The sequence below is a fragment of the Eublepharis macularius genome, chromosome 15, assembly GCF_028583425.1.
Source record: "Eublepharis macularius isolate TG4126 chromosome 15, MPM_Emac_v1.0, whole genome shotgun sequence".
Taxonomy (NCBI): domain Eukaryota; kingdom Metazoa; phylum Chordata; class Lepidosauria; order Squamata; family Eublepharidae; genus Eublepharis; species Eublepharis macularius.
The window spans coordinates 52,422,967-52,494,127 of NC_072804.1; the positions used below are offsets into that span (position 1 = coordinate 52,422,967).

At 47.2% G+C, this 71,161-nt stretch overlaps 2 protein-coding genes across 2 annotated transcripts; both read right to left on the reverse strand.

Annotated features, from left to right (window-relative positions):
* Nucleotides 1-13,543: 13,543 nt before the first annotated feature.
* Nucleotides 13,544-20,204, reverse strand: LOC129342867 (carcinoembryonic antigen-related cell adhesion molecule 16-like). The gene is made up of 3 exons (XM_054998816.1): nucleotides 19,713-20,204; nucleotides 15,241-15,597; nucleotides 13,544-13,818 (listed from the first exon to the last, which is right to left on the reverse strand). The coding sequence occupies exons 1-3, from the start codon at nucleotides 19,798-19,800 to the stop codon at nucleotides 13,814-13,816; spliced, it is 450 nt and encodes a 149-aa protein (XP_054854791.1). The 5' UTR covers nucleotides 19,801-20,204; the 3' UTR covers nucleotides 13,544-13,813.
* A 1,433-nt stretch (nucleotides 20,205-21,637) lies between these two features.
* On the reverse strand, nucleotides 21,638-38,062 carry LOC129342865 (carcinoembryonic antigen-related cell adhesion molecule 4-like). Its single transcript, XM_054998813.1, has 6 exons — nucleotides 37,928-38,062; nucleotides 32,237-32,650; nucleotides 29,363-29,479; nucleotides 27,154-27,252; nucleotides 26,285-26,321; nucleotides 21,638-24,439 (listed from the first exon to the last, which is right to left on the reverse strand). Exons 1-4 carry the CDS (start codon nucleotides 37,959-37,961, stop codon nucleotides 27,155-27,157), a joined length of 663 nt encoding a protein of 220 aa, XP_054854788.1. The 5' UTR covers nucleotides 37,962-38,062; the 3' UTR covers nucleotides 21,638-24,439; nucleotides 26,285-26,321; nucleotide 27,154.
* Nucleotides 38,063-71,161: the final 33,099 nt, after the last annotated feature.

The window sequence follows — 71,161 nt, forward strand, 5'->3', positions numbered from 1 at the left end:
GTTGGGCTAGGAGGTCCCGAAGGATGGCCATCACAGCCTGGGAGCCTTGAGGGAGAACGTGCTGCTCCCAAAAACCTTTAGGTTGGTTGAAAGGACCAGACTGAGTCAAAGGGTGAGAGCCAAGGAGCTGATCCACTTGACTGATGGGTCATCTTCCACTCAAGTTGGAGAGTCCTTCTGCTACCACCTCAGCTGATCATATTCTGGCTGGCTTTTATATTGCAGCTCCTGAAGGACGAAATTGAGACATGTCAAGTGGGAACTCCCAGATGGAAGCCATTTTGGTTCTTATTTGTGTTCCCGAGCTCCCTGCTAAAAGGGTTGAAGTCATTTATTCTGGAAAGAGAAGCAAATACTAGCAGACCTTTAAAATCTGCATCATTTATACGGAGTGGCAAGATTCGGGTCCTTGGAGAACAACTAGATTTCCTTCACCAAACACTCAAAAGCTCATGCCTTGGAAATCTAGTTGGTCTCTAAGGTGCTACTGGAGCCAAATCTTGCTCCTGCTACAGACCAACATGGCTGCCCCATCTGAAACTATTTTCATGGAATATGGATCATTTGCACCACTAGGTGTACAGCCCTACTTCTGTCACTCAGATATATTCCGGGTTCTTTTGGGTCTAGTCAGTTTCTGAGGATGAAGTCTGAGCTGCCTCCACTTACCTCGTAGGTGTGGTTGATATCTAAAGAATTCTCTGGCTTGACCTGCATCCAAAAAAGAAAGGGCAGAAGGTCATTTAGGAGTTTCCAGCCAGTGGCTTAATTGCCCCCCCTCCCCATTTCTTTTTCTTATTCTTTTGGAATTTTATTCAAAAGACAAGAAAATAAGAAGTGCATTATAAAAGATTATACAGATCCTAGATTAGAAGTTGAGACTGATACAATTGTATATAAACAATACATATAGAATAATTTTGAGAGTTAAACAAGCAGTACGTTTAAACTTACATTGACCTAATAAACAAGAACATTGTAAATTCAACATCCCTAAACCTAGATACATCTTAATTCTCCTTCCCTCTCCTTAACAAGTTTTAGTTATGCAAACTTCTATATCAATTAATTTCTGCCTAAATAATCAAAGAAGTCCTTCCATTTCCCCCCAAATTCAGCTATTGGTCTATTATGTAAATTAGTCAGTTTGGCCATTGATGCATATTCATAAATCTTATCTCGCCACTCTAGCACAATACGACAGGTATCTGTTTTCCATTTTGCTGCATATAATACTCTTGCTGCCGTCACCATTTCTTCAGTTCAAATGATTTCATAAAGAGATCCTATCATTTCTTTTGGATATGGATGCACAAACAAATCTAAATGTGCATGAACAAAATACCTCCCTCACAATGCTACAATGTGGCAAGCCGTTGAATTTCAACCAGAAGTCATGTGCTTCCAAAGTTCCACAGCAGTGGAGGTCAAGTTGCAGATGGATTATGGTGACCCCACAGGGTTTTCAAAGCCAAAGATGCTCAGAGGTGGTTTACCTTTGCCTGCCTGTGCATAGCAACCCTGGATTTCCTTGGTCATCTCCCATCCAAGTATTAACAAGGGCCGACCTTGCTTAGCTTCAGAGATCGAAGACGATCAGGCTAGCCTGGGCCATCCAGGTCAGGCCATCTAGCTGAGTGCATTTCCCTCCCTGCCATAATGTTTAAATTGAGCATTGGTGTTGAAAACAAAACAATAAATCTCAGGTCTCACCTGTGCTGAAGGGCGTGTGTTCTCATATATTGGAGAAGTTCGATTCATCTGTTTAGAATTCTTATCCTTTTGACGGTGAGTGCCTGAGGACAGGACAGAACACCCAGAAGTCAATCTTTAAACATTCACCTTCCACCCTTGCAGACTTCCAGTGCTGTCCTAAGCAGTGTTACGCCTTCCTGAGCCCATTGAAGTTGATGCTGTAATTCTGCTAAGGAGTGCATGACAACTTTTATCATTTAAAAAAAATCAAATTCTATCTTTGCAGCACAAGAAGCACAGCAGCCTTTTATACAGAGGCACAGATGAAAATCTAAAAGTATAACTTCATGGTTCTGTCCTGAGGCTCTTGGGTTCTTACTTACGGAAGAAGCAGTACAGCAGAGTTCCTGCCAACGCTGTTATAGCCAAGGACCCGAGAACAATCCCAACGATGGCTCCGGCACCCAAAGAGGAATGACCTTCTGCAACAAGAAAGCAGCTTGTCAGGGGCTTGAGGATGCAATTAAAACTGGTAGTAAACTGGCTTTCACTTTTTAAAAAATGTGTAACAGAGGTGGATAAATGGGACAGCCTGGGGAAATGTAAACAGGATCTGTAGTTATACTGAATCAGAAAGCCTCTCTTCCCACTTCCCCAAGCCATCAAGACAGTGCAGGGACTGGTGGAGCCCACAGATGAGATCACAGCTGGGAAACATCTGGATGCATATCCTGACCCAAAAGCCTCCAGGGAGGGACGTAATTCAGTGACAGTGCTTCATGCCGCATTGGGGGGAGCACAGAATTGTTTTTTGGGCTCACCTGTTTCTTGGGAGCAAGACTAGGGCTGCCCTCTTTGGGACCTCTTTCTGCACACCCATTCTCAGCCTAACCAACACAAATGGGAGCAGGTACATCTTTTCCTGGAACGTGGAAGCAATGATGTGGAAAAGCTTCACTGCTGGTGAACTGAGGATTGGACAGATTCGTGGAGGAGAGGTCCAGCACTGGCTACAAGCCACAGTCTCTAAAAGGATCCTCCACATTCAGTGGCAGTCAGCCTCCGTGTACCAGTGCTAAGGGGCAACATCAGGGTAATGCCTTGGCCTCTGGGCCCAGTCTGTAGCCCCCTTTGCCCAAATAATAACTGGTTAATCACTATGGAAGATTAGCGGCTGCACTAGATGGTTTGATGCCACAGGACTGTTCTTATGTTCTTATGAATTGAATTTCTGCATGTTAGACTGCAGTTAAAAGCACAGGAGCAGGGCCAGCAGACCTGAGTATGCTTCTGTTCACCTAAAGTCAGTTGTGTATCCCCATTCCTTCCTTCTGGGAATATCCTGGCACAGGTAGATCCAGATACAGCAATGGTAGAATCAAAGTTTGGACCACAACCAATGGGATGAAATTAAATCAAAAGAGTTTTCAGCTAACCATTGCTGAAACTTGCTAATGGTTAGAGCGGTGCCTCAGTGGAACAGGCTTCCTCGGGAGGTGGTGGGCTCTCCATCTTTGGAGGTTTTTAAACAGAGGCTAGATGGCCTCTGACAGCAATGTTGATTCTGTGAACCTGGGCAGATCATGAGAGGGAGGGTAGGAAGGGTTGCATCAGTCCTTAGTTCTCATGGCCCCTTCTTGCATGTCCAGGGTAAGGCCAATCGCCACCTTGGGGTCAGGAAGCAATTTTCCGCAGGCCAGTTTGGCCAGGGATCCTGAAGTTACTTTGCCATCTTCTGGGCATGGAGCAGGGAGCACCGGAGGTGTGTGTGTGTGGGCAGGGAAGTAGTTGTGAATTTCCTGCATTGTACAGGGGGTTGGACTAGATGACCTTGGAGATCATTTCCAATCCTATGATTCTATGAAAGGCAAATATGGCTTTGGCAGCCTTGGGGACTCGTTTTTTGTTTTGTCACCTTCTCAGGGACAGATGCTGAGTCGCTGAAGTGGGTAAGGTGGTCGGAAACCTTTTAGGTGTCATTCCCTTCATTTCCCCAGGTGCAATTCCCTTTATTTGCCTGTCACCTACCTCTTTCTGCTGTATGCTACAGAAGAGCTATTGAAATGTGCAGTGCATACTAGAGTCAATTCAGGATCTACATTCTGCACTGAGGGTTCTTTTTGGTTCAACTCACCTAACCTGTCTTCATCTAGAAAGGAAAAAAGTACAATCAAGGCATTAGGAGGGGGGAAATGGTGGAGTGCCCTTCCATAAAGGCAGGGTAATTCCTCAGCACCCCACAGGCACGGTATCAGGGCCATACAAGATGCTAGCCATCTTAGGAGTCAGGGAGAGGGCTCCGTCTGAAATAGGAAGCTGTTCTCAACAGTTTTGGTACGGGTGCTGGCTTGTTCAGGAAAGAGCACACCTGAGGATCCAGCAGCATCCCTTTCCTGTACCACAAAGGGGCCAGTGCAGGCTACCTTAGTCCATCAATTAAACAGAACTGAAGAAGTGAGCTGTGACTCATGAAAGCTCCTACCCTCCCACAAATTTTGCTAGTCTTATCGGTGCTACTGGACTCTTGCTCTTTTCTACCTCTACAAACAGACTAACACGGCTATCCGTCCTGATCTAAACAAAACTGTAATCTGTCTTGGCCTGTTTTAATTGTATTTAATTCACTATTTAATTGTGAATTGTGGTTTTAACTTGCAGTTCTGGTACCTATGACCCACAGCTTCTGCTGCTCCTGTATTCGCCTTGAGCTTGCGGAGAGAGGACACAGTATAAATATTTTTAAATAAATAAAATTAAATCAATCAAGGGGTAAGGCTTGCAGCCTCCAGGCAAGTTTGAGCCCCAGTATCCCATCTTATGGAAACTGGAGGAAATCCCCATTAGAAATCATTTCTGCCACTCCCTGGTGTGGATGGACGACAAGAGGTAGGAGCAAAAAAGTCATTAGCAGAGTTCGACTAATGAGTTTACTCACTTTCCAAGGTTATTTTACTAGGGTTGCTCGTGGCGCTGTTAGCAAGGTTCCTGGCCTCACATGTATACATCCCCTCATCGTCTTTGCTGATGTCAGGAACACTGAGGATTCGGTTCCGTGCGGAAAGTATTGATTTGACTGGGATGGGATTTCCATCCTTAAGCCAGGAGACGCTGACACTGGAGCTTTCAGAGGTGGTACAGTTTAAGGTGACGTTCTCGTGCTCTTTCATGGTGGATTCTGCAGGCCACAGAATTGGCTGGGAGAGATTTTCTGGACACAGAAGAGAAAAAGGGCCACCCTGTGTTTTACCTCTCTTCAACCACCCTCCAAACTGCAAACATGACAGGGTGGTCAAACTTAGCTACAGGGCAATGAATGCTTGCTAAGCCAACTTTCTCTCTCCCCACCTCAGTGCTAGAGGAGGCCATCCCAAGGTGAGGGCCACTTGAAGCCAACCGCAACTCTGGAGGTGAGGGAATGGAATTAGGGCTGGTTTCCACAAGATGGGGGAGTGCAATCTGGGCAGGGGGGGATGTCTTGTAGTCAGATGGCAGCAGCAAGAGTGAAGGGGCACTTCCTTGTGCCCCCGTTGGCTCCAAGGCAGACTGTAGAGAGTCTCTGCAATCCTGTTGAAGCCAGGTGTCGGTGGCACAAATAGGAAGGAAACATGCATTCCCCTCTCCAGTTATAGAGCTCCACTTCCAATGGGTCACAGAGAGTCTATGCTGCCCTTAGGAGTTTATCAGCAACTGTACTGGTGGAGAAAGAGCACGTTCTTCCTCCCCTGCTTCTCCAGTATGACAGGTACAAACGTGGTCTCCTTCTCCTCTGCTGATTTCGTACACACTCCCCACCCGTTTACCACTTGTGTTGCTTGAACAGTGAGAGCCAAACTATAAGTGACGTCTTACACAGTTTGGACACTAGTCGACTTCCCTCAAGTTTTGATGGGAAATGTAGGCATCCTGGTCTTGCAGCTGTAATGGAGAGCCAAGCTGTAAAACCAGGGCGCCTACATTTCCCATCAACACTTGAGGGAAGCTGACAAGTGTCCAACCTGTGTAAGGCGTCACTTGTAGTTTGGCTCTGAATCATCCCTAAATGGAGGCTTTATGGGAAAGGGAGACCAGTCTCACTAAAATAAGGATGGGTGAAGTCAATGGACTCTCACAGAGAAGCTGAACTATCCAGAGAGGAAGCAACACTTCTGCTGTCTTCTGCCAAAGGGGCAGAGAAGGAACTGGATTTTTTCTTTATACTCAGAACCACCATCTTTTGTTCTAGATCTTCTCTACTCAAGATATTGACTGCTCTGCCTCCTATACCAGCCAGGGCACATAGATGAAGCTACTGATAACCTTTATTTTCTCGATCACAATTCTATATCCTTTGTATCTCTGTGTTAATAAACCAAATCATTCAGTTAAGTAAGCATGCACAATCTGGTCTGGGAAGATTTTAACAACTCTCACCATATATTAAAAAAAAAGTAAAGGTAGTCCCCCTGTGCAAGTACGGAGTCATTGCTGACCCATTTAGGGATGTCGCATCACGATGTTTTCTTGGCAGACTTTTTGTTATGGGGTGGCTTGCCATTGCCTTCCCCAGTCATCTACACTTTACCCCCAGGAAACTGGGTACTCATTTTACTGACCTCGGAAGGGATGGAAGGCTGAGTCAACCTTGAGCCGGCTACCTGAACCTGGCTTCTGCTGGGATCGAACTCAGGTCTTGAGCAGAGCCTGCACTTCAGTACTGCTGTTTACCACTCTGCGCCACGGGACTCTACCATATATTTAGGCGATGACAATTTCAACAAAGAGTGTATCTGTAAAGGCTAGAGGCTCAAAGTGAGGGGAGCTGCTGCCCCAAGCTTGCAGGAGCCAGAAACCCCCTACCCCATGCAAGGTGGATGGGAACAGCCTCTGCTGTGAGCCCCCAGCCTTTACAAGTGGATAACTGCAAGCCAAGCAGGCACCATTGTGAGTCTGCTCCATCTGTACCCTTTCCATTGGGGATGGGCCCTTATCTTCCTCCCTCCTTTCCCAGGGCCATTTTGCTCCCACGCCCTTTGCCCCCTGTTCACTGCTCAATGGACAATCCTTAAGCTGCTCTGGGTGGTGTAAGGGGAGCAATAGTTCAAAAGATAAGAAACCATACCCAAGACTTCTATATGCGCACGCCCTGTAATCATAGAACCATCAGTCATAGTCTTTGACACTATATAGTTTCCAGTGTAATTCAGTGCCAGATTCCTGATGTGCAAGGAACAGCCGGGACCGCCAGTCTCCCGCCCAGTAAAGGATGGACCATTCATCTGTGCAGGATTTGGAGATGGAACATATGAAAAGATCCGATTTGTTGCAGCTTCTTCTCCTCGAAACCACATGCATACAAGAAAGTCGGGTGGTCCTCCTGGGGTCAGAGTGACATCTTGACCTTCTAATGGCTGTGATGGTTCCATCGTAACGTGAATGTCCTGGGCTTGAGTTAGTAGGAAGCAGGAACTCAGGATGGAGGCTGCGGAAGGAGAGGGGAAAGGGAGCCCTTCAAGATCTAGTCTAACATCCAAGCTACACACAAGGAAGATTCTCCTCTCGGAAAGGCCTGCAGATTATTGATAAATACTGTCAGTCCTAAGAAGCTAAGCAGGGTCAGCCTTGGTTAGTCATTGGATGGGAGACCGTGAGGAAGGCCATGTTTGCTAAGGCAGGCAATGGCAAACTCTGTCTATTTTGGTTGCCTTGAAAACTCTGCCAGGGGTCGCCACAGGTCTGCTATGACTTAAGGGCACTCTCTACCTCCACCATCCTCATCCAGACTATTTTTGACCACCTGTGGACAGTCTAAAAGGGGGTACTTCGGGGCTCACCTGACTGCATCCATAGGAAATATAAATTTCCCATACATAGAGTCTAGCATAGCCAGGCTGGGGTTGTCTAGATCAATCTTCCCTGACAACTAGTTCTCTATGTTTGGATCCATCCAATCAGGTTTCAGGCCTGGACATGATGGGACTGAAATTGCTGGATGACCTGTGCTGGAAGAGGGACAGGGAAGTGCAACCCTCTTAATTTTTTGAACCTCTTGGTGGTTTTTACTGCAAAAGATTGTGGTATCCAGTGCTGGGACTCGGAGGCACTGTTCTGCAATGGTTTTGGTCCTACCTCGAAGGTAGATTTCAGAGTATGGTGCTTGAGTACTGCTGCTCTGTCCCTTAGCCTCTGGTCTACAGGGTTCTGCATGGTTCTATGTAAAGCCACTGTAGAAGCCATCCAGAGATTCGAGCTGAGTTATTACCAATATGCAGATGACACTCAACTCCATCTAGAGCTTTCAGTAGATCCCAGGGTGGCTGTGGAAGCTGTGAAGAGGTGCCTGGAGATAATTTTAGAATGGATGAGGACTTACAAGCTGAAACTTAAACCAGAATAAATGGAGGTGGTAGTGGTAGTGGAAGGGTTTGACCAAGAAATGGAGATAACTCTTCGTCTACTCCCTAAAGGAGCAGGTTCATAGCTTGAAGTTGCTGCTGGACCCGGGCATCCTGTTGGATAAACTAGTGGCAGTGGTGGCCAGGGGTGCCTTTCACAAGCTCTGGCTCATGAGTCAGCTGTGGCCCTTCCTGGACAGGAAAGATCTTGCTACTTTGGTGCATGCTCTGGTAACATCTAGATTAGATTGCTGCAATGCACCCTGTGTGGGGCTGCCCTTGAAGACTGTACGGAAGTTACACTTGGTGCAGAATGCAGCTGCCAGAATGTTGATTGGAGCGAGTCGCGGGGACTGCATCACTCCAGTCTTGTTTTATCTATACTGTCTCTCAGTTTGCTCTCAGGATCAATCCAAGCCCTGTGTGGCCTGGGGCCAGCATATCTTAAGGACTGCCTACTCCCATACGAACCTAACCAACCATCATGGTCATCTTTGGAGGCCCTGCTTCAGGTGCCCCTGCCATGTGAGCCTAGATAGCTGGCAACCTGAGAGAGGGCCTTCTCAGTCGTGGCACCCAAACTGGAACTTCTCCCCAGGAAGATTCTTCCGTCTCCCTCTGTCATCGCCTTCCACCTGCGGGTGAAGACTTTGTGGTTTCATTTGGTGTGTCTCAGTAAACTCATACTGGTCCCTCTAGCTGGCTGAGTTATGTTTGTTCGTCTCTCTATATTTTATTGCATTGTTACATATAGATTGTGAATGCTGTTTGAAATGTTTTAAGCATTTTTAATCCCTTGATTTCTGCTGCCTTGGAGACCGTATTTGGGTGGAATGGTGGCATAGAAATGCTTAAAATAAATAAATAAAAATATGTGCAGGACATTCAACCATCAATTCTTCCACCTCTCCTCTGAAGTGGTACAGTGCTATAACTCAGGAGACCTTACCCTAGCCCCTGAATGTAAGGGGATTTATCATCATCGTTATTATTAATGTCATTTATAGTCCACCTTTCTCACTGAGACTCAAGGCGGATTACAGAGTGTGAGATTAGTACAGTCACTTTCAAGGACATTTCCATAAACAGTGCCATAGGATAAATAAATACAAGTTCGCAAAGCTATAGTATTAGTAATAATCCAACACAGAGTTGAAGAAATGTTGAAACAGTATCTTTGCTTCTCCGTATAGTTAAGTCAGGAATGGGCCATATAATCACAAATTTCCCTTTGGTGTTTCACCTTTGGCTGATACATCTGGCCACACCCAAGCTTTATACTTGGAGACAGGAAGAGCAAATGAGAGGACAGCTAGGATATTATAACCAAAGAGGGGGGCGGGGTCTCCAGACTCAGAACGGCTAGCAACTAGCAAGAAAAATTACCAGAGGTGCAATTGAATCATACAACCATTTCATGAACTTTGCTGGTTTTCTTTGTGGAAGTTCAACACCAGTTGGACTTTTTGTATGAAATTTTGTAGATTATGAGATTTTTGTATGATATTAAATATTTTGTGTGATATTAAATATTATGATATTTATTTATTAGATTTAATCATCAATGTTTGTAGCACTTTCGCACGTAGCACTTTATACTGGCACATAGTAAATACAATTTAAAAGTTCATGAATGGTAATATGATTTAATTGTACCTCCGGTAATTTTTCTTGTTAGTTGCTAGGCATGTTACAACCGGGATATAAAGTGCAGTCAAAAACTATTCAATTAATATATTTAGAATATGTTAAAGTGCAAAAGTGCAATACAATACATTCAGTGAATAAATATATCAATAAATATATCAGTAAATATTGCTATGCAAAATCAATTTATGTTTGTCTGTCCAATGAATTTCAAAAGTTCTGAAACTCAATGAATTTATGTTTGTCTGAAATTCATTGGACAGACAAACATAAATTGATTTTGCATAGCAATATTTACTGATATATTTATTGACATATTTATTCATTGAATGTATTGTATTGCACTTTTGCACTTTAACACATTCTAAATATATTAATTGAATAGATTTTGACTGCACTTTATATCTCTGCTGTTCTTTAGTCTACCTTGGTTAACAGGGATATCCCCTAATGTTTTTCCTTAGGGATGTTACAACCAGCAGCAATGAGCCTTCCAATGAGCCATTGGTCATGCATAGCGGACAATGAGACTGTAAGTCAGCATAGTGTAATGGTTATTGTGTCAGAGTAGGATCTGGGATACCAGGTTTGATTCCTGACTCTGCCATGGAAGCTTGCTGGGTGACCTCGGGCCAGTTACACACAGGGCAATTCCAGACGGCCCTCCCCATCGCGAAACATCATGCGTCGTCGCGCAGAAAACGCGAAATATTGCGTTTTCTCGCGCGAGTTTTGCTCGACGTCGTGCAAAACTCGCGTGAGAAAACGCAATATTTCGCGTTTTCTGCGCGACGACACACGACGTTTCGCGATGGGGAGGGCCGTCTGGAATCGGCCACAGTCAGCCTAACCTACCTCACAGGTTTGTTGTTGGGATAAAATGTAGGCAAGGAGAATGACATAAGCCACTTGGGTCTCCGTTGAGGAGAAAGGAGGGGTATAAAGGAAGTAAATAAATAAGGAAATAAAATAAGTTGAATCAGATGAGGGAACTGTACTCTCAGATCCAATGAGTTGATGGACTCATGAGAACGGGAACTTAACCCAGGGTACGTGCAGACAGTAGCTTCCTGCTCAACTGCTTCTGGGTTCCAGGAGGGGCAGGGGAAGCTGAAGGGGAAATGTCATTGCTTGTGTTTTTGTGCCACATTCTGGATGGGGGACTAATAGTGCAATCCTAGATCAAGATGGGTAGCTGTGTTAGTCTGTCTGTAGCAGCAGAAAACAGCAAGAGTCCAAGAGCTCCTGTAAGTCTAACAAAATTTATCCTACCACAAATTTTGTTAGTCTTGTAGGTGCTACTGGACTCTGGCTCTTTTCTAGTGCAACCCTAAACAGAAGCTCACTGATTTCAATGGGCTTATCCTGCAGTAACTTTGTTTAGGGTTGCTCTGTAAATAGAACAGCAGGGCTCTTTTCAGGTGAAAATACTGCAGAATTCACCTGTTCGCTTTCATTACAAAGAAGAGGCTGCGCCTAGTCCTCAGGACAGCAAGGGAGGTGGCGTGCAAATGGTTTCTGGGCCAATACCCAGTGAGATGCAGGCTGGAGCACAGCGGGATTTCTGAGGAGGGGGGCTGTGGCGTCCGGGGGGGATTCCTCCGTGCTCAATTTTGGGGCTCAAAGGCCTGGCGAGTGGCACCCCTCCGGCTCCGGTCCCTCTTACCTGCTAGGAGCGCCGCCAGCCAGGAGCTCCTGCGCGCAGGGAATCCCGGGGAAGGAGCCAGGAGCGCTCCATCCCGCCTGGTCCCCATCTGGCCTGCCTTCTAGCGACTTGGATGGCCCGGTCAGCCGGACGCCTGGGTCCCCGCTCGGCTCCTCTCTCCTCTTTACCTGCCAGAGGGAGCTTCCGATCCGACGGGGTGGGAGCTGAGCAGCGGGAGGAGGCGGGCAACACCCGGCTCTAACAACTAAGTGGTGCAATCGAAGGAGCGGGCGCAAAGTGCAGCCCCTGGGAAGGGCACGGCTGCCGTGCTGGGCACTGGAGAAGGGAAGGGCCGGGCAACCAGCCAGCCAGGAAGGAGGAAACGCTGCGCGCTACCCGGAGGAGCCCAGAGATGCCCTTAAGTTCCCCCAGCTGTGCCCGCTTCGGAGCAAGAATCTCAGCTCGGGGAGGCGGAACCGGCCCCTGGCGGGTGCCCAGCAACAATAACGATCAGAGCAGCCCGGCGGGAGCGGTTTTTATTCACTTTTTAAAAACGTTACAATATTGCTATGTCCCGCCTGGTCTCCTGGAAAGACTCGAGGACTTGGGAAGGTACCCCGGGGAGGAAGAGGACATGCAGGGAGGCGAAGACACGTATCTTCCAGGCTTCGTTTCTGACGAGAAGCGACTCTGTCCTGTCTTGTGGACTGAGTCGCTCGATGCATCAAGAGCAAAGCTGAGAGCCACCCAGGCGAAAACTCTCTGGCGTGAGAAATCAGCCGAGGCAGCTGCCCCGTCTGAGAGCACGGCGGGGCGCAAGGTCTCCCCGCTCCGTCTGTGCGCCCTGCGATTTTCCAGGTAGTAAAAAAAGGGCCCTTTGCTTCCCCAGCTAATTAGCGCAAGGATGGAGTCTTTCATTGCCGCTCAAGTAGGGGGAGGCAGAAGGGAACCTTCCCGCGTGAAAAGAGGAACCTCCCTCGGGCTGGATGCCAAGGCGGATGGCAGGACACCCTCCGGGGTGGTGATCACAACAACCGGCAAGTTCATCCGGGTGGCCTCCGGCTGCATTTATGCACACCAAGAGGAAGAAAGTCAGGGCCAAGCTACACATGACGAATGACACTTGAACAGCAAGTGTATTTCTCCCTGTTCACTTGCGCTCCACTCAATCCACTTGCCGTTCAAGTGTCATTCGTCATGTGTAGCTTGGCCCTCAGATCTCTGCTGATAAAGTGGAAGAGCACAGACTTGAGGGCCCCGGGGGTGCATGCTTGGCGACCCCCGTGCCGAACATCCAGCCTGGTTCTGTGACAGTTGTAGCCTTTTCTGCACTCACCAGTCCGTGCGCTCCTGGCAAGAAGCCACAAGGCATCTCAGCCCTCAATGGAAGGGCCCACACTTGAGGGTCCAGGGATTCCCCTTTCTCAAGTTTGTTAGCCTTGATTTTTGATTATTTACTATCATCATCATCAAATAACAACATTTGATTTATATACCGCCCTTCAGGATGACTTAACACCCACTCAGAGCGGTTTACAAAGTATGTTATCATTATCCTCACAACCAACACCCTGTGAGGTGGGTGGGGCTGAGAGAGCGCCTAGAAGCTGTGACTGACCCAAAGTCACCCACCTGGCTTCAAGCGGAGGAGCGGAGAATCAAACCGGGCTCTCCAGATTACAGTCCTGCCCCTCTTAAACACTACACCAAACTGGGTGCGGGGCCTCGCTGTACCCTCTATAACGCTCCACCTGGCAGCTGTTATCAGTCTTTCCTTAACCCATAGATGATAAAACTATCTTCTCTCATCATCCGTCTGAATAATTTTTGAAAGGGTCCGTTAACACTTACCCCCAAAGACCTACCCCAGTCAGCAAGGAAGCTGTCACTTACACTAGCAAGGCTCAAGCAGTCAACCTTTGAGCCCTTAGCATCATGTTCATTGGCATAACTTTCCTGGGAGGTCAGTTTTCTCCTAGCCATCACATTGTCCAGCTGGGTTGACAAGTTAATGGCATTACACATTGATCCCGCTTCTACCTAGTTCTATCCCGAAAAGGGGATTCTCCATACTCTTTTAGAATTTCTACTCAAGTTTTTTTCGGGTTTCGCCTTTCTTGGAGTATTATGTTACCTGTGATCTCCCCTATGCCAGCTTCTGATTCAGAAAGGGTACTACACATTCTGGATGTTAGAAGAGCTCTCTTTGTTTTATTTACATAGAACAAAAAGTTTTCATAAGTCCAAATGGCCTCTTCTGGACAGCTTAATGGCCTTACAGTCTCCACACAGTCTTTGTCCAGATGGATTGTTGCTGCTATTAAATTGTGCTATTCCCAAGCAGATGTCTCCTGGCCAGTTTCTATGCCGGCAAACGCCATCAGGCTTCGTCTGCAGCTTTCCTTCGAGGAGTCCCTCTTTGGGATATCTGTTAAGCTGCTACATTTGCGAAACACTATTCTGTGGACACAAATTCCAGAAAGGAGTTAGCTGTCGAGACTGCAGTACTGCGCTCATTATATTATATAATGAATGTGTAGTACGGTGTTGTATGCCATGCCACATTGGTGGCAGGGCACACAGTAGGGGTTTTAATACATATTATAATGACGATAGTATATTTGATAGAATATAGGTTTAAAAGAAATAGAATATGTTTAAATTAAGACTTCTGTTATATATTGTACTATATTATATTGGTCTGCTATATTGAGGGGTATAAGATCTATACTATATTGATAGTATAACTGATAGATGTATATTATACTGATAGAATATTTGATAGCATAATTGATAGAAGTATATTATATTGATAGAATATTTGATATATATGATAGAATACCTTGGGGGGAAAAAATTAGAATGTGCTTAGAGTAAGGGATTTATTAAGTAATAAGAGGGGTTAAGGGTTGGAAAGCTGTTGGAAGTCGATAGAGAGGGGGGAGGAAAAGGGTGGGGATAGGGCTAATTAGATATTGAGGGAATGTATGTATTGAATTTGAAAAGTATACTCACCAATAAAAATTTTAAAAAGAGAGAGAGAGACTGCAGTACTGCGCTCATTGTTCACCTAAGGACTCATCCCTCCTCCATTGGTGAGTAGCTGGCTATATTCCCAATGTGGGACTGCACAGAGATATGACAATGAAAATCGGGTTGCACTTACCTGTAATTGTTGTTCATTGAGAATCTCCTGTGCAGGCACGCATTCCCTCCCTCCTGCCTGTTAGGGCATTTTTAGTCCATTTTATAAAATCTTATTCTGAGCATACATTCTAGCTACCAGCACACAGAAATTTGTAAACAAGTAATAAAGCCTTGCTCTAAGTGTCACATTCCTTCTTCTGAGATATCATGCTTGTTACATGTGTCTCCTCTGGTGGAGACAGGTCACTAAAGCAATGTTTAATTTAATTTATTAGATTTATATTCTGCCCTCCCTACACCATCATTATGACTTCCGTCAGCTCAGGAAAACAGGGAATGGGGGCACTCCACCTCATGTATATTGCTAATTTTGATGGGAAGAAGGCCTCTTCCAGGGTTTAAGAGCTTTACCAATCTCTCTCTGTGGCCAGCCTGTGACTGCACAGTCCCATTGTGTACCTCCCTAGAAGATACTTGATGAACAACAGTTACAGGTAAGTGCAACCCTGTTTTGCAAGTGCTAGTGTTACAGGTAGGTGCAACCCAACTTTTCTTGCCCTTTCTATGCCCTCTCCATTGGGGGCAGGCCATCTTCCTCCTCCCCATTTTTTTTCAGGGCCATTTTGGCCTCCTTGTGACCCCTTGCTTGCTGCTCTATCGACAATCCTTAAGCGTGCTATGGCCAGGTTAAGTGGTCAAATATCTGAAAGATAAGAAATAGTGAACAACCCATACCTAAGACTTCTACATGTGCACGCCCTCTTTCAGTACGATCAGTCATAAACTTTGACACTATATAGTTTCCAGTGTCATTCAGTAACAGACTCCTGATGTGGAGGGAACAGCCAGGACCTCCGGTCTCCCGTCCGGTAGAGGCCGGGCCATTCTGCTGCATAGGATTTGGAGATGGAATATAGGTAAAGATCCGTTTTTTTCCAGCTTCTTCTCCTCGATACCACGTGCATACAAGAAAGTCGGGTGGTCCTCCTGGGGTCAGAGTGACATCTTGACCTTCTAATGGCTGTGATGGTTCCATCGTAACGTGAATGTCCTGGGCTTGAGTTAGCAGGAAGCAGGAACTCAGGATGGAGGCTGCAGAGAGAGAGGGGAAAGGGAGCCCTTCGAGATCTCGTCTAACTTTCAAGCCATGCACAATCAAGATTATCTTCTCAGGTGATCCTGCATAAGATCGATGGATACGCTTATCCAGATAGTCTCTCCCCCATCATGGAGAGTTCAGAAGGAAATTCCAGGTGCAGGTGTGGAGGGGACTCACCTGACTGCAGCCATACATAAAACAAATCTCCCACCCATGGAAAACTCACACGGCAGAGCTAGGGCTAGTCTAAAGTCCCCTTTCCTGACAACTAGTTCTGTATGTTTAGATTTGTTCCAATCCAGTTTTAAGCTTGGGCCGTTTCCACACGACTTACCGGCCTGTGGAGTGTTGCGCAAAACACATGCAAGATAGCATCTTCTCACAAGAAATCACTCCAGGAAGACTCTATCATCTGAGAGTTTTGCACGACGTGTCTTCCTGGTGCGATTTTGCGCAAGAAGGCGCTATCTTCCACATGTTTTGCACAATGCTCCAGAGGCCAGTAAGTCGTGTGGAAACGGCCCTGGTCATGGGACTGAAATTGCCTTGATCACTTTGGTGGATGACCAGCACTGGGAGATGGACAGGAGCTCTCTCTCTCTCTCTCTCTCTCTGTGTGTGTGTGTATGTGTGTGTGTGTCTTGGTGGTTGCCCATCTAAGCACTGACTCTGCTTAGCTTACGAGATCTGATGAGATCAGTCTAGGCCATGCTGCCTTCTCTCCCAGACAAGGCAGTGCAACCCTGCTAATTCTCCTGGACCTCTTGGCGGCATTTGATACCATCAGTCCCGGTATCTTGTGGACTGCCTTTTGGGGTTGGGACTGGGAGTCGCTTTTCTGCAGAAAGTTTGGTCTTACCTCAAAGGTAATTTTCAGAATGTGGTGCTGGAGGAGTGCTGCTTTGCCTCTTGGCCTCTGGGGTCCCACAAGGTCCCTTCTTCTCCCCCACGCTTTTCAACATCTGCATAAAACCACTTGGAGACGTCATCCAGAGATTTGGGTTGAGTTGCCACCGACATGTGGATGACATCAACTCTATCTCATGCTTCCAGCAGAAATCAGGGAGATTGTGGGACCTGTGAGCAGGTGCCTGGAGGCAGTTTTGGAAAGGTTGAGGGCTTATAAGCTGACAATCATGACAAAATAGAGGTGCTAGTGGTGGTGGGGAGGGTTTGACCCAGAAATGGGGATATCAGTTGTTCTGGATGGGGTTACACTCCTCCTAAAGGGGTAGATTTGTAGTTTTGAGGAGCCGCTGTTCCAGGGCCTCCTCTTGGATAAACAGTGATAGTGATTACCAGAGGTGCTTTTCACTAGCTTTGGTTAATGAGCCAGCTCTGGCCCTTCTAGGACAGGAAATATCTCACCACTGTAGTACATGGCCTGGTGACATCTAGATTAGATTGCTGCAATGCACTCTACATGGAGCTGCCCTTGGAGACTGTCCAGAAACTACAGTTTGTTGCTGAATGCTGCAGCAAGAATATTGACTAGAGTGAGTTGCAAAGACCAGATCACTCCAGTCTGGTTGAATCTACACAGGCTCCCAATTTGCTTCTGGGTCCAATTCCCCTACATTGCTTGGGGCCAACATACCTGACCTCCTTCCCCAACATAAACCTACCCAGCCACTCTGGTCACGAAGGGAGCTCTGACTCTCAAAAGCTCCTACCCTGGAAACCTAGCTGGTCTTTAAGATGCGACTGGACCTGAATCTTGCCTCTGTGAGTTTCCTTGACCTTCCCTCCAAATCCTTTGTAAAAAACCCTGCCTCTGGTAGAACAGTTCCATGCAAGACAGGTGTTTGCAAGGCAGTAGAAGTTCTCCCAATGCCCTCTCCTGGCAGCACAAACAACACCAATCCACACTGTGCCGAGGCATGAAACAGCTATCCAGTTTTTCCTCTGCTTTCTTAGAAATTTTATTCCTTGCCTTCCTCCCTGGAGGGACCCACGGCAATTTTCAACAATAAAAAACAGAATCAAAACACAATTTAAGGACACCATAGCCAGCTATAACTTGGGCAGGTCCTGGGTCCTGGTTGCAGGGCAAAATAAAAGCAAGAGGCTTCTGGAATTTGTCTTTTGGCTGGTGCCTCTGGCCACATCCCAACTTTATACCTTTTACACCCTTGGCATGCATAGCACATGATGAGACCACAAGTTGACTTTGATGAAGGAACAATATCGCAGATGCAATGAGTTGATGAGCTTATGAGAATGTGAATGTAACCAGAGGATATCCAGACAGCAGCTTCCTGCTCAACTGGTTCAAGGTTCCAGTAAGGGCAGGAGAAGTTCAAAGTGAGATAACAGCACTAATCTTTTATTGCCATATTCTGTGGTCTGCTTTGCAGACAGCTGTTCTGTGGAAGCCAGGTACCATGTGTTGGGATTTAGCAAGTGTTTTCGTTTCAGTCATGAAAGAGTTAAACTCGGGGCTTTTTTTCTGGGAAAAGAGGTGGTGGAACTCAGTGGGTTGCCAGCACAGGGGGCAACTCCTGGTGGGAAGTGGTGCCCCTGGTACCACATGTGCATGCACAAAGTGCGCACATGCTTCCAGGACTGCGCAATGATGTCAGTTTGGGTCAGCTGGAATGTGGTGGAACACACATGTGAAAATGGTCAGTGGCCCCGCCCCCTGATCTCCAGACAGAGGGGAGTTTCAATGCGTGGAGGGTGATCTAAACTCCCCTCTGTCTGGAGATCAGGGGGTGGGGCCACCGGCCATGTGACCATTTTCAAGAGGTGCCAGAACTCTGTTCCACTGTGTTCCAGCTGAAAAAAAGCCCTGGTTAAACTATTTGTGTTACTTACTTAATTTGTAAACTTATTTGCATGTAACCACTTAGGCCTCCACCCAGCTGTAGAAAGGGGAGTCTCTATGAATAATGAAGTAGAATTAGGATTTCCAATTGGGTAACTTGTTTATTGGGGGGGGTCAATTAAGTGATGCTATATACTGAAGTTTTATTGCTTTGTCCACTAGTCCACTAGTCTTCACTTCTACTACTAGTTTCTAACCTTTCTAGCAAGATGTAGCCAGTTTAGCAATTTATTATTTTCTCCAAATGTAACCCTATTTTTATCCTTTAGTAAAGTAATCTTACAGAGCTACACCGGAGTGTGTGTGAGTCTATTATCATCACTTCCAATGCACAATCTTTGCACCAACTCTGCTATATTTTCCTGCACCATGTGATAGAGCTAGTGATACAGCAACCACGTGGACTAGGGTTGCCAGCTCTGGCTTGGGGGATTCCTGGAGATTTGGGGGGCAGAGCTTGGGAAGGGTGGAGTTTGGGGAGGGAAGGGAACTCAGCAGCCATGTGATGCCATACAGTCTGCCCTCGAAGCTGACATGTCCTCCAGGGGAACTGATCCCTGTAGCCTGGAGACCAGTTGTAATTAGGAGGGGATTCCAGGCTCTGCCTGGAGGTTGACAACCCTAATTTGGTCCAGATAGATGCCATGGGTCCTGCCCCCCAACAGACATCACCCGTGGGGACGCAGTTTTCATAGACACACACAACCCTGCAATATGGAGTCACGTGAGGAAGCACGCATGCGGTGGGGGGGGGGACCTGGGTTTTCCATAATTCAGTTCTAGGTTCGGGGACAAATGCCACGTTGGACAGTTTTGAACGCAGACGAGACAATCTCACAGAGGAGATAAATCGTGTTTCCTGGAGGAAACTCCATGTTTGGAGGCAGCCTATGCAGACAAGTTGCTGGGAAGTAACAGCAGGGGAGGATTCGGCCCCCTCCATGCCCTACTTGTGGGCTTCCCCGGGCATTTGGTGGGTCACTCTGGAGAAGCGGATGGAGGACGAATAGTACAATCCTAAACAGAGCTGTGCCAATCTAAGCCCACCAAGAGGGCTTAGTGCACCCCTGTAGAATTCACCCGACTGTCGGCGCGGAGTCCTCACTCAGGAATGCAAAGGGAGTCCTGCACCCGGTTTCTGGGCCAATGCTTGGCGAGATGGGGGCGGGAGCAGAGAGGGCTTTCTGAGAAGGGGACTCCGGCGTCCTGCGGGCTTTCCTTGGTGCTTAATTTTGGGGCTCAAAGGCCTGGCGAGGGGTGCCCCCTCCGGCTCCCTCTTACCTGCTAGGAGCGCCGCCAGCCAGGAGCTCCTGCGCGCAGGGAATCCCGAGGTAGGGCCCATGCGCGCCCCCTCTCGCCTCCTGCCCATGGCCGGGCTCCTGGAGACTGGGCTGCCGGACGCCTGGGTCCCCGCTCGGCTTCTCTCTCCTCGTTTGCTGCCCGAGGGAGACTCGGATCCGACGGGGTGGGAGCTGAGCAGCGGGAGGAGGCGGACGACACTCTCCCTTGGCCGGCTGTGCCGCCTCCTTAGCAGACAAGCGGAGCCGTCGGAAGAGCGGGCGCAAAGCGGAGCGCCTGGGAAGAGCGCGGTTGCCGGGCCGGGCCCTGCAGAAGGGAAGGGGCGGGCAGGACGGGCAGCCAGCCAGCCTGCAAGGAGGAAACGCTGCGCGCTAGCCGGAGGAACCCAGAGATACACTTAAGTTCTCCCAGCCGTGCCCGTCTCGGGGCAAGAATTTCAGCTGAGAGAGGCCGAACTTTCAGGGCCAGGCACCTCTGAAATCCAAGATCTTAATGAGATCAGCTCTCAGAAGCGGAGGAGGGTTGGCCTTAGTTAGCCATTGGATGGCAGACCTCCGAGGAAGACCAAGGTTGCAGAGGCAGCCAATGGCAAACCTCCTCAGTCCCTTGCCATGAAAACCCCACCATAAGTCAGCTATGACTTGAAGGCGGAATTCCATTTGACCTGGATAACCCAGGAGAGCCTGATCTCATCAGATCTCAGAAGCTAAGCAGAACTAGCTTTGGTTAGTAATTGGATAGGAGACCTCCAAGGAAGACCAGGGTTGCAGAGGCAGGCAATGGCAAGCCTGCCAAACTAAAAGTGACGTCTTACACAGGTTGGACACTAGTCGGCTTCCCTCAAGTCTTGATGGGAAATGTAGGCATCCTGGTCTTGCAGCTGTAATGGAGAGCCAAGCTGTAAAACCAGGGCGCCTACATTTCCCATCAAAACTTGAGGGAAGCCGACTAGTGTCCAACCTGTGTAAGACGTCACTTGTAGTTTGGCTCTCAGTCTCTTGCCATGAAAACCCCACCAGGGGTTGCCATAAGGGCACAGCACACACACAAGGGTCACTCTTAAGTGTTACTTCTTTTAGAGCCCACCCATGCTCCGCGGCAGACTCACATCATCCCAGGGATCGGTTTCTATTAAAAAATGTGTGCAAATGGGCTCAGCCTTTCTCCCAAGCTTTTTTCCCCATGTAAAAAAAATGCAGAGGGGAGACATTCCCCTATTTCTCAAGCTCCCTGTGGAGGCATTATGTGCTCATGGTGCAGCAGAAAGGGAAAAACCAGGGCTTTTTTTCAGCTGGAACGCAGTGGAACGGAGTTCCGGAACCTCTTGAAAATGGTCACATGGCTGGTGGCCCCGCCCCCTGATCTCCAGACAGAGGGGAGTTGAGATTGCCCTCCGCGCCACTTGGCGCGGAGGGCAATCTCAACTCCCCTCTGTCTGGAGATCAGGGGGCGGGGCCACCAGCCATGTGACCATTTTCTCCGAGGGCAACCCACTGAGTTCCACCACCTCTTTTCCCAGAAAAAAGCTCTGGGGAAAACTCTCCTTCCTCACACTGTTTTTGCACAAGGGAGGGGAGGGCAGACCCAGAAAGGCAGGGGCTCTCCTTCGTGTCAAGATTAGGTACACCCTCTGGCCCCCGTCCTGGGTGCTGCTAACAGCCACCCCAGGTTCTAAGCACCCTCTCAGGGCCAAGCTACAAGTGAAGAATGACACTTGAACAGCAAGTGGATTGAGTGGAGCGCAAGTGAACAGGGAGAAATACACTTGCTGTTCAAGTGTCATTCGTCACTTGTAGCTTCGCCCTTAGAGAGGTAAACCTCACCTATTTCGCACGAGACCGCCCCCCCCCCAGGTCTCTGGGTTCCTAGTCTGGAGGATTTTGCACACAGCAGTCAGACACTCGAGCCACAGGCAAAATAATTATTTATTAGATCAAGAGAGTGTTTAGAAAAACAACAGAGGCCGCTCTCGAGACGAGAGAAATGGCAAAGTAAAAATAAACTTAGTCTAACCTGGCCTAAAACTATCTAGAGAAGTGATTACTAAACCAGCATGCTCTCCGTGGTTCGGCTTTTTTTTTTACCACCCCCCACCCACACCAGCCTTTTATTTTAACCAGGAGGAGGAGCCACCTAGTCTAAGCACAACACCAGGTGCACTCAATTAGCTGAACTATTCGCTGTCCTAGACACTTTGGTGGCAGCTTTCTGAGCCCATTTACACTCGTTTTTTTATAGAAGCCAATCCCCAAGCTGACATATGTCTGCACAGAGCACAGGTTGGCTCCGTGGAGAAGCCGTAAAAGAAGTAATGTGTAGACTACATCCAATGCCTTCACATATGGATGGACTATTAGCCCTTCCTCTGGAGTCCCTACGCAATTCTGAACATGGTCAGCTCTTCCCCTCAGTCAAAATATCTTGTTGCCTTATGTTACAAAATGTCACACACCTCTCCCATCTTCCTGTCCCCAAAGCCAGCCTACTACCCCATTGTTGCCCAAGTGGTTGGAAATGCTCCATTATTCTATCCAACACCCTAAAACTCCTTATTTTTGGAGGCCAGTCAGCCAGATCTTGGCCCAGACCCCTACATTGTTACATAAAATCCCATTTGGTTCAAATTAACTGGTGTTTCCCCATCAATTGTCTTGTTTACCGCTGGTCCCCGCAGGACATGATTCATGGATTTTCTTAACCCAGTTTTGGGTCAGGCTGACCTGAGTTTTCTCTGGGTACACTAGCAAAGAAAAAAGGGCAGAACGAAAGAAAGACCCTATGTGGATAGAGAAGGCCAGGGGAGGTTCCATGTTGATCACAACAGAAAAGAGATGGAGAGTGTGCATCTGGTAGTTAAGGAAGGAACTAGTTACTTAAAGACAGATTTTTAAGTGAGGGGATTTTAGCCTCTTTTGCACTGGGGACATAACCCTTGACTATTCCAAAAGTCAAGCCAAAAGACATGGAATCGGCTAGTCTGGGCCTTTTCACACCTCTCATGTTTGGTTAGTGTGGTGCCATTCTTTTTAGTCTGCACCATGTCAAAATGCGTTGGGATTGATGAGTGCTGGCACTTTCGTCACCAATGCCGTCATCTGTGATGTCCCTTCCTTCTTTTCTTCTTGCACAAGCGATGAATCAATACATTGCTAGAATGCTGGATCAATCTATTTCCTGTATTTCTCCCTCTTAACCCATCTGTGCATCGATTCTATGCTGGATTTAAAACAAAAAATGAAAAAACAAGTGGAAAGGAAAATGGAGAGGAAAGAGGAGGGGGGAGGAATGGGAAGAAGGGGGAGGGAGTGGCTAGATAGACAACAGCGGCCAATCACAATGAAGTGGGCTGGCAGGGGGTGAGAGGGGGCAGAAGAGGGTGGAATGCTAAGAGATGGCATAATGAGTGTGCGTGGGGAGACAGCCGACTGGAAAATGGATTTTTTTTAAAAAAGTGCTTCCTGAAAAGCCATGGAAAAGCTGCATAGTAGCTGGAGTGATTTCTCATGGCAGCAACTTGAGTGCAGATGGTCACAAAAAACTCCAATGCAGTTAGTAAACTGAACCAGTAAAATTGGCCTCTGCAGAAGAGATTATGAATAGGCAGGGCTTTTTTTCAGCTGGAACGTGGTGGAACGGCGTTCCGGAACCTCTTGAAAATGGTCACATGGCTGGTAGCCCCGCCCCCTGATCTCCAGACAGAGGCGAGTTGAGATTGGCCTCTGCGCCATGAGGCGCGGAGGGCAATCTCAACTCCCCTGTGTCTGGAGATTAGGGGGCGGGGCCACCAGCCATGTGACCATTTTCTCCGAGGGCAGCCTACTGAGTTCCACCGCCTCTTTTCCCAGAAAAAAAGCCCTGTGAAAAGGAAAATGCTTTTAATCAAGAAGGTTGTGTTTGCTGATGGTTCTGGTACTGTGGGTTTAGCACTCAGCAAGCTCTTCACAAATTAGGGGCCATTATTTGCCCTCTTCCCTGTCACAATACAGCAGGGGCAAGGGGATTTAATTGTCTCAGCAGAAATACCATCAGGAGAGAGAGAGAGAGAGAGAGAGAGAGAGAGAGCAGCAGAATGGCTGAAATCACGGAACCAGTAGAATGCTCCAATAACAAATGAATTAATAACACATGCATAATAAAAATAATGACATGTATAAAACATTTTTTAAAGAAAAAGCTGGTATCATCATTGTCTTCATGTAGACTAAAGGGCAAGAAATATGCCTGGAACTTATAAGTCTCAGAACTCCTCCTGTTCCGAGGACATGGGCAGCTGTCTTTTTAAAAAACCCTGGCCATACAAAGTAAGACCCCATATTTTATGGCCTCTCTATGCACTCCATCAGTAATCTTGTTGGTCAACAACAGAATTTCTGATGGGGCTTCCTCCCCCTCCTTCGACACACATTGCAGGGAAAGATTTTTTGTTGTGCATCTGTCTCAGATTCGGAACGCAACGTCTGGCTCAAAACAGGGGCTCGGAGTTCCTGAACTGAAGCCCAGCTGAGAAGAAGCTGAACCAATGTCTTAGAGAAAGAAGGTAGCAGTCCCTAGCATTTCTGGGCAGAGAATGGAAGGCTGACGCTTTATCTAAAAGACCAGCAAGTCTTCGGCTAGAAGGCCAAAGAGATGAACATGTGGCGGAAAGATGCGTTGACTTTTCCATTACGCATTGGCTCTTGATACACGTCCTAGTTCCCCTGCTGCAGCATCTAGAAAATTAAAATATACTAGATGTACATTCTGATGAGAAATCCATTCACAATCTTTATTCCCTTTATTCCCTTAGGTATCACATGAATGAGAGAGACCCATAAACTGAGTGTCAATGTCTTTGAGAGTTGCATGGCAGGTGGAAACAAACAGGCAAACCTTCTTCCATCACTGTACATCTATGCTTGGGTAAGCTTTGTCTGTTGAACATCTTCCACAGATGAAGCTTTTTGTCTATAATCTAGCGGCCACAGCTCCCTTCTCTCTACTCGATTTGAGCCCAAAAGACTCTCAGTGTTTTTTGTGCCATTGCAGAGTGAAGTAGGGGTGGTTGAAAGGCTAAATTGCTATCCATGTATAGGCCACAGGCCTGTTTTTGTGGCCCACTCACAGCCTGCTGTTTAACAGAACTTTGGCAACAACTGCACAAAAAAGCAAAACTAGGTGTGTCATCATGGTCTGATATAGCAACACTCTTCCCTAGTTCTCACGCAAGAATGCAGACTCACAATCACACAACACAAATTAGTTATGGAATCCCTAGTGTTTCTCTCATTGGTGCAAATTTAAATCACGTCAATGGATCTCCCCAACCCCCTCCACCCCTATGATTTAAAACATGTCTTTTTTGCACAGGTGAATTTTGCTGTTTTTAGCCACATCCCTCTTTGGGTTTTCTTCTGAATTCTGGACAATTAACTCCTTCAGATTTCAATGAGGCGTTTCAAGCATTCTCTTCTGAGTTTTCTCCCCATGCAGAAAAAGCACGGGCAAAAAATTCAGAAGAGAACCCTTGAAATACTGCATTGAAATTGGAAGGGGGAGCTAATCGACTGGAATTCAGAAGAAAACCTAAAGAGGTATGGCACCAAATGCGGCAAAAATAGCTCCTGCAAAAAAAAAGGGCACAGCAGACAAAAGATCAAAATCACTTCCCCTTCTGAAGCAGACCAGTGCTTGGAGGTGGGGGTGGGTGGGTTCTGGGTTGAAATCCCTACTTGGCAATAAGGTTCACTATCTGGCCTCATTATCGCTTTGCCTAGCCCCCTGGCTTCTTGTTGTGAGGGCAAAACCGCTTAACCCAATAGATACAGAAAGGGAAAGATATTATTTATTTTAAAACCTGGATTTTAGAGCGGAGTAGAATTGGTGAAATAATTGCAACCCGCACCACTTATTCTGGTTGGAGAACTTAGGTTCCTTTGGCACAGGAGAATCTGGACAATTCACAGAACATCTGGACAATTCTGAACAGCTGGACAATTCTGGATAATTCACAGAACATCCGGACAATTCTAGATCATTCACAGAGCCTCTGGGTAATTCTGGATAATTCACAGAACATCCCGATAATTCTGGAGAATTCACAGAACATCTGGATAATTCTAGATCGTTCACAGAACCTCCGGATAATTCTGGATAATTCACAGAACATTTGGATAATTCTAGAGAGCCAGTTTGGTGTAGTGGTTAATAGCGGCAGGACTCTAATCTGGAGAGCCAGGTTTGATTCCCCACCCCTCCACTTGAAGCCAGCTGGGTGACCTTGGGCTAGTCACGGCTCTCTGGCACTCTCTCAGCCTCACCCACCTCACAGGGTGTTTGTTGAGGGCATAATAATGACATACTTTGTAAACTGCTCTGAGTGGGCATTAAGTTGTCCTGAAGGGCGGTATATAAATCAAATGTTATTATTATTATTATTATTAGATAATTCACAGAACATCAAGATAATTCTGGATAGTTCACAGAACATCCCAGACTTCAGTTGTGCTCTTGGAATCCTTTCCAGGTTTGTCACTTTCTAGAGAAGAGAGGCTAATGCAAGAAGGCCTTTAGCTTACCTCGTGAATCTGACGGACTTCAGCTCTCACGCTTTGCCTGAAAGTGAAAAAGAGCGAGACAAAAGGGTGTCATTTTACGGATTGATCGATCACAATGGAACAACGTGTTGGTGAGGGAGCTGAAGACCTACAGTCATCAAAGTCAGAACTGGAACAGGGCTGAACTTCCTCAAATAGGCCTGAGAACGTGGTAAGAGCTTATGATACCTTTGGACCACCAAAGGTCCAGGATCCCAAGCTAACTTTCTCCATATCAGAAGGTAAGACAGAGTCTCTACAGTATCTTCACTATGGAAAAAAGGGGCTGGCAAAGGCAGAAGGAGGGAGAGTCACATCTTCCAGCCCCCTTGGACTCTCAGAGCAGGACCACAAGTGACGCCTGACACAGGTTGGACACTTGCCAGCTTCCCTCAAGTTTTGGCGGGAAATGTAGGCAGCTTGGTGGAATGTTGGACAAGTGACAGTTGAAAAGTCCATTGGACAGCAGTCGGGGAGCCAAGCTGCAAGACCAGGATGCCTACATTTCCCATCAAAACTTGAGGGAAGCTGACTAGTGTCCAACCTGTGTCAGGCGTCACTTGTGGTCCCGCTCTGAGTCTCAAAGAAGGTCTGTGGCCAGGGACCATTTGGAGACACGAAATACCATCCTTTCACTGCGACCGCCTCTCCACCACTGCTGGCTGCCTTTCTTCTACTCTCCTTTCCTCACCATTCGGAAGTCAGTCCTCACCTGTCCTCTCTCCTGTCCGCTGTTTTCATTGTTTAATCAAGCAGGTATTCTCTGGGGTGGGGGCCTTTCTGCACCAAGATCAGCGCAGATAATAAACACGAGGTAGTCCATAGCAATAGAGTGAGCATGTGGCTCTCACCTCAGGGATTCTCCCCCACAGACGGGGAAAGGTGCTCATACATGGCGTAAGTTGAAATAAGTTGTGTCGAAGTCTTGTTGTCACTTGGATAATAAGCGCCTGGCAGAGGAAGAAAATTGGGAATCAAATCCACTCTTAATGCCCAGGCCCTACCTTAGTTTGACCGCTCTGTTTTTATTTTTACCTTTTATCATTTCCCAATGGATGGCACATAGTAACAACAGGTTTTGAGAGACCCCAGCAGGGCTTTTTTTCAGCTGGAACGCAGTGGAACCGAGTTCCGGCATCTCTTGAAAATGGTCACATGGCTGTTAGCCCCGCCCCCTGATCTCCAAACAGAGGGGAGTTTGAATTGCCCTCCGCGCTGCTCCAGTGGCATGGAGGGCAATCTCAACTCCCCTCTGTCTGGAGATCAGGGGGCGGGGCCACCGGCCATGTGACCATTTTCTCTGAGGGAAACCCACTGAGTTCTACCACCGCTTTTCTCAGAAAAAAAGCCCTGGACCCCAGTATTTACGCTTCTGAAAATGTCCACGTATAAAGAGAAAGAAAAAGGCTTCGAAACCTAAGGACAAGAATATGGCCTTGAATCCTCTCTGCAGACCAGTTCCTTTCCCAATTTACAAAGTGGCAGAGGAGAGAAACAGTCAGTTGCCCCCCAAAGAAGCAGTTTTCCTTGCCCCTTGGCCAGCTTCTGGTTTCCTTGAGCTGCATCCCAAGGTTCTCAGCAGTTCTCAGACTATGAGGCAAGCCTCATTGGGGGAGGAAGGAGGAATATGATATTCAGTATCTACCATCGCAGCCCCCACAAATGTTCAGCTAGGCACCGAAGCCAAAGGGACAATGGACACGACAACAACAACATTTGATTTATATACCACCCTTCGGGACAACTTAACGCCCACTCAGAGCAGTTTAAAAAAAGTATGCTATTATTATCCCCACAACAACAGTCACCCTGTGAGGTGGGTGGGGCTGAGAGAGCTCTGGGAGAGCTGTGACTGACCCAAGGTCACCCAGCTGGCTTCAAGCGGAGGAGTGGGGAATCAAACTCGGTTCTTCAGATTAGAGTCCTGCCGCTCTTAACCGCTACACCCAACTGGCTCTCTAGGCACAGCAGTTTCTCCCCCTGCCTCTTCCCGCTCAGAGGGAATCAAAAGTGTCCTGGTGTCTTCCAGGTGCCAGGGATGGATTGGTGTCCCAATCCACAGGTCATGCCACAACCAGCAGGGTATTTCATGTGCGCATAAAGATTGCAGGTGTAGAATTCTGTGTCCACACCTGTGGACTCAGAAGGGAGAATGAGTTGGTGGGGAGGAGCTGTTGGGTTAACAGACAGCGTTTACAACGGGTTCTATGCCTAGTTTCCCTGGAAACTGATGGTCTCTAGCCCTGGACCAGAGTGGCTGTACCTTTAAGTCCTCCTGATGTACCATTTTTTTTAGAATTTCAAGAACTGGGATTTCTTTCCCCCCGCCTCCAGCTTAGGACCAAAGTGAAGGTTTCCAATTTGAATTTTAACTATAGGGAAATTGGATCAGTTGCGGGGAACAGCAGGGCCTTTTCCACTGTGGCCCCACAGCTTTGGCACGAGCCACTACATCTGCCCTTTTTGCCTTTAAGAAGACAGGCAAAGCTCATATTTTAAACCATCCATTTGTCTGCTTTTTTTCTCATTCATTTGATGCTGTTTGGAACAGGCCTTGAAGCATTCTTGCAGGATGGGAAAGCCTTTCCAGTCCCTTCCGTTTCAAAGGGAGAAAGTTAATGATTTCAGTGGGGCTGAAAAGTATCCACCTTTGCCAGGGATGTACCTTGTACTCGCCAAGTCCTCGTTTATGATTTTATGTGCTTTTAAATGTTTGATATTTTTATCAGTCACTTCAAGTGGAGGGTAAGGCAGCATGCCGATATATTATGCATTCTTCTCCTACGGCGTGGTCTCAGGATTTGGCTGGAAGGCACCGTTTGGTTGGTACCTGGTTGGGAGGCCTCCTGCAACAGCTCCCCATGCAACCACCACCAGGGCTGACCCAAGGATGCTTAGCACCCAAGGGGAATGAATTTGCAATATCCTGCACTGTAATGACAGGCTAGCCATAATAACCACCATAAGTTTCAAGGTGAAGAACCAGGGTAAAAGCCTAGTCAACAAACGAACAAAAAAACTGAAGCCCCAGGTTGCAGGTTGTGGCTGGGTGTTACTCACGAAGAAGGAAGTAAAGCAGGATCCCGATCATCGCAGTTACAACCAAGGACCCGAGGACAATCCCGGAGATGATTCCAGACCGTTTTGAACACGCAGAATCTGGTACGGAAGGAGGTTCTGAAATAATTGTAACCGATACAGAAGATACAAGTGACCTACGGCAATCGTTTTTCTCAGCCTACTCTACTACACAGAGTTATACACTACTTCACAGTTTCATATATACACTGTCCTGGAGTCCTAAGGGGAAGGGTGGAATACAAATGTATTAGATAAATAAATTACAGGTTCACTGCAAGTATCGTATTCGAGGGGTATAGTTGCATTGTGAAAATTCAGCAAAGTAAAGATTTAACCTGTCCAACTCCAGTTTCGAGGCCCTGATCTGATTCGACCCCCCCCACCCTCTGTGCAATGGCTGCTGTTAACTTTTTAGGGTGGGGATATAGGAGTTCATTGGTTTGGTGCTCGGTAATCCTTGTCTCTGGCACGGCTCTGGCATAATTACTGACTTCCAAGTCTGACTATACCTATCTGCACTGTTTGGTTTCTCTACAGCTATTCACCTGGCTTTGCTAGTCGACACCTTTAGCTATTTATATGTAACTAGTTTTTTATATTGTACATTGATGTTTTTAATGTAAATTTGTGTCTTATTTTTGTCTAATATTTGCATTGTTGTACCCTGCTCTGAGCATGCTTGTGGGGAGGGAGGGCTATAAATTGAATGAATGAATAAATAAAATTAGAAATATCACATGCCTCCTGCATACTTTCCATCCAATGGTAAGAGACAGTTGAAAAGGGGGTTGAAACAGTACCCAGTCACGATTAAACTAAGAGCCAAGCTACAAGTGATGCCTGACACAGGTTGGACACTGGTCAGCTTCCCTCAAGTTTTGATGGGAAATGTAGGCATCCTGGTTTTACGGCTTGGCTCTCCATTACATCTGCAAGACCAGGATCCCTACATTTCCCATCAAAACTTGAGGGAAGCTGACAAGCGTCCAACCTGTGTCAGGCATCACTGGTAGCTTGGCTCTAAATCTCCCACTTTGAACCCTGGTCACCTTTTGGACAGGCTCACCAAGGGACAGTCCCGGCTTCCACTTTGGCATTGAAACGGTTTGGATAACTGATTGACAACACCATTGAGTAAACAGTCTGCTGTTCTTTTGCAAAAACAGAACGAACATCACAGAAGTGTGCGCAGGGCTTTTGTTTACTATCCCGTCCCTCTTCCTGAACAGAGTTCATGGCCTTTGCACCACATCTCTCCCTTGGAACCAACACAGTAGATTTTAGGGGGGAGGGTGTAGCTCAGAGGGGCACACGCCTGCTTCGGAGGTCCTAAGTTCCCTCCCCAGCTGAAGCAAATCTTTGGTGCCTGACACTGCAGAGAGACACGGTCAGTCTGAACAGACCATACCAACAGTGAGGCGGTCTGATGGTATAAGGCAGCTGCGCATGTTCAAATAGCACCAGGCACTTGTGAGCTCCCTCAAATACCCAGGGAGAAAGAAAAGCAGAAGTGACGGCTAGTGAGAATTTCAACTGGGCTGCTTTTCGTTTTCGGTCCCCTGTGCCAAGCCGGAAGGGCAGAGATTTATTCCTCTGGACGGGCAGAGGCATCGTGCCTTCTTTATCACCAGGCCCCTGGGCCTTCCACGCCATCGTGTTTGGATCTTGGCCTGCAGTAGCTTCCTACTCATGCATTTCTTCAAGAAGTACTGCTTGTACATGTCCCAGAAGGCATGTTGTAGGCCACTGTGGGAAATAAGAGGCTGGGCTACATACAGAGCTCATTTTGAGGGGGAACGTGCAGGAACACATTTCCGGCAGTTCCCCAAAGAGGTCACATGTCAGGTGGCCCTGCCCACCTGTCTCTCGGCCATTTTGGGCCCGTTTCAGCCTGGATTGGGGCTGAAACGGTCCAGATCGAGCCTCTGATGGGTGGTGGATCACTCTCCCAATCAGCAGTGGCCCGATCCTGACCATTTTGGGCCACTTTTCAGACATTTTCAGCCCAATTTGGGCCCAATTTCAGCCCTGAATGGCCAGGATTGGGTCCATAACAGCCAGGATAGGTGATGTCAGGGGGTATGGCATATGCAAATCAGTTATGCCAATGACACACTTCTGGGGATGCCAAGGGGCATGGCATATGCTAATGAGTTATGCTAATGAGCTATGCTAATGAGTTCCTCCAGCTCTTTTTCTATGAAATGACCCCTGGCTACATACATCTTTTGGGACTCACTGCCATGTTCTTCTGCCTTCCCTTTTTGCACCAAAGAACAGCTGGGTGAGATGCATCTATTCAAGGTCTATGCAGAATTTCTTGTGCATTAACCCACATCAGAAATACACATATTTAGGCTTGCCAACCTCCAGGCAGGGCCTGGAACTCTTCCAGAATTACAACTGATCTCCAGGTTACAGAGATCAGTTCCTCTGGGGAAAGTGGTTGCTTTGGAAGGCGGACCCAACTCTGGTCCTTCCCCTTCCCCAAACTCCACCCTCTCCAGGCTCCACCCCTAAATCTCTAGGAACTTCCCCACCCAAAGCTGGCAACCTTAACAACTGAAAGACAGCCAACATGTCACTCACACTGCTGAGCCCAGATTCACTTGACCTAAAGGGGAAAATGTTCCTAATGCTTAATTTTATTCCTAAACAGCTCCAGGTTGGTAAAAAAGAAGTAAAGGGTTTTATTTCCTGGAACACAAACGACAGAGTACCTAACATGAAAGCTCAAGAGGAATAACTGAGGTTTTATTGGAAGTTTCCATCTCTCCCTGGCCAACTTCAGTATCTTCTAAAAACCTCATAGCCTGCCAGTCTGAGCAATGGGGAAAGGTAATTTAATCCTACCTGAGACTCTGAGAAGAGCGTGACCTATATTCAACGGCATTGCACGGCTTTCCTTTGTCACTGTGTAGTTCCCCGAGTCATCCAATGTTAGGTTTGTGATGTGCAAGGTGCAACCCGGGCCTCCAGTCTCTCGCCCGGTATAAGCAGACCCTTTTTGCTGCCAGTGACTCGGAGGAGGCGGGTGGTAGCTGAAGATCTCGTTTGCTTCATCCACTGCCGCCGCTCGATACCAGCGACAGACGTGGAAGACTTCCAGTCCTCCTGGAATCAGAGTAACGTTTTGCCCTGCTACTGGGTTTGAGGGTTCCCAGGTAACTTTAAGAAGGACGATGCGTGGGGCTCGAGGCAAAAGGACTTTAGCTGGAGTGAAACTCATGACTCCAGTGGGATGGAAGAAGGAAATCAAGATGGAGGCTGCAGGGAAGAGAAAAGAGAAAGAAAAAGAAATTCAGGTCGAGGCAAATTCTAGAGGGGTACGTTCCAGACTATTTGCCTCCTCCCTTCCGCACCAGGGAGTTCAGATAAGTCGCTTGTTATATCTATTATCAGGGGTCATTTCGTAGAAAAAGAGCTGGAGGAACTCATTAGCATAACTCTTTAGCATATGCCACGGCCCTTGACATCACCAGAAGTGTGTCATTGGCATAACTGATTTGCATATGCCACACACCCTGACATCACCTATCCTGGATGTTTTGGACCCAATCCTGGCCATTCAGGGCCGAAATTGAGCCCAAAATGGCAAAAAAGGGGCTGAAAATGGCTGAAAAGTGGCCCCAAATGGTCAGAATTGGGCTGCTGCTGAGTGGGAGAGTGATCCACCACCTGTAAGAGTCCTGATCCTGGCCATTTCGGCCCCAATCCAGGCCAAAACGGGCCCAAAATGGCTGAGAGTCAGCTGGGTGGGGCCACCTGACATGTGACCTCTTTGGAGAACTACCGGAACTGCGTTCCTGCATGTTCCCCCTCAAAATGAGCCCTGTCTGTTATTACTATTATTATTCAAATTACATGCAACACAATCAATAATAAATAAAGATCACATGTTATCATTGATTGGCCTTGCTGAGCTGATACAAGTTTCCGCCAGAGACCTAAGTATCAGCCAAGTATCGGTGTTAAATGTATGCTGTTCCAAGTAACGCCGTCTTTTGCACTTCTGTAGGTGTTATGTCAGAAAGCTGCAGTTTTTCCATATGAGTTGCAAAAGACAGCATTACTTATTGTTGTTGTTGTTATTATTTATTTATGTCATTTATAGTCCGCCTTTCTGACTGAGACTCAAGGCAGATTACACATTATGCGATTACTACAATCCGTATCAAGTACATTTCCATACAGTTCAATGTTCCCTCTAAGCTGTGCAGTGCTGTGAGCAAAAAATCTACTTCATGAGCGGAAACAATAACATGTATTAAAGTTGTGAGCACCCCCCCTTTTAATGTATTTCAGTCAACAAATATACAAACAGCCCTGAGGTTACTTCCGTCTCACACCTTGTTCTTTCTCTAGGTGCCCCTTTCTCAAGATTTCACTGCCTTCTCATACCAGCATTTTCCCTTTCTTTGAAGTCTTTAAAAAGCTCCTGAAAAATATATCTCCTGTTCTGGGAAATTGAGGCCTAACCTTTCCCTTTTCTTTGCACTCTTGTGTTTTTTTTAGCACATAAGCCTGAATATAAAGGCCATGCTTCATTATTGCTTTTCCTGGATCTACCTGCACATTTGACATAGTAGATCATGCCATCCTACTGAGGCATGTGGAGGTAGAAGTGGGTATCAAGACTAGTTTAAATTGTTTCTCATGGAATGAACTTAAGTCAGTGTCAGAGACCAGCTGTCTGCAGAATGGAAATTATCTTGTGGGTTCCACAGGGTGCAATATTATCCCCCGTGTTATTCAACCTTTATGTAAAGCCTTTGGGAGAACTCATTCATAGCTATGGAACTGGATGCCATCAATATGCAGATGACACTCAAATCTATATCTTGCTATCCAAATCACCACACGATATGGTAGAAATCTTGGGTCACTGTCTGACAGCTTTGGTCAAATGGATGAAAGCAAACAAACTGAAATTGAATCCAGAAAAGGCAAAAATGATGCTACCTGAGAAGGCAGAGACCTTGAAGGACATTATACTCCCCACTTTTGGTGGAATTTATCTGACCATTGCATAGAGCTCAGAACTCAGGCAATAGTTATTGCTTCAATCAGCTTAAGGATTTAGGAGTGAGCTAGCTAGGTCCTTAAAAGTTCAGCTGATATAAGAATTATGATTGTCAAAGTCATTTTTCTTTCCTTCATACAGAATTTCTGTTAATTTGTGTGCCAACTTACAAATTGCTTTCCTCTGCTCTATGCTAGCCAGAACTCTCCAGGAGTCTTGTGTTCAGTTCAGTTCTGGCTGTGACACACTGCAAGAGTTGAGCAAATTGGCGCTGGGACAGAGAGATCGTGCGAGTGTCTGCTCAACTCTGCAGCCTCCTCCTGCACCCAGCGCCAGGATGGGGAAATCGCATAGTTGCCCGCCCCACTCGCCGCAGCGGCCTCCTCCTGCACCCGGCGCCGGGAAGGGAAGACCGTGTGGTTGCCCGCCCTGCTCGCCGCAGTGGCCTCCTCCTGCACCCAGCGCCGGGAAGGGAAGACCGCGCGGTTGCCCGCCCTGCTCACCGCCGCGGCCTCCTCCTACACCCGGCGCCAGGAACGGAAGATCACGCAGGCACCCACCCCCTAACCCACCTATTGCTGCATCCACTGCGGCTGTGATCATCTTTGCCTCCTCCAGCTCCTGGCGCCACAGAGGCTGTTGGTTGGGACTGGAGGAGGGGCAGCTCGGCCACCCACCCACCAGTGCCTCCTTCTCTGGATCCCAGCACCAGGGCTGAGAGGCTGCTTGGTGGACATGGAGGAGAGGAAATTCTTTGGCACCAGGGCTGGAGCTACACCAAGCCCTCCAGGTGGGTCTGCTGTGCGCTGAACTTCTCAGCTGTGCGCTGAGTGGTAAAAATTTGTGCGCAATTGCGCAAGAGCGCACGTTAGCGGGAACGCTGTCAAGGACATTTCCATAAACAAGGCCATAGGGTAAACAGACACAAGTTTAAAAAGCCATAGCATCAACGAGAAAAGTAGAAGAAAATACTGAAACACTCGTTCACCATAAGCGCTATCTTGTTTATCCATCCATAACTTCCGATTGTATCTGCTTATTCTGCAATAGACATTTAGGCCAATCCTATTCTCTTCACTACCACCATTCTGTTGTGAACATAAAAGGGTCCTCCCAATGAATGCGCACTTCTCGGCATCTGATGAAGGGAGCTCTGACTCCGGGAATGTATGCTGGACTTGCGTCGGTCTTTAAGTTGCTCCAGGGCTACGGTTTTATTTTACAATGAGGGAAAGGTTTACTCAAGCGTCTTGCAGCAGAAGTCCCTGCTTTCAGTCCAGAAGATCAAATACTTACATCCCAAAATGCAAGTCAAGAAATAGCTTGATTGTCTTCTTGAAGGAGCTTTGAATAACTCATAGAGCACAACACCATCTCAACTCTGACATGAACAGCAAGGGACAAATTTATACACATATCCTTGGTCAAACAAGAACAAATCAAGCAGGGGATTTATAAAGCTGGCCCACTCCATGTGGTAGCTTCCTGCCTAGGCTATGCAGTCTCTTAACGTTGTATGGAAAGCATAAGAAGAAGCCACAAAAACACCACATTGTGTCAGATAGGAGATTTCCTTGCAGATATTTTATTTTTAAGGTATTAAACAGCTTTGTGCAGACAGACACCATGTGGATTAAGATGGGTAGTCATGTTAGTTTGTCTGTAGCAGTAGAAAAGAGCAAGAGTCCAGTAGCACCTATAAAACTAACAAAATGTGTGGTAGGGTATGAGCTTTCGTGAGCCACAGGTCATCTTCAGGTATCTGAAGAAGTGAGCTGTGACTCACGAATGCTTATACCCTGCCACAAATTTTGTAAGTCTTATAGGTGCTACTGGACTCTTGCTCTTTTTACCGTGTGGATTGGCAGGGACTGTTGCAGATGTCATGTGAGTTGCAGTGTGGGGGAAAGAGACATCAGTTTGGTGCTGAGATCCTTAGAAACTCCAAGCAGATGTGTTCTCAGGGCTGATGGCACGACCTGCCATGTGGGCTGTAGATATGGGTGCCAAGTGGCCAGGGGGAAAAAAAAGCCCTGCCCCTTTAAGAGAAGTTTAATGAACAGACAGAGACGTCCAAAGTTGTGTAATCTGCCCGAAGCCCGTCATAGGGAAGGCAGAATAAAAATCTAAAGTAAGTAAATAAATTAATTAATTAAAGGCATGGCGGTAAGTAATATCAGCTGGTAACTGCTGCAGATCAAAAGGATATTCAAGGGAAAGCCAAAGGAACTAATTTTAATGCTGGCAACCCTAACAGAGAAGACATAGTTTGATTGACAAGGCAAATTCTCAAGTTGTTTTCCCTCCCCTACGGAGGAAGTATCTTGCAGAAATTCAGGGTTTTATTCTCTAAATTAGAACACATTCTATATTCCAGTTTGTGGATGTTGTTGGATTGGATGTGGGGGGGATGGCTTGGAAAGAAGATATAAGCATTCTAAATTTTGCCAGTGTGGTGTAGTGGTTAGAGTAGTATCTGGGAGACCCAGGTTCCAGTCTCAACACTTTGCTATGGATGCTTGCTGGTGACTTTGGCCCAGTCACATGCATTCAGCATAACCTACCTCACAGGTTTGTTGTGAGGATCAAATGGAGCAGAGGAGAATGATATAAGCTGTTTTGGGTCCCCATTGTGGAGAAAGGCAGGGTATAAATGAAGTAAACAAACAAAACTTAGCAATAGTGGCACAACGCAGGAATTGCATGCAAATAATAGAACGGGATAGCAGAGCTGGGAAATATCCTCTGCTTATAATCCCGGGGAGCCCTTTACCTGACTCAGTATTAGGCTAGAATGGATGGAAGGTCTGGCTCAGTATAAAAAAGGCAAGTTCATCAGGAACTTTAAATCCACCCAGGGTGCGAGAGACGCCACTTTTTGGAAAAGCATCCCTGAATGTCAGATCTCAGTGGCAAAACTGGAAAGGATTTGGTTTTCAATCACGTGGGAATGTCAAAAACAGCAGATTCTCTGGTGTTGCTGCTTGTCAAATGAATGCAGAAACTGCTCCGGATGGGTGGACATACTGTGCTCGTAGTAGAATGCAGATGTTTGGGGGAGAAGCCGAGTCCCGCGTGTCTATGGCAGCCCTGCTACAGGGAATTTCCTAGGGACTAAACATCTGTCCCGTTCTGCCTTGGCAGCCTTCTAGATCTGCCCAGATGTTTGCCCCTTTACACAAAATCAAAATCAGTTGTCTTCCCTCCCCCTAGCCGGTGAAGGAGAGCTGGTTTTCAGGGGTTGAAATAGCAAGCAGTCAGGGAGATCATGTTAACCTGGTTTTAACGTACATTCAGCCCTCACTTTATCAGCCCGCCCTAGCCCCCAATCCGAGCCGGGCAGGGTCATTGCAAGTGCCAAACGGGAGAGGGTTAGTTATTCCAGAGTAAAAAAAGTGCAAAACTCCCAGGTGAGGCAGAAGGACTGAGACACTCACTCAATGCTATCCAATCCGGGGCAATAGCTGATGCCTCCCATTTCCCTACTGCTGCACCCCTCCCGGGACCCCGATCACTCTCACCAGCTAGGAACGCCGCCCCCATCTGCCACCCCATCGCGCGGCTCGCTCAGCTTTACGGTCCCGGACGCCTGGGTTCCTGCGCTCCGCTCTCCGGGCTTTTTATCACCCACCAGCGCCCCCGGTGCCTGTCTCTGCAGAAAGCCTTTGATCAGAGAGAGAAAGGCCTTGTAATTCTTCCTTCCCCCCGGGGGCGGGCTTCTCTACAACCAGCCGCGTCCCCCCTTCTTTAAACAGTGTGCCAAGAAATGAGATCGGAGCAAAATGCATGGGGAAAGCGGATTCGCTGCAGGGCGTCGGGCACTGGAAACAGGAAAATCCGCTTGCAAACCATTGCTAAAGCGTATTAAGAGTGTCTGACACCTGGTAAAGATTAAGACAACGGTAAGCCTATATGTGAGTACGTGTGTGTGCACGTGTCCTCTGCCATCTCCCCTCACAAAAGCTGACACGCGTGTGTTTGCTTTTTTTTCTCAACAGCGCTTCAAGACTTTCGGTTGTTCCTTTTTAAAAAGATGCCTTCCAATAGACTGCCACAGGTATTTGATAGACTGATTTATTTCTGCACATTCCCCCTTCTGACCGCGAGGGACCAAACGGGATCGGCGCCGCGGTAAACCCTTTACTGGGGTCTGCATTCCGTGAATTGCACATGACCCAAACGGACGACAACAGCCGAACTCTGCGACTGCAGCTCGCTTTTGTGTTCCTAGCAGAGTTCAGGGGAAATCCAAACGTTTGTTCCCGGTAAGAGCAGTTTCTGGTTATATTGCCCTCTGGTGGCTGTCTGGGCAATTGTGAGCACCGGTACACTGTCCCATTTCTCTGCAACATATTCTGGTATCTCTCCCAAGACCGGGGAGCTTTTGCGCATGTGTGTAAATCTTGCACCAAGATGCTGATCTTGTCCCTCATCCCTGCCTGCTGCAGGGAGATATTCCCATCATGCACCTGTCTCAGACTTTCCCATCCCTCACGGAACTTCCCTGAACATGGGGGCCAGGAGTTCCACAAGGCTGTGGGTCTCCAGGAGATTGGAAGGACTAGAGATTATCTGAAACAGACGAGTCAGTCAGAAGGGTTTGGAGGGCCAAGAGGTTGTTGACTCAAGAGGAGGAGGAGGCGGCTTTTTCAGATCGTAGTACACATCTTGACATCTGTGTTGTACTTGCATTGTCTGGAGAGAGAGTAGAGATACATCACTGTCTTTCAAAATCCCTTTCAAACACCTCCTTTTTTGCTTTCTTGAGCATGTTTTGTGATCAGGGGAGGAAATCCCCAGGCAAAACTTTTACCATGACTGCATCTCCCCAATGGAGAAGTTTCAGGAGTTCTGCCTCTTAAATGGCCAGAAACCATCCCTAACCCAAGGGCCAGCCCTGAAAACCGATACAGCTCCCTTCCTAGCCAAAGCAAACCAAATATTTTAAGCAGCAGGGCAGATCCAGGTTCGAATTTCTACACACCTATAAAGGGCACCTGGTAAGTCCCAGCCCTATAGCTTTTCCTAGCTTCAGCGGCCAAGAGGAAGATAAACAGAACAAGATCCAGAGGAGAACACTTCAATCTACCAGGACATTCCATCAAAGACTTAAAGGTCACTGTAGTTCAACTGAAACCCTTCAAAAACAAAATCCAGTGGGAAGCTGCTGAATTGGAATTCATATGTAAATTTGACTCTGTCAAGCTGGGACTGAATAGGGACTATGAATGGTTATCTCATTATCACAGGTAACTGATTTCCTTTACAGAAGCAAACTGATCTCCATATCAGAAGGAGCTGTTTGCATCTACTCCGCCCTCCCCTCTCCTCCTCTATATCTGACCAGTTTCTTTCTGCCCTCCATGCATCTGGCGAAGAGAACTGTGATTCTCGAAAGCTTATGCTACAATAAAATTGGTTAGTCTTAAAGGTGCTACTGGACTCTTTTTGATTAAACAGAACAAGTTCATTTGTCTCATTCTGAGCTCTGTTGAGGAAGGCTGGGATCATATGCAAATGACTGTAATCTTGGAAAATTCAGCAGGTTTTGTAGAAGAAGCTAAAATATGCCAAACTTTCCTAACTCATGGTGACTGGACAATTCAGTTTCAGGCGGGTAGCTGAGCTGGTCTGTAGTAAATGAGCAAGATTTGGGTCCAGTAGTGATCTAGTTGGTCTTTAAGGTGCTGCTGGACCCAAATCTTGCGCTTGGACAATTCAGGTATCCTTAGCATCAAAATTCATATTATCTGGGGTGCATATTTTGCCATGCCTTTTACTCTCCAAATCCAAGACCCCTTTTTTCGGAGAGGTGAAGAATACTTACCTGGTATTCCTGGTTGATATCAGAGGATTTGCCAGATTTGACCTGGGTCTGAGAGACAGAGAGAGGGAGTGAGGGAGGATGTTAATTGCTGGTCATTAGAAAGCTTTGCTTGTGGCCAGACACAGAAACTGCGCTGAATTCTGAAAGGACATGCTGCCATTGAGATCAAAGGACATAAGTGGAATGATGCTGAATATAATGACATGCATGGGTTGGAGAAAGTGAACAGTGGGAGATTCTTCTCCCTCTCCCATAATACTAAAACTCCAGGCACCCAGTGAAGTTGCTGGGCAACAGTTCCAGGACAGACCCAAGGAAACACTTCTTTACAAGTAATTAAATTGTGGCATTCATTGCCAGCAGAGGTACCAAAGGGCATAAGCCTAGATGGCTTTAAAAGGGGATTAGACAGGTTCATGGAGGAGAGATCTACCTGTGGCTACTAGCCAGGGTAACTAAAGGAACCTCCACGTTCAGAAGCAGTCAACCTGAATCCCAGTGCCAGGAGGCAACATCAAGGAAAAGCCTTGGATAGCAACTGGATGGACTCTGTATGAGACAGGATGCTGGGCTAGACGGACTGCTGGTCTATCCCAGCAGGGCCCTTCTTAGGTTTTTATAGCCCATATTCAACAAGATAATGCATTATACATAGATCTCCCATATAAGCTAACTAGGAGGCTCCAATTCGTGCAAAATGCTGCAGCTCGACTGTTATCAGGAGCGAGCAGGAGCATGAACATCACTCCATTGGCTACCTATTAGTTACCGTGTTCAGTTCAAGGTATTGGTTATTACATATAAAGCTCTTCACGAGCCTTGGTCCGACATACCTGTGGGACCGCCTCCCTCCCTATGTTCCTCCATGGCAGCTTTGCTCCTCTGAACAGGGTCTCCTGCAGGTGCCAATCTGCACGTGGGCGAAATCAACAGCAGCCCATAGACGGGCTTTCTCTGTGGTGGCCCCTTCCCTGTGGAACGGCCTGCCTGAGGAGGTCAGGAGAGCCCCCGCAAAACTGAATTATTCAAAAAGGCTTTTTACTCGAATGGGAGGGCTGTATTGTAGGGATGGGATCTCAGATGCTTCACCAATGAATTAAGGACCATAGACTTCACTGCTATGTTGCCTGACATATTATCTGTTGCTTTAAATATGTATTCCTATGTACTACCTATGCTTTATGTTGCCCAGTGTCAATCTTAGAAGTGATTATGTTCAGTTCCAGTATTTTCTTCTACTTTGTATTGGATTCTTGTTAACACTATGTCTTTTTAAACCTGTATCTATTTACCCTATGGCATTGTTTATGGAAATGTCCTTGACACTGTATGGAAATGTTGATTATACTAAGCTAGTACTGTGTAACCCGCCTTGAGTTTCAGTGAGAAAGGCAGACTGTAAATGACAAACAAACAAACAAACAAACAAACAAACAAACAAACAAACAAACAAACAAACAAACAAACAAACAAACAAACAAACAAACAAACAAACAAACAAACAAACAAACAAACAAACAAACAAACAAACAAACAAACAAACAAACAGGACGCTTTGCCCAATATCACAAGCCTTTTCATTTCCCAATTGTAATGGTATCTGCAGCCTCGAGAGTCTGGGGCCACGACTGTCTTTCCCTTATTCTATACATTTGCATCCAGAAAGCCCCCAAGTTCACCCCCTGGTTAGAATAATCGAGCAGGGTTGGGAAAGGCCTTTCTTTGTAGAGACCCCGGAGAACTGTTGCCAATCAGAGTAGACTCCGCTGAGCTAGGCAGACCAACGGTCTGACTTGGTATAACGCAGCTTTGCCAGTTTAATTTCCAGGAAAGGCCTTTGGCTCAGTGCTAAAGCAGCTGCTTTGCATGCAGGAAGGTCTCGGGTTCAATCCCCCGGCCTCTCCGTTAAAGTATCTATGACACCAGGTGTTTGGGAAAGCCTTTCCGTGCCATGGCGCTCCCACACAGGACAAGGAGCAGTGGTGATCTAAGAGATCCGATGCCGTCTTGAGCAGAAGGGGAAATAGACATAGCTGAATAAGCAGAAGCAACCTCTGTAGACGTCTTGTAATTTGGATAAAGGTTACTTACAGGCTGGGCTGCCGCCAAGATGAGGCTGGTAGGTTGGCTGCCCCACCACGAGCTGTGGTTCACCCCACCTGGAAAAGTTCAAAACACAAACATCTTTTCAGGTGGGTACTCGTGTTGGTCTGTAGTAGAAGATCCAGTCCAGTAGCACCTTACAGACCAACTCCAGGGTAGGAGCTTTCGAGAGTCAGGGAGCTTTGACTCTTGAAAGCTCCTACCTTGGAAATCTAGTTGGACCCGAGTCTTTCATTAATTCATGACAGGGCCACTTCTGTTTCAAGAATGAGCTTTAGTTTTAGTTTTGTGGTTAAACAATATAGGGTGAGGGTGATGAGTCAAGGGGATACACACACAAACACACACACACTTCCTTTTTCTGTCCTGTTGCTAGACACAGAACAACACAGCCTCCAAGCTCTAGGCTGCAGTGTGTTACTCACGGAAAAAGATGTAAAGGAGAGCCCCGATTACTGCCGTCACAGCCAATAATAACCCGACAATGATCCCGGAAATGACTCCAGGAGACAATTCTGGGAGAGAAGGATCTGGTACTGGTACAAGAAAAAATATTTTTAGGGACAGTTAAAAATCTGCATTGATCTATCGCCGTATGTACCCCAGGGGGCTCTTCATTCAGCCGATCAACATCTTCTGGTGGCCCCTGACTCCAAGGACATTCGTCTAGCCTCAACTATGACCAGATGGAACTCCCCGTTGAGACCAGGGTCCTTCAGGACTTATTACAGTTCTGTTGGGCTTGTAAGACCGAGATGTTCCTCCAGGCCTCTGACAAGGGTTGAGGTCTGGGCGGGTTCCCGGGTCAGCCTCTTTGCTGTGGCCCCTGTTTTATCTGAAAAATCTATGACCTGCCTGCCCTACCCACTCCGATTGCTGAACAGGTATATAGTTTAATATCTTTTCTGTCATTGGATATGGTTTTATGCTTTTAAATTGTATTTGGTACTTGTATTGTATTATTGCCCTGACCTGGATAGGCCAGGTGAGCCTGATCTTGTCAGCTAAGCAGGGTCGGCCTTGGTTAGTAAATGGATGGGAGACCTCGAACAAAGACCAAGGCTGCAGAGGCAGGCAATGGCAAACCACCTCTGTGAGTCTTTTGCCTTGAAAACCCCACCAAGGGTCGCTATAACTCACCTCTGACCTGAAGGCACTCTCCACCACCACTGTATTACTAATTTTATATTGTGTGTTGTGTGACGAGCCATCAAGTCGTTTTTGACCTATGGCGACCCTATGGATGAAAGACCTTCAAAATGTTCTCTCTCTAACAGACTTGCTCAGATCCTGCAAACTGGAGGATGTGGCTCCTTTTATTGAGTCACACCATCTCGTTTTAGGTCTTCCTCTTTTCCTGCTGCCTTCCACTTTTCCTAGCATTATTGACTTTCCCAAAGAATCTTGTCTTCTCATGATGTGACCAAAGTACGATAGCCTCAGTCTTGTCATTTTAGCTTCTAAGGAGAATTCCGGCTTAATTTGGTCTAGTACCCTCTTATTTGTCTTTTTGGCTGTCCATGGTATCCGCAAAACTCTTCTCCAGCCCACAGCACCCAGCACCGCCATAATTTTATATTGTATTTATTGTGATTGTAGTCTAATGATGTTGTTACCTGCCCTGAGCCTGTTCATGGATTAGAAATTTAATAAATTAAATTATTTAAATGAAATGGATGCCTCTTCTGGACAGAGAATGGACAGAGGATAAGAGTATCTGCCTCTATTTTGGATGGGGACTGACTGCTTAAGAATGAGGCGTGTGTGTGTGAGTGCCCACACCAAGGTTTCTTCTACTCAGTTAGTGTTTTCAAATGGTCTCTGGAGTTGAAGGTGTTCTCCTACGATCCCTTTCCTCAGCTTGTTCTAGGAGACACTGAGATTAGGAGAAGTGAACAGAAGGCCAAAGACCAGGGCTTTTTTTCAGCGGGAACACGGTGGAACGGAGTTCTGGAACCTCTTGAAAATGGTCACATGGCTGGTGGCCCCGCCCCCTGATCTCCAGACAGAGGGGAGTTGAGATTGCCCTCCACGCCAGAGGGTAATCTCAACTCCCCTCTGTCTGGAGATCAGGGGGCGGGGCCACCAGCCATATGACCATTTTCTCCGAGGGTAAGCCACTGAGTTCCACCACCTCCTTTCCCAGAAAAAAAGCCCTGCCAAAGACCATCATCTGCCATCACTGCTCCAGAGCCAAACTGGTTTCATGGGCCCATCTGGTTGAAAAAGTCCACCCCTTGTTTTAAAGTAGCAAACTGGTAGCAGTCTTACAATGCAATCCTAAAAAGAGTTACTCCAGTCCAAGCCTATTGATTTCAATGGGCGTAAACTGGAGTAACTCTTTTTAGGATTGCACTGTTATATTAAAATGAAACTAAAGTCCAGCGGCCCTTTAAAGTCCAACAACAGTTATTTCAAGATTACCTTTCCCAAGTTGCAGCTCACTTCCTTCCACATATCCAAGGAAACCAAACTGGGATTTCTACTTAAAGGGAGCAAAAAGGGGGTGAGACAGAGAGGCCAAATCTTTCAGGCATAACTTCTCTGTGTAAGTGACTAGAACTGGATTAACAGTGACAAACAGACAACCTAGGTGACGAAGTCAGCTCAGGGAGAAGTGGTCAAAAGTTTAAGTGAAAATTATCTGATATTGGTTACAAAATTACTTGATCAGACTTGGTAAGAACTAATACTCCTTTAAAAAGATCCAAAAGACGACAGTTAGAGATTGAGGTAAGAAACTCCAAGTCTCGGTTTAAACCAGGATGACATGTAGCATTTAATGCCTTGCATTCTAACGCAGCACTTCCTACCTGAGACTTCCACATAAGCGTGCCCAATTTCCTGCTTAAAGAATCCCTTCTTTTTCACAGTGTAATTTCCAGAGTCCAGGGCCGTTAGATTCTTGATGTAAAGAGAGCAACTTGGGCTGACCGTCACCCGTCCTGTGTAGGAGCCTCCTTCCTTGTTCCCAAGGATGGATTTTAAAATTACCACCTCCCTTGCTGTTGTCTGTCCACGGTGCCAGCTACAGGACAGCAGCTTTTTGAGTGTTCCCCCTGGAGTCAGGGTGAGGTTATCTCCAGTTCGTGGCTGGGAAGGCTCCCAGGTGACCGGGATTTCAGTTTCAGTCCGGATCCTGGCCTGCGTCAGTGGGACGTGCGGGTTCAGGATGGAAGCTGTAGAGAAGGGAGGTGGGAAGACATCGCAAGACTGGCCTTCTTATTTATTTGTGTATTTATAAGATTTCTATGCTGCCCCTCCAGAATGCCACCTCCAGGCAGCTGCTTCTGGAGACGGTACCACTTTCTCTTGCTGGACTATACCACTTCAGACAAAAAAATCCCCAAATGCATATTGCACTGTACTACTTTCTCTTGCTGGACTATACCACTTCTGGCAACAAATAAAAATGTCTATTGGACTGTACCACTTTCTCTTGCTGGACTATACCATTTCACACAACCCCCCCTAAAATTCCTATTGGACTGTACTACTTTCTTTTGCTGGACTATACTACTTCCAGCAACAAACAAATAAAAATGTCTATTGGACTGTACTGCTTTCCCTTGCTGGACTGCACCACTTCAGGCAAACAAACAAAAATGTCTATAGGACTATGTACCACTTTCTCTCGCTGGACTATACCACTTCACAAAACAAACAAAAATGTCTACAGGACTGTACCACTTTTCCTTGCTGGGCTATACACTTCAGACAACAAACAACCAAATTGCCTATTGGCAGGGTCATGTAGTTTGGGGGTGTTGCTAGATGGGAGGGAAGGAGCCCTGCCTGCGAACCCCCTCAGCCAAACTTTCTCATTGGTCATCGGTGTCTGTTTCCATCAGTCCTTCTCTCGTTGCTGGGTGGGGTGGGGTGAGGAATAGAAGAACCTCATTCCATTAATATCTGCATGCCTCTGAGTTAGATCACCGTCTAGTATGCAGGACTAGAATATTTTTGGGGTGGGTGGGGTGGGTTACCCACTTTATCCTCCAATATTGTCCATACCCCTGCCATGGGGAGAGGAATTCCCAGGGCTTCGGCTCACATCCAAGGGAGTCCCTGGGACTGGTCTTCAGGAAGCAGAAATCTTTGTAGTCTGGTAAGAAAGGGCTGTGGGGACAGAACTTGTGTCCATCAATTGTGGGCGATCAGTTCCAGAAGGGAGAGGGCGGAGCAGGCTGGGAGATGCGGCCTGGGAGATCCAGGCACCCGCCTGTCAACCTCTGACTTTCCCAACTCTGCCCCCATATTCACTCCAACGACACAATTGCTGGACCTAACAACGCCAGCCATACCATCTCCGGCTCGTTCACTGGTTCATCTTCCAGCATTATACATGCTGTGAATTTCCTGCACTGTGCAAGGGGGTTGGACAGGAGCCAGGGGGTTGGACTAGATGACCCTGGAGCCCCTTCCAACTCTGTGATTCTACGTTATCAAGTGTCGGCAATGTCCTTCAATTCTCTCTATTGCACAAATGGGTCAGGCTCCTTTGCAAAAAGAATAAATGAACATAAATCTGACATCAAAAACCACAACATTCAAAAACCAGTGGAGAGAACATTTCAGTCTGCCAGGACATTCCATCGCTGTCCTCAGAGTAGCAGTTCTCAAGCAGAGAATCTTCCAAGGAAAATTACAACGGGGGGATTGATGAAATGGAGTTTATTTGTGAATTTGGAACAATGGAGCCCCCGGGGGTTGAACTGGGACACAGGATGTTTCTGGTACTACAGATGCTAATTTTCTGCACTTCCCACCCAGGCTCTATGGAGCTAATTACAACATGTATTACATCCAGCTTCCTGACACTCTAATTTGCAATACCCTCCCACCTCTGCCTGGATTATAAGGATCCCTTCCATCCCCCACTTCTCCTATATGACCAAAGCTCATACCCTGGAAATCCAGTTGGTCCTTAAGGAGGTACCAGAGCCGAATGGTGCTCTTGACTTTCCCTGGAGTCTCCCTCTAGCCCCTTGGGGGTCTCCACCTTCCCGGATCCCCCTCACCTGCTAACAGCGCCGCCTGCCAGGAGCTCTTCCACCCAGGCGGACCCCAAGCGGGTCTCGGGTGCTCCACCTGCACCACCATTGCGGGTGTCTCTCAGTGGGGTCGTCCAGCCAGCCGGACGCCTGGGTCCCCTGGTTTACCGCTCTCCAGGTCCGTGCCTGCCGGAGCCTCTGCGGGGAAGGACCGGCAAGCGATGGAGAGCCTACGCCGCCTATCCCCGTCCCCATCCGAGAAAGAGTTGGTCAGGCTCCGACCGAAGGCGCGGCAGGAGGGAAGAGGGAAGGAAGGGGCCAGCCGCAGCCTGGGGAGGCGGCGTGGGAGGGCTGGCACGCGGATCGCGGCCGGTAGGTCGGAGCTCTCATTCGGCTGCCTTTAAAGGAGCCCAGAAATCTGCTACTTGGAGTAGGCATAGAAAGTTGGGCCGACCGGCATGTGAATTGCCTACGCGCTGCGCATCTGCACGACTTCTGTTCCATAGCCGATTTTTGCTCGTTTTCAAAATCTTTGCAAGTGTCCTTTAATCCGCCTTGAGTCTCAGCGCCAAAGGCGGGCTGTAAATACCGTTAACGAAACGAACAAATAAAATGCAAGAGATACCCCTTTACGGATTATGTGGCCCTCTAGTGGTTGTTCGTAAAGTTGCAGTCCGCAATACAAGTATCTTTTGCAAACCTTCCTTTCGGCATCTATTCTATTCCTAAAGGTTCAAGAATCTCCATTCCTACTTGTATCTGAAGAAGGGAGCTCTGACTCTCCAAAACTTACACTCTGAAAATCCATTGGTCTCTAAGATGCCACTAGACTCACATCCTGCTAGGTCACCTGTGGATCTTTTTGGAAACATATTTTTGTTCATTCCAGGGCTCTGGCCTTTGATGGACGGATTCCCCCCTCCCCCCTCTACAATTTCTATTTGCTTCAATATTAACTGCAAGAAGGTTGTTGATAGTTTTGTGCCAACTGGTTTCTTTCTTCACTTCCTGTTGTGAACTTTCTTTGCTAGAACCCTTTCGAAACATCCGCAGCCGAATCAGTAGAAAAGACTGCAACTGGAGACAGGTGGTAAGTTCCTTTTTTACAGACCTGAGGACCCAGGTGATGGTATGAAAAAAAAAGTTAAAAGGTAAAGGTGCAAGCATTGAGTCATTACTGACCCATGGGAGGACGTTGCATTCACGACATTTCCTTGGCAGACTTTTTGTTACAGGGTGGTTTGCCATTGCCGTCCCCAGTCATCTACACTTTACCCCCAGGAAACTGGGTACTCATTTTACCAACCTCGGAAGGATGGAAGGCTGAGTCAACCTTGAGCCGGCTACCTGAACCTGGCTGCCACCAGGATCGAACTCAGGTCGTGAGCAGAGCTTGGACTGCACTACTGCAGCTTACCGCTCTGTGCCACGGGGCACAGTATGAAAGAAAAAAATAACCTCCTCTGCAATCGCATTTACCTTAGAACTCTCTTATCCTCTTTCTTGGGGGGAAAAAAGGAGCTGGATCTATAGGCCAAACTACAAGTGACACCTGATGTAGGTTGGACACTTGTCAGCTTCCCTCAAGTTTTGATGGGAAATGTAGGCATCCTGGTCTTGCAGCTTGGCTCTCCGACTGCTGTCCAGTGGACTTTTCAGCTGTCACTTGTCCAACATTCCGCCAAGCTGCCTACATTTCCCATCACAACTTGAGGGAAGCTGACAAGTGTCCAACTAGTGTCAGGCATCACTTGTAGTTTGGCCCTACCTCTACAGTAGAAGGAGGTGCACCTGTTCCATCTCTCTCTCTCTCTCTCTCTCTCTCTCTCTCTCTCTCTCTCTCTCTCTTTCTCTCACATGCACACAAATGTGTGCATACACACCACAGCTTCTTTTCAGGGACAAAAAGTGCACTGAGAGCGCCAATCGCAGAAAATGTCAACTGTAGACCGCCCCCTGTGATCTCATTCATTGATCAGCAGCTTCTTCGGCTGACAAGGAGAGAGGGGATGGATACCTCCTAGTCAAAATACCTGGGGGACCTCCCCCAACTAAGGATATCGCCGCATCCCTGGCTGAACCACCCTTTCTCCTTCCCAGGGCTCTGGCAGGCACCCTTCTCTTCAGCAAATGAAAGCTTGCTCCAGAGGTCTCTGGGCTGTGACTGAGACACATTTCACAGGACAATAGTTTGTTGCAGAAAAAATGGCAAGAGGGGAAATGCTGTTTAAGTAGCTTTTAATGCATTGAAGTAGTAGGGATCGAAACAGTTATTTTCTGAGAAAAAAGCAGCAGTGAAGGAAGGCACTAAACAACACTGCAGAACACCAGAACCCAATTTGTCAGTGATGTCTTCCATAGAAAAGGAACGGGGTCAGACTTCAGGGATGAGAGAGCATCAATGTTTTCACACTACGGAAAGAACAGGAAAGGAAGTTGTTACCAGGAGAACATCTGGACACTGGAGGGTTTCAGAGTTTGATTAGTATATACCCAGAGCTTTTTTTCAGCTGGAATGTGGTGGAACGGAGTTCTGGAGCCTCTTGAAAATGGTCACATGGCTGGTGGCCCCGCCCCCTGATCTCCAGACAGAGGGGAGTTTCGATTGCCCTCCGTGCCACTCCAGCGACACAGAAGGCAATCTAAACTTCCTTCTGTCAGGAGATCAGGGGCGGGGCCACCAGCCATGGGACCATTTTTGCCGAGGGCGAATTAAACTTTAAAAAACTTCTCCCTTGTTCCAGCTGACCCAAAGTGAGCTCATTGTGTGGTCCTGGGAGCGTGTGCGCACTTTGCACATGCGTATGTGGTACCAGGGGCACAGCCTCCCACCAAGAGTTGCCCCCTGTGCTGCCAACCCACTGAGTTCCACCACCTCTTTCCCCAGAAAAAAAGCCCTGTATACACCCAAGATGTTTGAGGGTGATTACGATTGCATGTTTATTGTACCAATCATGGAAATGACCCCTGATATTTTGCAGGATTTTTTCTCGTGCTTTGCTGTGTTTGAATCTATTTAGCTTCTTCAGGCTGCAATGAGTCTTGAAGCAAGAGCCTGTTTTGGAGGAAAGATATAAATAAATATAAAGAGAAATGAAACACAGAGCATGTGTTCATTCTTCCCTGTCCTGCCGTCTTTGTCTATATTTCTGGCGTGGCTATGTTTCTCTCCCCTTCTAACAATCTTGCAATATGTCAGAAATCCCAAGAGTGACTCACTCATACATGCTCAAGGCCAATCCCTGCCAAGAGGGACAGAGAATACCACAAAATTTCCCCAGGCCACAAGGACGTAGCAGCATCTTCTTTCTAGCTTGAATGGAGTTTCCCACAATGCACCTGGATTCATACTTCCCTTCACAATGGCTCTTTCTCACCCCACCCCACATACCCACCACGGCCAAGAAGCCCTCTTTCTGGAAGCTGGAGTGACTCCTACAGCATGGGGTCCATGTGAATAAATTTAGGGTGCGAGGGGATCGAATTCAGCATTCGGGATGAATACTTTTTGTACTCACCATGGCTCAAATTGCTCAGTTCAGACATTCTTCTACTCCTCTAAGGAAATAAACAAAAAGAGAGATAAATGGTGCAGGCATCCGGCTGTGAATCAGCACTCAGCTGGTTCGAATCCCACGACTGCCCTGAGCTCAGTAGGTGGCCTTGGGTCAGCCACTCCTCTCAGCCTCAGATCCCCAGCTGTATTGTGGGGATAATAATAACACTCGGGGCTTTTTTTCAGGGGGAACATGGGGGAACGGAGTTCCAGAACCTCTTGAAAATGGTCACATGGCCGGTGGCCCAGCCCCCTGATCTCCAGACAGAGGGGCGTTTAGATGGCCCTCTGCGCCGCTGAGCCCTGATAACACTAATTTGTTCACCACTCTAGGTGAGGCACTAATCTGTCTAGAAGAGCAGTATATAAGCGCAGTTGTTGTTGTTGTTGTTGTTGTTGTTGTTGTTGTTGTTATTATTATTCATGGGGTGACTCCAATGAATACCTGAAAGTTGGATAGTCCAAAAGGGAACAGAGTCTTAGAGCCTAGTGGAATACCAGATGCTGATAAATCCCACCCTACAGCCACAGGGCACTCACACCTTGCACCAATTATTGTGGGAAATTTGCAGAGATTCGGCTCGCTCACTCCAAAGTGCCAAGCAGGAGGCCATGCTGGCTACTCACCTAACACCTCAATCTCCAGGGTGGAATTTCTCTTCTGTTGGGAGCTTATGTTCTCAGCTTGGCAGGTATAATTCCCAGTGTACTCCGGGATGAGAAACCGAACGAGAGTGTGCGGTTGATAGGGGAGCAGCTTCCCATTGAGAAACCAGACATAACTCGCACGAGGAAATGCAGCAGCTCTGCAGGTGACGATAAGCTTGGATATCGCCTTATAAAAAATCTTGCGGAGAAGAGGTGGATCGGGCCCATCTGTAGCAAAGAAGCACACATAGCCTTATAGAGTTGGGATCCCAGCTCATGCTGGGACTTTGGACTCTCAGCTCAATCTACCTCGCAGGGTTGCTGTGAGGGTAGGACAAAGTCATTTATGCAGCCCTGAAATCCTTGAAGAAAGGGTGGAATGAAAACAAAACCAGCTTGAGCTAGTTAACAACATACAGGGAGCTTTTTGACGTAACAAAGTATTTGATAGTACAACTCCTTCACCCACAGACTCTCACACCTGCATTTGGAAATGGTTCAGGATTGTATAATTTGCTACCTTATTCTGCATAATAGTTAGGACTGTTCGATTTGGGTCTCTGTTTGGGTGATAAAAGTTCTGTTTTATATACTTCCCTACTTTTCAGCTCTCATGGGGTCACGAACGATCCTTGCAGGAAATAAGCAAAAACACCTTCTGGAAAATGTTCCTTGTAGCGTTTTGACCACTAGATGGCTAGTCAGCAGCTAGATCGGCCCACAGGCCAGTGTAGGGTTGTGCCTAGAGGGAATGGGCCAAATGTCTTCCTCTGCCCCTTGCTAAGGTGCCCGTAAGCCAGCCTCAGTTCGCTGAGCTGAGAAGACGAGAAAGACCGAAGAAATATGTGCATCTCATGGCCTCTATACAGGGCCAGATCGAGGGAGGCAGGGGGTAGTCAGCCCCCAGTGTCGGCAAAGAGGGGGCACTGAGGGTAGCTGCCAGCCGCTGGGAGCGTGCCAGATGCAGCGTGGGCAGCAGAGCGCAAAACTTGTGCGAGAAGACGCTATCTTCTGCTCTTTTTTGCCACGTTCTGCAGCGTTCTGGATAAAGGTAAGCAATGTAGAAACGGTCACTTTTGGTCTTATACCTCTTCCAGTTTTCTTCTGAATTCTGGACACTTAACCCCCCCCCCTTCAGATTTCAATGTAACATTTCAAAGTTTCTCTTCTGAATTTTCTCAGAAATTCGGAAGAGAAGCCTTGAAACGCCACGCTGAAATCTGAAGGGGGAGCTAAACGTCCAGAATTCGCAAGAAAATCCGAAGAGGTATGGGGCCGAAATGGGCAAAAATCTCCTGTGCAGAAAAGCTTCTTCTCTCTCCTGGAACCAGACTGTCCAGGGATCTGTTATTCCTGTCATTTTCTAGCAAGAAGGTATGTAACGGAGGGCAAACTGGAACTTATGCATGGACCAGCTTTGACCTCTGGATCTCTAGTTGCTAACCATCTCCATAATTCCACCTTCACATGCACTGTTTAAACTGCCTTCCACTGAAGGTCAAGCTAGAAGTGATGAATTGCACTTGAAGAATGGCAAGTGAACAGACTCATGTGTATTCCTCCCTGTTCACTTGTGCTCCACTTGCACGCCACTCGATTGAGCGGCGTGCAAGTGGAGCGCAAGTGAACAGGGAAGAATACACGCGAGTCTGTTCACTTGCCATTCCAGTGTCATTCGTCACATCTAGCTTGGCCCTGAGTCAAATCTTTGCTCTAATTGAACTTGCCCTAGACAGGGAGTCCAGACTTACATATAATAGTCAGCTGGTGAGGTTTACTGATGCTGAAAGAGATGCCGTTGAATGCCTCGCAGGTATAGTCACCAGCGTCCCTCCGATGACTTGGGTCGAGTGTGAGATTCTGGTTGTTGTTGCTCAGAAGAACACGGTGTCCTGCCTCCAGCCTCTCCTTTCCCTTAAACCAGGAGTAAGAAACGGCGCTGCCTGCAAAGTTGCACATCAAAGTGACGGGCTGGCCTTCTGTGGCAACGGAGGGGCCAGTGACCATGAAGTCACGTTCGTCATCTGTGGGGACAGAAAAGCTGTAGAGGGAGACATGTTTCCGAGTCTGGAGCATTCCCACCTCTTCCCCAGAATTTCGGGTAAGGGCAGTGAAGCACCGGGTGAGTACAGGTAGATACGGAAGACCACCAGAGAAAACTGCAGTGCTGTGGAGAGGTATTGGTGTAACAGCAAACAGTCTGGCTTCTGGTCAAGATGAAAGATTGAGAAAAACATCCTAAGAAAAATCTTCGTTGCTGCTGCCTCGGTCCCAGCCCAGTGGCCCTTGAACATGTGTTACTGCTTGGCTCAGCCTGCAGTGGGTCACCAGTGGACTTCTGGGTTGGCAGCCACCGGGCACTTTCCTGGGAGGTGAAGGAGTCAGTCCACTCCTGAGGTGGCTGAAGTCTCGGCAGCAGAAAGGTGAGCTCGGACCATGCACTACCTGTTGGTTACTCACCTGCTTCCACCTCAATCTCTAGGGCGCTACTGCTCTTCAGGAAGGTGAATCTATTCATCGCTTGACAGACGTAATTCCCAGAGAACTCTGGGGTCACATCCTGGATGAGCAGTTCTGATCCTATACCGTACAGCCTCCCATTGAAAAACCAAGCATAATGTGCATCAGGAACTGTGTCGGCTTCACAGGTCAACTGGAGATCAGACTGTGCCTGGTAAAGCCTTCGGGTAGGGAGGATCACAGGTTTTTCGGGTCCGTCTAGGGGAAACACATTGTGGGGAGTTAAGCTGGAGATGGTTGGGTCGGGGTCTTAGAGGCAGAGAATCCAAAGCAAGGGCAGATGGTTCTCCAAATTACCCTTGAAGACCTCCAGTTGGGGAAGGAAGGCAATTAGGCAAGATGGTGGGTAGTATGGCAACAGAACCCAGGCTCTGTACGCCCAGTTCCCAAAAGCAAGAGGCAGTGGGACTCGAACTGACCATGGCAAGCTTGCCGGTCAAGCCACCAAATGTAGGTTGGCCCTGCTCCAAGAATCCAGCCAGATACATTTGGAGATTCAGACACAGAACCACCCAGAGCATAAAGTGGGCTAGACCTATCCGAGCCTCCTTGAGGTCAGAATGGATTGGAAGTGTGATATTCAGTAGGAGAGCCATCACACTCTGCACGTGCTTCAGGAAGCTCTCTTCTGGATTATCGCTTCACATGTAGCATTTCTCTTCTGCAGTCGTAGGGAGCAAGAAGAGATAGAAAAGGTACAAAATACTCCCCCCCCAAAGCATCAGAGCAACAGCGGGGGGGGGGGGGACCACACACACCCCTAATCACAACGCTTCTCAGAAAATTATCGCTTTATCTACCTCATTTTCTTCTGTAAATTTTCAGAACAATTTCCTTTTTCTCACAAGCTGGAAGAAATTGGCTCCTTCTGGGTGTTTCTCCCTCCCTCATACTGGGTGCCTTTTTACCCACAGAAGGTACCAATTTGAAGCGAATCCACCAGAAAATAAAACGATTGCAAAGTTAATGAGAAACAAGGTGGCTTGGATGGGGGGAGAGGGTTGCCAGCTCTGGGGTGGGAAATTCCTGGAGATTTGGAGGGGTGGGGTTTGGGGAGGGCGGGGTCTGTGGAGGGGCAGGACCTCATCTGGGTACAGAGGCCATCGTCAAGAGCAGCCATTGTCTCCAGGGGAATTGATCTCTGTTGCTTGGAGATGGGTTGTAAACAGGGCTTTTTTTCTGGGAAAAGAGGTGGCGGAACTCAGTGGGTTGCCCTCGGAGAAAATGGTCACATGGCTGGTGGCCCCGCCCCCTGATCTCCAGACAGGGGGGAATTGAGATTGCCCTCCGCACTGCGGAGGGCAATCTAAACTCCCCCCTGTCTGGAGAACAGGGGGCGGGGCCACCAGCCATGTGACCATTTTCAAGAGGTTCCGGAACTCCGTTCCCCCGCATTCCCCCTGAAAAAAAGCCCTGGTTGTAATAGTGGGAGATCTCCAGCCACCACCTGGAGTTTGGGAACCCTAGGAGAGAATGAGCTTGGAAGACAAGACAATAGAATACAACTGGACCACGGTGTGAATGTTAAATTAACCCAATAACACCGTGCTGAGAACTGGTAATTAACAATACAAAAGTTACTTGTAACGGTACTTGATAATCGGATCAAACCTGTACAGGCAGATATATAACCACAAAACAAAAATCATTCACAATATACAGGAATTATTCTTCCCACAATATCAGTCTTCAGCACTTCTGTTGATGAACACATGACCAATGCACATCTGGCTGTAGCTAGAGATGGGCACGAACAGAAATACGAACAAAAAAAAGCCACGAACATCACGTTCAGCTGTTCACGAGGAAGCCCATCTGGACTCCTGCGGTCAGGGGGGAGCTGTGCAGACAGTCTAAAGGGAGCAAAGACCCAGCTCTGGCTTTGCATTTGCAGACAGTGCGAGGGAGAGACAGCTGCTGTTGGCATTTTGATAGAGCGTGCATTGGAGCTTGAATTTTCTTTGTGGATCTACCCCTTCAGGTTCTAGGGCTGCTGCCAAGCTATTGTTTATTATTGGTACCTTTCCTAGTGCCTGCTCAGGTAAGGTTTCTGGGAGTGGTGCTGTAGGGATCTTTCTTGAACAAACTTGGATGATGGCTGGAGGAGAGCCTGCTGGACCCCACGAACAATGAACACCGAACATGTTCGTTAATGGGACATATTTGTTACTGTTCGTTTGTTCGTGTTCGTGGATGGCAATGAACAACAAACAGCCTGTTTGGATTTTTTCCCTGAACAGGCCCATGTCTCGTTGTAGCATGTGTTTCCTGGAAGTGACGTTATCACGCAGGGGTTCGAGAGCATGCGTGCACTTTGCATGTGCGCATGGGGCCAGAGGCCCCTCCTCTTGCCAGGAGTTGGCCCAGGCACTTGCAACCCATGCTACACTGCTGGTAAGATTCGAAATAATTCTAGGAATTCCCATAAAGATCTGGCAAGTGGCACAAATGAGACATTTTACTTACAGATCACAGTGACATATCTGACATTACTTATTGTGGTGTTTGTTGAGTCAGACACTTCACACTGATACTGGCCGGCATCATATCGGGTTACGCTTGGGATGGAGAGAGTCTGGTTATCACCAGACAGGGAGATGCGAACACTGTTCCCAAGAGGGCTACCGTTCTTGAACCAGCGGACTTCTGCATGTCCAGAGTGGGTCTCACAAGTTAGATGAAGTGATTCAAACTCCACAGGGTAAGGAGATGGGGAGACAGACACGATGGGCTTGTTCGGAGTATCTGCGGATGGAAGAGACCCAAGATTACCGTTGATATGAACATGCAGAGCTGGGACTTAGACATATCTGTCCTTTAGTAGTCCATTTTTTCTTGTCTTTGAGCAACACTTACAACTTTGATAGGTCTCCTTCCCCCCCTTTCAAATCAAGAAAAGGGCAGCTTCATTATTGTTTATATGTCAGTCTTGCCCTGTCCTGATAGACCAGGAGACCCTGACCTCAGAAGCTAAGCAGGGTCAGCCTTGGTTAGTAATTGGATGGGAGACCTCCAACGAAGACCAGGGTTGCAGAGGCAGGCAATGGCAAACCACTTCTGTTAGTCTCTTGCCATGAAAACCCCACCAGGGTTCGCCATAAGTCAACTCTGACTTGAGGGTCTGGTTTCATTTTTTTTCTTAGAATTGCTTACATTTCATCTTTCATTTCATTTCACCCTTACTAGTTTTAAATCTTTGCACATTTGCATTGATATACCCTATTACATTGAAATATCTTTGAAAGTGACTGTTCTGATTCACATGGTGAAATTTGCCTTGAGTCTCAGTGAGAAAGGGAAATGAACTGTAAATAAGGAAATATGTTTTTAAAAAAATTCTGCGATTCCTAGTGCTATTACAATGTTTATTAGAAGTATCATCCTACATTGCATAATCTACCTTGAACTTAGTGGATAAATTGGACAATAATCTAATCTAATCTAATCTAATCTAATCTAATCTAATCTAATCTAATCTAATCTAATCTAATCTAATATGCCCTGACCTGGATAGCCCAGGAGAGCCCGATCTTGTCAGATCTCAGAAGCTAAGCAGGGTTGGCCTTGGTTAGTTATTGGATGGGAGACCTCTAGCATAGACCAAAGTTGCAGAGGCGGGTGATGGCATACAACTTGTTAATCTCTTGCCTTGAAAATCCCAGCAGGGGTCATCATAAGTCACCACCATATAAGCAGCTTGTGTGAGAACACAGCACTGGGGTTTTAGGATTTGCAAGAACTTTAAGGGGAAAATGTAAGCAGCTAGTTCTCTGTTCCGTTTTCCTATTCATCAAGATTAACCTATTTACAATCAATGAGACCGACTGAGGTTGCTCTTCAAAGTCGTGGTGCTTGGAACCTTTTGGAGAAAGATTCCAGAGGCTGAGCAAAGGTGGCAGCTCTGGATAGGGTAAGGGGTTCAATAGTTAAAAGATAAGAAGCAGTGAACAAGCCATACCTAAGACTTCTAGATGCACACGCCCTGTAGTCCTAAAACCATCAGCTGTAATCTTTATCACTGTATAGTTTCCAGTGTCATTTAGTACCAGACTCCTGATGTGCAGGGAACAACTGGGACCTCTGCTCTCCCGTCCAGTAAAGGCTGGACCATAAGTCTGTGCAGGATTTAGGAATGGAACATATCTAAATATCTTGTTTGTTGCAACTTCTCCTCGAAACCATTTGCATATAAAAAAGTCGGGTGGTCCTCCTGGGGTCAGAGTGACATCCTGTCCTTCTAATGGATGTGATGGTTCTACCGTAACGGGAATGTCCTCGGCTTGGATAAGAAGGAAGCAGGAACTCAGGATGGAGGCTGTTGGAAAGTATATATTGGAAAACATACTATTTATTTATTTATTTATTATTTATTTGTACCCTGCCTTTTCCCCCACCGGGACCCAAAGTGGCTCACATTAGCCTCTTCTCCTCCTCCTCTCAAAAACCCTGTGAGGTAGGTTAGGTTGCGCGTATGGGACTGACCCAAGGTCACCCAGCACAGCATATTGCTGTGAGTTTGGACTGCGACTGGGTCTAGCCCGTGGGCTTGACCAAAAGTGGCCTGCATGGGGAAACTGGAATCCATGACAAAAAGGAACTTGCTTCTTTAGTATCTCCCCAATTGCTAGGAAATTGCCCTATCCAAGCTCCCATCAAATCCTGGCATTCCATAGTTTCCCATGTTGCCTTCCTGTCTTTTTTTCTGAGATGGCTTGTGACAATATTTTGGGGTTTTAATGCCATTGCAGCACAAGCCTCTCTGGTTTGGCGAAAATGCACTGCTAATGCGCCTGGCAGGAGAAGCGGTCAAGCTGGCAGTGCAGTTATTAACTCTCTTCCATTTCCTTGTTTCTTGACCATTGTAAGGAGTCTTGCAAAGCATTTGCTTCACTAATTCTGATTAAACAGCCTGGGTTTGCAAAGAGGAGACTAGAGTTTTAAAAACTGTGTTCCTTTAATCTGGGCCAGTATTTGAGACTGTCTTAGGGCCAGTGACAAAGGACACTTGAACGGCAAGTGAACTGAGTGGAGAGCAAGTGGAGGGCAAGTGAACAGGGAGGAATACACTTGCCGTTCAAGTGTCCTTCGTCACTTGTAGTTTGGCTCTGAGTCCACTCCAGAATTTTGGTGAGGGCAGGAACGGTGTAAGAAGGGAGGACGTTGCAATTCAAGCTAGAGAGAGAGGAGGAACTGGGTTGATTAAAACTGTGCCTTGGTTGGAAACAGTGCTGGGCTGTTTCTCTTAAATCGAGCATTAAGGCACAACAGAGACAAGATCAGGAAATGTTTCTTTACATGATATTAACAGATAGGGTTGCCACTGGGTTGATTAAAACTGTGCCTTGGTTGGAATCAATGCTGGACTGTTTCTCTTAAATTGAGCATTAAGGCACAACAGAGATAAGATCAGGAAATATTTGTTTAAATGATATTAACAGATAGGGTTGCCAGACCTCCTCAACCTCCTGGCAGGGGACAGGGGGCTGGCACTGACCTTCTGGGAGAGGGGTGGGTGCGTGCGCGAAGCAAGCGCGCACGCCCCACAGGCGCGATGACATCACTTCAGGAGTAACATCATCACACAGGCCCATTTTCGGGTGCTGCGGAGTGCTCCTGAAACGGGCCATTCTGCCGCAGATTGGGCCTGTTTTGAGCACTGTGGAGCACAGGAGTGCTCCCACGCTCTGCAGCGGCCCTGATCCAGGCCAAAACGTCCCAGTCCCAGCGGCTGTGGCACACAGGAGCTAGCCGCGCTGCAGGGGAGTGGTGCAGGGAAGATGCGCACCATCCCTCGCTGCCTAGGTAAGTGGGGGCAGGGAGCGGGGGTGGGGGATTCCCCGCCTCCACCGGGGGTCTGGAATCCCTATTAACAGAGAAACATAAACTCTTGCTATAAAGGTTGTTGGGATGGGAAATTCCTGAAGATTGTGGAGGTGGAGCCTGGGGAGGGCAGGCTTTGGGGAGGGGAAGAACCTCAGCAGAGTACTATGTCATAAAGATCAACCTCCAAAGCAGCCATTTTCTCCTGGAGAACTGATCTCTGTGGTCTGGAGACCAGTTGTAATTCCAGGAGATTTCAAGGCCTACCTGGAGGCTGGAAACCCTCCTTGCTATTAGGCGTGTGAGTGCTTGCTCCTGAGCAGGGATTTATTTAATCTTCATTTAATCTTCACAACAATCCTGTGAGGCAGGTTAGACTGAGCATGTGTGACTGGCCCAAGGTCACCCAGCAAGCTTCCATGGCAGAGCGGGGATTCGAACCTGGGTCTCCCAGATCCTAGTCCGAAACTCTAACCACTACACCACACTGGCCCAGGGATGGGTGAACTCCCTTCCATTTGGATTGCAATTGGATAGCAAAGTGAAAGCAGCGTTCTTGAACATTTTATTCCCACAACAACCCTGTGAAAAAAAGATTACACTCTTCTTAAATGGATTACAAATACTGAGGGCATGTGCATGCACATGCTACTGTCTAGGAGCTGTGGGTCATGTGCAGAGGAAGAAACTGCTGTACCTAGGCAGCAATGCAACCAACACAAAAATTCTTCGATTTTTTAAGTGAGCTGGTGGAAGTTGTTCAAGGGTGGGATGCTTTTGTTTGTTTTGGGCAGAAAATAAAACCTTTGCTTCCCCTACAGTCCTTCTGTGTTTGTTTTTGGAAGGTCACAGATTAAATGATGCCCTTGAACTTGGGCCATCCATGACTGCCAGCAATCCAGTAAAATTCTCAGCAGATACTAACCAGGTTAGTGGGCCAGCTGGCTAGTGGAAAGGAAAGATGACTGCCACTCTATGCAGATGCTAAAACAGCACGGAAACTCAAAATACAGCTCATTTCAAACAGGGCCTGTCAGATTTTCAAACACTTGATTTGTGGATATCATGCAGTGTTGAAAAAAACCATATGCATAATTCTTATTTTTCTGGCCCCAACACATGCACATTTCAGCTTCAGTGGTGCACAACAGACAGAAACTACCAGATGGATTTTAAAAATAAAGAGGAAACATGGGGTGCAAAGAAGAAAGTGATGCCGCCATTCTTGAAAGAACCTAATATACCAATCAGGACTTTTTTCCTGGGAAAAGTGGTGGTGGAACTCAGTGGGTTGCCAGCACAGGGGGCAACTCCTGTCAGGAGGTAGTGCCCTTTGTACCACATGCGCAAAGAGCATGCATGTTCTTGGGACTGTGCAATGACGTCACTTTAGGTCAGTTGAAACAAAGGGGGAGTTTTTTAAGCTTTAAATTCCTGGAGGGGTGTGGAGGGCGATCTAAACTCCCTTCTGTCTGGAGATCAGGGGACGGGACCACCAGCCATGTGACCATTTTCAAGAGGTGCCGGAACTCTGTTCCACCGCGTTCCAGCTGAAAAAAAGCCCTGATACTAATGATGCTTCAAGAAAGGAAGCGTGTACTTTTGGGGTTTGCTGGTTTGCTTGTCTTTGTGTTTTAACTTTCAGCTCTGTTGGAGTGCAACTGAGAAGTAGTCGGGCTGGCAGATCTGTTTAAAAGGGTCTTTAAAGGGGGGGAGCGCCTTTGACGCATATGAAGAAGCAAAGTTTTTCCACTGCTTTCCCTGAGGCTTTCTCTTTACAAAATGAATAGCCAAAAAGATCTCTTGGACGAATGCCCTGGGAGTACCGCAGGGAAGGGGCAAAAGATTCTTCGTTTGGCTTTGTGGTAACACTTTAGAGATGGATGGTGATATACCATTCGCTTCAGACTGGGCAGCGGAGATGGTTTTTGTAGGGTGAGAATGGCAAGGCAGCGTCACATTAAGTGGCAGGAGAAACCATCGTTCGATTCCCCTTCCAGCTGGTAGCCAAATGCAAAAGCAGTGCTAAAGATACATAGTGTAGAAGGGACTCAAATGTAGCCCTGTGACATTCGTTCCAGGATGGCAAGATGAACTATCACCTCTGAAAATGTACCCAAAGAAAGGTTAGCTGACCTGACCGTTTTGTTTGTAGCTCTCTATCATTTTCTTTTTAGGCTGGAGATTAGACTCCAAACCGTTGGAGATTTCACAGGTCAACAAGAATGTTTCCTAGTCTTAACTGCGCTGAAAACCAGGGTCCCCATTGGGGGCACATGCCCCTTTCTGCAATATAAGAGTATTAGATAATAATATCAATAATATGTGCATTGCATGGAGGAACCCTCAAACCAGGCTCATGTGGTCAGGATTTTCAAGGAGAGATTGTTACATACCCACCGGAAGAATATCCGAAGCACTCGTTCATGCTAGGTTTCTACCCCTTTGGGTTTCTGGTCATTGCATAATTCCTTCCCCCTGCACAGCCCTGGTATCTCACCTGCTAAAATCAGCACCGGACAAGAGCTCTTCCATCTGAGGGTTCCACACATCCAGTCCATCGTCACAGCGGGGAGTTTTTCACTTTGTCTCGTACGTCAGTTGGAAACTCGGATTCTTTCCCTACAAGTAGTGTTTCCACCTCTGATGCCCCAGAAGTTTATGAGAGGGTCTTGGAAAAGATAGGCAGGAACTTGGCAACTCAAAAACTGCCACCTCCTTTGAGGATTAAATTTCCATCAAGGGTTGAACTGTATTTCTTCCAAGCCAAACACTTCCTCCTTTTGCATTCATTCCAATACAGGTGAGCTCAGGGCTGGCCTACCCATTGAGGCTGGCCTGGAAGCCACCTTGGGTGCTAAGGTGCCAGAAGGGGCGCCAGCCCGGGTGCAGGGGCATGCACCATGGAGCTCAATTGCCCTGTGCTGCTGCGCCCAGCATGGGGCAGCTGAGTGGGCAGCCTCCTGTTCAGTTGCTTTGCAGGCCAGGCACAGCCGGTGACCAGGGCAGCCAGCTGCACCTGGCCCACAGAGCAACTGAACGGGAGGGCTGGAAGATGCCTGCGCGTGCACCCACCCCTGCGCGATGATGTCATCATGCAGTTCGGCACGCGCAGCAGCAACCCTTAAGCTGCCTCAAGTGCCAGCGACGCTGGAGCCGGCCCTGGGTGAGCTCAAGGTCGAATTGTATAAAATATAAGCAGAGAGAGAGGGTAAGAACTGATTTATTGCCAGCCACTCCTCTATCATATCAAATGGCCGCAGAATATTTACACCATTGCAGCAATAGATTTATAAAAGTTTGCAACGATCATATCACTTTAGAGAGACGTGGGAATCAAACACAGGTGGGGTGGCTGGATTCTGTACCCAACATATGTCTGGCTTCCATACATTATCAAACTGCCTGGAAATTTGGTCTCGACCCATTAATTCCATTTCAATGTTCTGAGTTGATCTAGGAAGTTCTGTTGCCCAAGGTTGATAGCAAATATAACTATTGATTCATGGTGAGTTGTACCGGGTAATGCTTCAGCATTATAACACTAATATAACCAAGATACAAACTTCAATTCAAGTAAACTCTGAATGCTAACAAATGACATAACATTTTTGTTATTTTTTTAAAGGTACACTAAAAATTATATAAACGTTCTATCTAAAATGGTCTCTCAAGCCGCATTACAAAACTTACAGTTTTTAAATTGCAGTAGTAATCAAGCTAGAAATTAGAATACAAGTAATCTGTTTTTAAAGAATGAAGATTTAAGATATAAAACTATTACTTCTACAGTTTTCTCTTTTTATTTTGTAACTCTTTTAGTTTCTCATCAATTGTTTCTTCTTCCATTTTGGCTTCTTCTCGCAGTCTTTTTTTTTTTTTTTTAGCATTTTCAAGATGTTTAATTTGTCCCTCAAGTTTCTTCTTTTCTTCTTTCTTCTGAATTTCTTCTTGTTGCTTATGGTGTGTAGCGTGCATGAGCTGACTCCCACAGATTCCTATCAATTACAACAGATTCAAGTCCTCCACAGTTCAAGACAGCATCGTAAACCTGACGTTGACAGACAACAGTTCCTTCATGCAAGTTCTCAACATTGACTTACTAACTGAAAATCCACTTTCAATAGAAGCATTACCACGAGACAGGATAAGGCACATTTTGACAACAGTCCACAGGTCTGAGAAACTTTTGTTGGACATCAAAATACCACTGTAAAACGTATCCAGTCCAACTTCATCATTTTGTTTTGCAACGTATGCTTGAAATTGAGCCTTGAACTCTTTGTGGGCAGCTGTGATTAAAGTAGTGTATTGTTGCTTTGATTTTTCCGCTACTGTGTCATTGATCTCATTTGCTGCATGTAGAGCTTCAAGAACAGCCCCTATTCTGGTGATCCCAAGATTTGGCTTGTATAAAATGATAGTAGGATCTAATGCTGATAGGCCACGCACCATCTTGAACTTCAAAGGACCTCTCTCAATCAACTTTTCAACAACAGCTACTACCATGTTTCGACACCCTAGGCCATTGATGGCGAACCTTTTTGAGCCTGAGTGCCCAAACTGCAACACAAAACCAACTTATTTGTTTCAAAGTGCCAACACTGCAATTAAACCTGAATACTGAGGTTTTAGTTTAGAAACAACAACTCATACAGTTGTCTGAACCTCTCTCTCCCCTCCCACAGTAACAAATGAAAGTAAAGGAGCAGAGCAGAATGAATGTAAGCAGCTTGTGTTCCTTTGGAGCTCAGCACCATTCGCCTTGCACTCATTCATTCTCTCTCTCTCTCTCTCTCCTCCCAGTCACAAGAGCAGAATGAATGCAAGCTGCTTGCGTTCCTTTGGAGCTCAGCACCACTCGCCTTGCACTCATTCATTCTCTCTCTCTCTCTCTCTCCCCCTCTCTCTCTCCTCCCAGTCACAAGAGCAGAATGAATGCAAGCAGCTTGCGTTCCTTTGGAGCTCAGCACCACTCGCCTTGCACTCATTCATTCTCTCTCTCTCTCTCTCTCTCCTCCCAGTCACAAGAGCAGAATGAATGCAAGCTGCTTGCGTTCCTTTGGAGCTCAGCACCACTCGCCTTGCACTCATTCATTCTCTCTCTCTCTCTCTCTCCTCCCAGTCACAAGAGCAGAATGAATGCAAGCTGCTTGCGTTCCTTTGGAGCTCAGCACCACTCGCCTTGCACTCATTCACTCATTTTCTCTCTCCCCCCGCCCAAGTCACAAATGAAAGTAAAGGAGCAGAGCAGAATGAATGCAAGCAGCTTGCGTTCCTTTGGAGCTCAGCACCACTCGCCTTGCACTCATTCATTCTCTCTCTCTCTCTCTCTCTCTCCCCCTCTCTCTCTCCTCCCAGTCACAAGAGCAGAATGAATGCAAGCAGCTTGCGTTCCTTTGGAGCTCAGCACCACTCGCCTTGCACTCATTCATTCTCTCTCTCTCTCTCTCCTCCCAGTCACAAGAGCAGAATGAATGCAAGCTGCTTGCGTTCCTTTGGAGCTCAGCACCACTCGCCTTGCACTCATTCATTCTCTCTCTCTCTCTCTCTCCCCCTCTCTCTCTCCTCCCAGTCACAAGAGCAGAATGAATGCAAGCAGCTTGCGTTCCTTTGGAGCTCAGCACCACTCGCCTTGCACTCATTCATTCTCTCTCTCTCTCTCTCTCTCCTCCCAGTCACAAGAGCAGAATGAATGCAAGCTGCTTGCGTTCCTTTGGAGCTCAGCACCACTCGCCTTGCACTCATTCATTCTCTCTCTCTCTCTCTCTCCTCCCAGTCACAAGAGCAGAATGAATGCAAGCTGCTTGCGTTCCTTTGGAGCTCAGCACCACTCGCCTTGCACTCATTCATTCTCTCTCTCTCTCTCTCTCCTCCCAGGCACAAGAGCAGAATGAATGCAAGCTGCTTGCGTTCCTTTGGAGCTCAGCACCACTCGCCTTGCACTCATTCACTCATTTTCTCTCTCCCCCCGCCCAAGTCACAAATGAAAGTAAAGGAGCAGAGCAGAATGAATGCAAGCAGCTTGCGTTCCTTTGGAGCTCAGCACCACTCGCCTTGCACTCATTCATTCTCTCTCTCTCTCTCTCTCTCTCCCTCCCCCTCTCTCTCTCCTCCCAGTCACAAGAGCAGAATGAATGCAAGCAGCTTGCGTTCCTTTGGAGCTCAGCACCACTCGCCTTGCACTCATTCATTCTCTCTCTCTCTCTCTCTCTCTCTCTCTCCTCCCAGTCACAAGAGCAGAATGAATGCAAGCTGCTTGCGTTCCTTTGGAGCTCAGCACCACTCGCCTTGCACTCATTCATTCTCTCTCTCTCTCTCTCCTCCCAGTCACAAGAGCAGAATGAATGCAAGCTGCTTGCGTTCCTTTGGAGCTCAGCACCACTCGCCTTGCACTCATTCATTTTCTCTCTCTCCCCACTGCCCGCCCCAGTCACAAATGAAAGTAAAGGAGCAGAGCAGAAGGAATCCAAGCAGTTTACTGTTCCTTTGAAGCCCAGCACCACTCGGCTTGCACTCGGAGGAAAAGGAATCACATGGGCAGGGCCAAAACCCATGCCTCCAAATGAGCCCTGGCTTGCGTGCCCACAGAGAGTGCCCTGCGTGCCGGCTGTGGCACACGTGCCATAGGTTCGCCATTGCTACCCTAGGCAAAACTCAGCCACTTGACGTTCACTCAGTTTAGTTTCTTCCAACAGCTTCTTTGCTGGAACGCCAATGTCAACCTTGCTTCTATCAAGCAAGTTCTCAGACAATTTCATGTCAATTGTTAACAACTGGGAACCAGAAGACACGTTTTGCAGCGTTTCCGATTTTATGCAACGACTCATTCGCTTCTTGATTAGTTCTTCATACAAAAAAGGTGCCGATGGTTTTTGGTTGTGTGAAACCTTTGTAGAAATGGCTCACAATCTCCAGCAATCGTTTTCATGAAAGTCATTTTGCACTTCATGAGTGGATCTTGCATTGCAGCTTTTATACAAGTTGCAGGTTTACTGTGGGGGAGTTGTGCTCCTCCCACATACTTCTTGATGTTGTCAAAAACAGTCATAGCTCTGTCAAGGCACTTAACATTCTCCAACCACCTAGTGGAGCAAAACTTCAGGGGAAATAGTGTGCTTCCAGTCATAGCAGTGTATGATGCCCTCCTAGCTGGGGAATCTTTGAACAGATAATACATGTTGCGCAAGACTGAATTCAGGTCCCATTTCACTGCTTGCAATCCTGTTTTAAAAGACCCATGTACAACGAGAAGGCGACGAGTTCCAAAGCCAATCAATTCTTTTCCTTCTTCTTTACAGCCAAGGTTGGTTTTAATTTCTTCTTTTAGTTTTCTCAGAAAAAGGTGATTTGCATTTGGCCCATCCATAGATACTTGTAATAGTTTTGCAACTGATAAAGAAGACATGCCTTCTTGAAACTTCTGAAGAAGGTCAGTCGCAGTTTGAAGAAAAACACTGGTTAGATACCGTGTGGAAACTTTATGACGGTAGTCATCCCCAAAACGAACCACTAAATCCATCTGTCCCTTTGGAATCACCTTATCCAAAGCTTCATCAAAACAGATAACAAACGGTTGGCATTGTTTCAGCTGTTTCAGTAAAAGATCTGAGAAATATGGTGCCAAGCCAAAAGCAACAACATACATTGCTTTTGTTTTTCCAAGATGAAACTGTTGCGCTGTCTGGCTATCTGAGAACATTCGCTTGAATAACTCACTGATGTTGTTACAAGAGTTAAATGACATCTTCTTCATCACCAGTTGCAAAACCCACAGGCACTCTGCTGTCCTGACACAGTCCTTGATTACATAGGCAGCCATACTAGTTTGTGCGGTGGGTTAATTCTTTGCCGTTTTCATCCCTCTGATCATGTTTTCCAGTTTTCACAAGGGCTGTCTCTTTACCTTCTCTGGTTTTACTATCTGAACCTGTACTTGGCTTTGAACCTAAACATATTGCGATGGACTGTTGACTTGCCAGGCTAGCAGCACAGCACCGGCCCAGCATCATTAGTGATGATGAGTGCTCGCAGGAGCAGGACTGAGACAGCCGGCAGGTGCTTGCTATAGCACAAGCAGCTGAGCACTGTGAGGCTTAAAAGCAGCCGAAGAGGGAGTGGCTGTGTGGAAGCAATGAGTCTGCTTACTACTGACCTTGCGGCTGTGTTTGGAACTGAGTCTCTTGTCCCTGTCCCTGTCCCTGTCCCTGTCCCTGTCCCTGTCCCTGTCCCTGTCCCTGTCCCTGTCCCTGTCCCTGTCCCTGTCCCTGTCCCTGTCCCTGTCCCTGTCCCTGTCCCTGTCCCTGTCCCTGTCCCTGTCCCTGTGGATGTGTTTCTGGAATCCTCCTTTGGACTTGAAGCCGTGAGTGTGCCCAATTGGTGCCTGAACCTTGGAACTGGGTGCTGCCCTGCTCGGACAACTTGGGAGTTTTCCCTTGCCTACTGCCAGTGTGAGTCTGCATCGGGACAGCATCCTTAAGTTGTACTTGTATTCTGCTACTTCTCTATTCCAGTTGCCACAACAACAGTTCATGCTCTTGCAGCAGCAGGTCAAAAATCCACTGTTTGGATATATTTTAATCACAGTTTCCCTGACTTTACCTGACTTCAGACCAATTTCCCAGACTTTCCCTGACCAATTTCCATTTCCCTGACTTTCCAGAAAGTGGCAACCCGACACATCCTTGTTCCCAGAGAGATTACGTTGGAGGGGACTGCAGCTGGCTTCCAAGGCCGTGTGAGTTAAAAGTGAAACTCTTTAACTTCAAAGCATTGACTGATGAACTTCTTAAACAGAGATAACATACTTAGCTTTCAAATAATAAGCACTGAATGGGTACTTAGAACTCTTATTAGCCCCAGAGGCTCTATAGATAGGAGAGAATATACATATGGCATTTATGCAGTCAAGCAGGACTCATTTTGAGGGGGAACGCGCAGGAACGCAGTGCCGGCAGTTCCCCAAAGAGGTCACATGTCAGGTGGCCCTGCCCACCTGACTTTTGGCTATTTGGGGTCTGTTTCGGCCTGTGTTGGAGCCGAAACGGCCTGGATCGGCACCAAAACAGCCCGGATCAGGTCAGTGCTGGGTGAGAGAACCCTCCCCTGCCTGGCACTGACCCAACCTGGGCCATTTTGATCCCGATCTGGGCCCAAAAGTGCCCAAAATGGCCCCTTTTTGCCATTTTGGGCCCAATTTTGGCCCTGAATGACCAGGATTGGGTCCAAAACAGCCAGGATAGGTGATGTCAGGGGGTGTGGCATATGCCAATCAGTCATGCTAATGACACACTTCTGGTGATGTCAAGGGGTGTGGCATATGCTAATGAGTTATGCTAATAAGTTGTGCTAATTAGTTCCTCCAGCTCTTTTTCTACAAAATGACCCCTGAAGACAAGAATACATGACAAGATCGTAGCACTGAGAACAGGGAGGGGGAGTTGAATTTACTGGCTTGCTTGCATAATGTAGGCCTGAAGTTAATCATCTACAGATTCATGTGTTGTTGGAAACCAGTGACGTTATGAGTGTTTTTGTTCACGTAAAATTGATGCTTTTCCTTTTGTTACCACTTGTTCAGAACTTACTGGACGGAACTACAGTTCCCAAGGGCCAGTGCAAGAAAGAGCCGAGTATTGGCGCTCCAATTTAGAACTCATGCTGAAAATAAACAGGCTCAGCTTTGGGAGTCAGCGTGAAAAATGGACCTGGTGGGAATATGCAAAAGATTTGATGCTGTTTTTTCCTCACCTCCACACATGCAGGGTCCAGACAATCAAGGAAAGCCCTTCTGTTGTTTTTTTTCTCCTTTTAGAAAAGGGAAACAGCACAGCATCAGGAAAGCAGTGTGAGGGTTTGTCTGTCTGTGAGAAACCTTTGCAAACCTTTGTGAGCCACTGGGACCGCGGATTATAAACTTAATCAGTCAATCGATACGGTTTAGAACATTTTGAAGTGCTCGTGTAACCTCGCTTTGCATGGATTCTACGGCGCTTAGGAAGCAACTATCACACAATTTTAAGAAAGAATTTTTCTTTTCTTTTTAAAAAACTTTTTGACAATTAACAAAAAAGAACTTTTTTCTGAACTAACTCATAAGTGCAACCATTCAGAAAACTTTAAATCAACAATGTTTTTGAAAAGGTAAAACAGTTCAACATTCCACAAAACGGTGAGTCCTTTTTCATTCATTTGAAGCAACTGTATCCCAGGCTTCTGTCTTCTTGTTGGGGATTTGCAGCCTTGCAAAAATAATACAATCCCAGTAACAACCAAACACAATACACAAATAACACTTTAAGCCATATTGTTTACATACAACATTTGATTACCTTATTCAAGGTGATAAGAGCATATAATTTATTAAGCTCCCCAGCAACCTGCCTCCTCCTCAGCAGCCTGCCTCTAGCTTCTGACTCTACTCCGCTGGGCTAAACCAATTAACCTCATAGGGGTTACACTCACTAAAAAGGAATTCTCCCCACACACACACACAAATGACTGCAGATCCTGCTCACAATTTGCAATTAAAATTGCAAAGGAGGAAAGAAGCGCTCGCCCATCACTGGTCGAGAAACAAGACACAAGCAAAAACTTCTGCACAATTCCAAGAATCTGCAAACACTGGTGACATCCCTGGCCTAGACTCTGCTGCAACCTCTGCAAATAGGTGAGACCGAAGCAATTTTGAGTAGCAAAATTCAAGCATACATCCATCCCCGTTTATTTTGCGTATGTGAGTCTGAGAAGCATCAGAAAGAGCTTTCTCAACCAGGTCCTTTTTTCTGTCGTTCCCCAGGATACAAGCAACTGATCTGCCAGTTTTGGAGAGACTGGCCAACACTGGAACTTCCTACCAGTTCACACTGCAGTATAGCTCAAACTTGTGCTTTATGACCTCTTCCTGTTACCTAGGAACTGACAACTGGGCAGGGTGGTATTGGCTGAGTGGGAGAGCCCGGCAGTGGCAGACTCCACAGGGGCTTTCCCGTGATCTGGTGGCAGAGAACAGGGAAGAATTTAGGCCTCTGCCAGGGCACAAAGATAATGTCTACACTTCTCCCAGACTCAAGAGAAGCAGGAAGAGTGTCTCGATGGTGCTCAGGGGGTGGGCAAGGGAGATCCTGGGCGGTGCTGCTTCTAGCAGGTGAGAGATCAAGGTGATATCAAGACTTGAAGGGACTGATTGGGGAGGGGGAAGCAGCCCCACGGATGGAGATCTAAAATGATGGTTTGAGGCTGATCTCTTCAGAGCTGCATAGAGTTCCCAATCTGCCTCCACCTGTGT

Coding starts and splice junctions, on each gene's coding strand:
- LOC129342865 (XM_054998813.1), bottom strand. CDS start 37,961: ATGGGGTGGCAGATGGGGGCGGCGTTCCTAGCTG. Junction 32,651..37,927: donor GGGGGCGGCGTTCCTAGCTG/GTGAGAGTGATC, acceptor TCTTCCCTGCAG/CCTCCATCTTGATTTCCTTC. Junction 27,253..29,362: donor CCTGCTTTACTTCCTTCTTC/GTGAGTAACACC, acceptor TTCCTCTGCCAG/GCGCTTATTATCCAAGTGAC.
- LOC129342867 (XM_054998816.1), bottom strand. CDS start 19,800: ATGGGCAGGAGGCGAGAGGGGGCGCGCATGGGCCCTACCTCGGGATTC. Junction 15,598..19,712: donor GCTGGCGGCGCTCCTAGCAG/GTAAGAGGGAGC, acceptor CTCTCTCTGCAG/CCTCCATCCTGAGTTCCTGC.